The sequence below is a fragment of the Pezoporus occidentalis genome, unplaced genomic scaffold (assembly GCF_034315485.1).
Source record: "Pezoporus occidentalis ecotype Australia unplaced genomic scaffold, CSIRO_AGI_Poc_V1 ctg346, whole genome shotgun sequence".
Classification (NCBI taxonomy): domain Eukaryota; kingdom Metazoa; phylum Chordata; class Aves; order Psittaciformes; family Psittacidae; genus Pezoporus; species Pezoporus occidentalis.
This window is the reverse complement of record NW_026915440.1, coordinates 227311-278789: the sequence shown is the minus strand read 5'-3', so window position 1 is coordinate 278789 and position 51479 is coordinate 227311. Positions and strand designations below refer to the sequence as shown.

Here is a 51479-nt window from a genome sequence, read left to right as displayed (position 1 = left end):
TGTGTTTGGAAAGGGTAGGAAGGTCCTGATTAATGCTAGCTACCTGAGAATAGTAGATATTTTCCGTGCCATTTTTAATCAGGCTATTTTGGGAGGAAGGAGAAAAGAGGATACAGATGCAGAGATAAAAGGCTAGTCAAATTGTACTCAAAACCATCGCTTTTACTCTGTCTCAGGTGTCCGTAGCGTAGTGGGTATGGTGTCCACTTTTACTGGAAACAGTTTAGCAAAAAGGAGAAGCATCTGAAGCAAAGGCAATGACCCTGGCCTGTACAGGAGAAGAAAGTGGCAAGAAATAACACTTTGCCTCTCCTTTACTTTAAGGGGAACTCTGAAGAGCAGGGGACCAGAATTCTCTGTTGTCTTCCAGAGATATTTATGTAAGAGCATTAGACAGTAGGTGACAGGTAGTTGTGACAGTGTTCTAATCCTTATTTGAGGAAATATTTAATGTTCCTTGCATCCTAGCCCTAGAGATGTGATACCAGTATCTTGGTAATTAGTAGTGCCAGTTCAGGTGATTAATTCTGTGGAGGTCAGCGGTGCTATTTTGCACTAATGTGCCTTATTCATTGCAAGAAAAGGTACTCAAATTATGAACCCTTGCTGGTCAACATAAGATAACACTCTGCAAATAAGCTTTTTAGATTTCATCTGATGCTGGTTAGGCACTGCAGTGTAATGGGAATTCTGCATGCTGTTGACCTTTTTCTTAGTAATGTCAGCAGCACCATGCTGTGGGAAAGGGGAAAAGTCATTACATAAACCACCTACCAGTTTAAGTACTTGGAAAATGACTTGCAAGTATGGAATGTGTGTGTAGTAAAATTGCAAACTACAAAAAATCCTTAATATGAATATATTTACGGTTGGTTTGCTGTTTTTTTTCCTGAATTCTGTATTGATTTCACTGTTTCATGCTTCGGTTTTAGGACAGCAGTCATGAAAAATACCGACTGTTCACTCCTTGTTTGTTCCACTTACCATTGGCCTTGAGAATGTTTATGAAAACAGCTGTTTTAAAAAGCTGAATCTATGCCCTCTGTGAATGACACCATAGGGAGGGGATTGTAGAGAGCAGCAGTAACGACGTCAAAAAAAGAAAAGAATTATTCTTGGAGAACCTTCATCAGCAGGTGAATGTATTAGTGAGAACTGAGAGTGTTTTCAAAGCATGGTACCTCATACTACTGCTTGTACCGTTGTTTGACTTGTGTGAAAACTACTGAGACTCAGAGCAAAGGTAGGAGCAATTAAAGGGAAACTTCACTTGTTTGTTCCTGAGTTCCCCCTTTACTGAAGGAGATGATAGATGTGAATTTTATTTTTGAATGTGGGTGTATGTAAATATATGTACCTTTATGCAAATAATTCTGTCTTTACTCTTAGGGTTGGCATCTAGCACAGTAGGATTTAATCTGAATTAATGCTCATGTGAAAAAAGGTTATAGTAAATCCCATGACGATTACAGATTTATGTTTGTTTTTAATAGACAAGGCTTGCTTAATATGTACGGGTTTGAGAAAAAGGAAGGCTTCTCCATTACATCAGGGTTTTTTTATCCCTTAGTGCAGTAGTCTCCATAATTTTTGTTTGCACACTCCTATCAATAAAAAATACTTGAGCACACACCTGCAATGTATGTGCAATTAATTTTTAAAATTGCTAGTACATATAGTCAGTTTATAGTTTATAATTACTACTCTACTAATGCCTACATTATAAAGCATGGACAAGAAACAAAAAGTTTTAAAGGATGAGATGAAGATTAACTAATATTTGAAAATATTTTACTTTTCTAATGGCAAAACCCCACTTTTTTTCTGCTCACTAAAAAAAATGAACATTTTTATTTATTAAAATCTTGGTTTAACACTTTTTGATACAGGGATTTGAAGGTTCTAAGTTCAGTTTATTTTAGCATTTGTTTTTTAATGGCTGGCATAGCTAAAAAAGCTACCTCACAAAGATAAATGGATCCAAACACAAGAGCATTACTGACTGCACTTACTAAATCATAATATTATTTTTTTCAATCCCACCAGCTAAGTATGCAAATGTTTTTCTTAAAATTTGACTAGTAAATTTCCATCTGTTCTGGTGTCAGTCAGTCCTTGCAAATTAATCAGAAGGGATTGCAGTTTTATGTTTCTTGTAAATGAGTTAAAAACCCACTGAAACTTTTTAGAAGATTTTTTTTTTAAACAGATTAGAAACTTCTGCTTCCAGCATTGTAAGTGTAGACCCATAGGATCACAGAATGGTTTCAGTTGGAAGGGACCTTAAAGATTACCTAGTTCCAAATCTCCTGACACAGGTAGAGACACCTTCCACAAGACCATGTTACTCCAAGCTCTGTCAGACCTTGCCTCGAACACTGCCAGTGATGGGGCAGCCACAGATTTCTCTGGGCAGCCTGTTCCACTGTCTCACCACCCTCACAGTTAAGAACTCCTTAGTTCCTACATACTAGATATAAGATTAATATATATTATATATATAAGATATATAGTATGTATAGAATATATATAGAGATATATGCATTAGATACAAGGAATCTAATATAAATCTAACCTCTCAGCTTAAAGCCATTCCCCCTTGACGTGTCACTACATGCCCTTGCAAAAAGTGCCACTCCAAACATCTTGCAGCCTCTGCTTAGGCACCAGAACGCTGCTTTTAGATGTCCCCTGAGCTTTCTCTTTTCCCAGCTGAACAACCTCAGCTTTCTCAGTGTGTCTTCATAGAAGAGGTGCTCTAGCCCTCAGGGCGTCTTTGTGGCCCTCCTCTGGCTGGACACACTGTTCCAGGTGTGTCTCATGAGAGCAGAGAGAGGTGGAGAATCCTCTCCCTTGACTGGCTGGTCATGCTGCTGCTGCTGGAGCCCAGGACATGGTTGGTTTCTGGGCTGCAGGTGCATGCAACTTGGTCATGGTGAGCTTTTCGTCAACCAACACCTGCTAGTCCTTCTCAGGGCAGGTCTCAATCTAATCTCCATTCACCCTGTATTGGAATTTTTGTTCCTTGCTCTTAGGTAAAAGAACCTCAGAAGAGGCTTCTAAATATTTATCATTAAATTTATCAAAAGTACAGGATTGAGCATCGCCATTTGAAACATTGAAACACTGCTGAGAAAAACAGGCTCGTTGTTGTGTTCTGGATGGTTCTCAGATGTCTTGCTGATTGTGGTGGCTTCATACTAATTATCTCGAGCAATAATATGCATTCAGGGCAAGGTTAATTACTAACAATAGTGGATATAGATACATATTTCACATAGTCTTGATAATTCTGATTCTTTTTTTTTTTGTTCCAGCTTCTTGTCAGATGCAGTTACATTGAACATTCCAGTTGTACTGGTGTTTCAGAATGGCACAAGCTTTTTCATTTTGGAAAACAAAACTGCAAATTTTTATTACTGTACAAATAAACTGCAGCATTGCAAGGGTCTGTAGCAGTATAAATAAATGGCACCTTACAGTTAAATTAGTATTTTAACATTAAAAAAAAAAAAAAAGAAAAGAAAAATTACTAGTGGTGTCCCTCAGGGTTTGGTTTTAGGGCCAGTGTTGTTTAATATCTTCATTAGTGATCTGGATGAGGCAGTCGTGCACCTTCCGTAAATTTGCAGGCGACGCGAAGTTGGCTGGGAGTGTTGATCTCCTGGAGGATAGGAAGGCTCTGCAGATGGATCTGGACAGGCTAATTGATGGGCTGTGGCAAATGGTATGAGGTGCAGTGAGGCAAAGTGGTGGTCTTGCATTTGGGCCACAATAACCCCATGCAATGCTTCAGGCTTGGGAAAGAGTAGCTGGAAAGCTGCTCATCAGAAAAGGCCCTGGGGGTGCTGAGTGACAGAGCTGATCATGAGCAGCTTGTGCCATGGCAGCCAAAAAGGCCGGTGACATTCTGGCCTGTATCAGCACCAGTGTGACCAGCAGGGCCAGGGCAGTGATGATTTCCCTGTACTGGTGTCGTGGTTTAAACCCAGTCAGGTAATTCGTTCGCTCACTTCCCCCCCTTTCTTGCCCTCCCCCTGCTCTTGGAGGGACGGAGAGGAGAATCGAAAAGAATGCAACTCCCACGGGTTGAGATAAGAACAGTTTAGTAACTAAGGTATAACACAAATCACTACTGCTACCACCAATAATAACAATGATAAAGGAAATAACAAGGGAAGAGAATACATCATCTCACCACCAGCCGACCGATAACTCGCCCCCCCCAGCCCGACCAAGCTCCGACCGATACCTCCTCCAACCCTGCAGTCTCCCAGCCCTTCTGGGTAACTCCCAGTTACCTCCTGGGCATGACGTGCTGTGGTATGGAATACCTCTTTGGTCAGTTTGGGTCAGGTGTCCTGTCTCTGCTTCCTCCTGGCTTCCCCTCCTCCCTGGCAGAGCATGAGGCTCACAAAGTCCTTGGCCAAACCAAAACATCGCTATCAGCTCTGTTCCCAGGCCGAAAGTCAAAACACAGCACTGCACCAGCTGCCAAGAAGGAGAAACCTGACTGCTACTGCTGAACCCAGGACATTATCCACCCCTTATTCCATACTATTCACGTCATGCTCAGATCCCACATTTTCAATATACCATCACTCTTATCTCAGTGCATGGACCAGTCCCTATAAAGCTGCTGAGTCCATCTGGTCCATGATGTCAGGCTCCATCTCTTGTAACAGTCTTCCAGAGCAGGAGAGACTGTGTGCAGTGTTCACACTCGTGAATAACCTGGACAATAGTGTACATTGCTAAGTCCACCCCTTGGTCATGAGTCCATCTCTGTGTTGCATCTCTGCTCTGATGGCCTGAAGTGCCATGGGCCCACCAGGCTCAAAATAATTCACTGTCCCCTTCAGCAGTTTTTGCAGCTTGTTGCTGGGGACTCCATACAGCTGCCTTCCATCTCTGATGCTTCCAAAGCACTGGAGGGGCCCAGTGGACTAGATACTTGCCCATACTGTCACACACACCCTGCCACTCCTGGCTGTGCAGCCTTGGGGAAAACCTCTTGGTCCCCCTGTATTGTCATCTAACCCCAGACAAGACCCAAACCTGACTCTGCTTAACTTTTGAGATCAGACAAAATGGTTGTGGGTAGAACACAGTCTGTGTGTGTGCCAACATGCTGATCCCCATCACAATCAGCAGGCAGGTCCCAAGGATACCCAAAGGCCATTCAAAACCTTCAGAACTCTCAGTTGATGCTGCTGTGCTTGTCAGTGGGGCGGGTGTAGCCGCTGTGCTTGTCACTGGGGCTGGTGTAGCTGCTGTACTTGTCACTGGGGCTGGTGTAGCTGCTGTGCTTGCCGGCTCTCCCACCGCCAGCTTCGCTTTTCCTGAGTCCACCTCTTCCTCCTCCGCCTTGCTGGGAAATGCTGCGTGGTCTCCTGCATCCTCCTGGGGCTCGGCGGGCGGTTTCCGGGAAATGCTCTCGGCTCGGCCGCGGGGCTCGGCTCCTCCGCGGGGCTCGGCTCGGCCGCGGGGCTCGGCTCCTCCGCGGGGCTCGGCTCTTCCGCGGGGCTCGGCTCCTCCGCCGCCTTCTCCCGCTGCTCGGCAGCCGCCTCGTTCTGCTCCTCGACCGCCCCGACCTCCTCCACCGGCGGCCGTCCCCTCGCGGCCTCCGGCCCCGCTCCCGCCGCCGCTTGGTCCCCGGAGCCGCTCTCCCGGGCCGGTTCGGCTGCCGCCGGCTCCGGTGGCCGCTCCCCCTCGGCTCCCCGCAGCCTCACGAAGATGGAGAGTAGGGTGAGGGCCAGGACGGTGAAGAGCAGCCGGACGGCCAGGTACAAGTCCACGGCCACGTCCGTCCCGCCCTGCTGCTGGAGCCCTCCCGTATTACAAGCCATTGCCATAAAGCACAGTGAGACAAGAACCTTAGCCCAAGCCCCACACTTGATAAACACTAACACAGCAAATACCGGCTCTACGTAAGTTACAACATTCTGAAGCTGTGAGATCAAGCAAAACAACTCTGAGAGCCAATAAATCGTCATTGTGATGAGTGACTATTAATCTGGTCAGATCTGTCGTTATCTCAACCCTTCATGCCCCACGTTGGGCACCAAAAAGAACTGTCGTGGTTTAAACCCAGTCAGGTAATTCGTTCGCTCACTTCCCCCCCTTTCTTGCCCTCCCCCTGCTCTCGGAGGGACGGAGAGGAGAATCGAAAAGAATGCAACTCCCACAGGTTGAGATAAGAACAGTTTAGTAACTAAGGTATAACACAAATCACTACTGCTACCACCAATAATAACAATGATAAAGGAAATAACAAGGGAAGAGAATACATCATCTCACCACCAGCCGACCGATAACTCGCCCCCCCCAGCCCGACCAAGCACCGACCGATACCTCCTCCAACCCCGCAGTCTCTCAGCCCTTCCGGCTAACTCCCAGTTACCTCCTGGGCATAACGTGCTGTGGTATGGAATACCTCTTTGGTCAGTTTGGGTCAGGTGTCCTGTCTCTGCTTCCTCCTGGCTTCCCCTCCTCCCTGGCAGAGCATGAGGCTCACAAAGTCCTTGGCCAAACCAAAACATCCTTGTTATCAGCTCTGTTCCCGAGCTGAAAGTCAAAACACTGCACTACACCAGCTACCAAGAAGGGGAAAAATGACTGCTACTGCTGAACCCAGGACAACTGGGCACTGGTGAGGGTGCATCTCAAATCCTGTGTTCAGTTCTGGGCACCTCACTACAAGAAAGACATTGAGGTGCTGGAGCAGGTCCAGAGAAAGGCAACACAGCTGGTGAAGGGCAATGGAGCACAAGTGTGATGAGGAACAGCTGAGGTAACTGGGGGTTTTAGTCTGGAGAAGAGAAGGCCTTGGGAGATCTTACTGCTCTCTACAGCTGTCTGAAAGGAGGATGGAGGTCTCTTCTCCCAAGCAGTAAGTGATAGGACGAGAAGTGATGGCCTCAAGCTGCACCAGGGGAAGTTTAGACTGGAGATTAGGAAAAATTTCTTCACTGAAATGATAGACAGGCATTGGAACAGGCTGCCCAGGGCACCTGCGAGTCACCATCCTGGAAGTCACCATCCCTGGAAGCATTCAAAAACCATGTAGAGACCCTTAGTGACATGGTTTAGTGGTGGACTTGGCAGTGCTGGGGGAATGGTTGGACTTGATGATCTTAAAGGTCTTTTCCAACCTAGTTGATTCTATGATTCCAGATTGTCATTGTTTCTTACTTTGCAGTGTGGTTTACAAAGAGCTTGTATAGGAGTAGAAGTATCAGCTCTGTCGCTTTATTTTTAGCTTATGGTAATAATATTACAGTTAGCTTCAGCTGGCAGAGGAGGGAGCTATTTCTCCTTCATGAACACCTTGGAGCAAATACTGCAACTAGGAGACTGCCTCCTTAGGTAATGGTAAAGGCTGTAGCTAAATCCTGGCAATCCTCACAGTTAAAAGAAGTAGGGATTGTGTTTCTCACCAGGGAGGCTGGCTTTCATAGATACATTTCTCAGTTTAAGTAGTGAGGCAGAGTAACTGAGTCCTGCTCATGTGATAATACAAAGCAATGACTCATTGTTATATTCTGTCTAAGCACTACATGTGAAACAAAAATAAATCCAAGTACAGATAATGACCTAGTGATATTACATCTGCAGAGGCAAAGTGCTAGGAAAGGTTGGTCTCTGGGTTGAATTGATATGGTGTAGCAAATGGCTAGTATCAATGCTGGATAGAAGTTGAAACTGAAAACTACTGCTAGTTTTTCAGTAAGACTTCATTTTCCTTACCCTGTTGTTTCATTATGGTCTCTGCTTAAGAGACATTGCTTAAAAATGCCACAGAAACATCTTACTTTTCCATTTGCTGTGAGAAGAAAAGGTAGTTCTTTTTTCTTCCCTTTACATAACTCTTCCTTGTTTGTCCCAGGCAAGTCTTTCCATATTTTGTTGACTTTCTTGATTTCTAGGAAAAGTTAGATAGGTCTGTGTTTTTACTTTATTGCTCCTGCTTTCTTACAAGTATTATTAAAAAAAAAAACAAAACAAAACAAATAAGGTGCTCCTTTATATCAGAATTTCTCTGGTAGTCTGGTAAATTTGTAGTCTAGTCTGATGCTGGTCTAAAACTGTTTCCCATAAGAGATGAATAAAACCAAGAAAAAACCCAGTTGGTCATCAAGTCTCTCTTTCTGTCTGCCTTGTAGATACTTACCTTTGGAGATAATTAAGAAATAACTCTTAGGCTGAAAATTTCCATTCAAATTCTGTTTGAATATGAAACTAGTCCTGTTAGGCAGTAGAGGTTTGGATTGTTTTTTTTGGGGGAAAGGCTTTGGGGGTTGGTTCTGTGTTGGGCTTTTTTGGTGTTTTTTTTGGTGTTTGTTATTTTTTTTGGTAGTGTTGAAACAGAAAAGTTTTCTTTGAACTGCTGGCATTCCCAGATAGTTTGTCTGGGGAGTGAGTTCTCCTCCTGCCCCCACGTTAAGAAAACATTTCTGTGAGAGCAGGGGCAGTGGCTTTGATAGAGGGAATGGCTGAACTAAGTTCCTTGTTCTTCATCCTTCTCATGATGACACCTGTGTTCCTGTGTTAGCATGAAATCACTTGGAATTTTCTAGTAGTAAGTTTTTCTTTAAAAAAAAAAAATTAAAATACCAGTATCGTAGTTTGAAATGATGATTTTTGTTACACATTGTGAAAGAAGAATTATCATTAGAAGTGCTAGACCGAACAAACTTTTTAAGTGCGGGAAAATCAAAGCACCTGAAGTTTTTGATATTTTCATCTTGGCATAAACTTGTTCTCTTTTGGATCTTTGACTGCAATGACTTAAGTGATAAACAGAAAAATAACTATTCTCTCTAATTTTGAAAGTATTTTTCATGCTGAAAACAGAGCATTTAACCTGTATCTTTTACTATATGGTGTGTTTTGGTTCCCCATCAGTTACTTTTGGTTTATATATTTTAAATTTCCCAGAGGAAAGTCCTTTATATGGAGCATTGTAGCTTTTGGGGATTTACAGGTATTGCATGTCACGGAATTGTGCTTGGTACAGTCTTAGCAGTCTGCAGTGTTTTCTTTATTGCATGTGTTTATGCAGAACTTACTCATGTATTACCCCACTTCCTACCTTCTTTGCAAACAAGAGCTTTAGATTTTGAGGTGATAGCACCGTCTTTGCGGAGGTTATGCCTCCAAGTCAACATCCTGCAGAAGCTGGGAAGCTCAGGCTGAAACATTGTATGGAAGGACACAGTGAAATAAATACAGGTTGGTAGTCCTTAGAGCCTATCAGTTGCTTGTCCTGTGGCCAGTTAGGAGAAAAGTTCTTCACAGTTCAGTGCAAGTGAAGATACATCTGTTAATCTTGCCTATTTTTTCTGTGCACTGTAGTTGCATTAAGACCTCTGGCAGTATGTGATGCATGTTTGCAGAAACACTAGTGTAGCTTCAAACATTTGTATTACTTTGGCTTATTAAAGTAACCTCTGCACAACATAGTCTTGTGTGCTTCAGCTGCTGTAGTGCTTTTTACTAGTTACTTTCAAACTCTTTTTAATCACTGCCATAGCATCCTAAGATTTGATTTTTATTTTAGCAAGTCATTCCCTAGTTTTAAAATTACTTGCTGCTACTCAGTTTGTATTTTCTCATTTCCTTGTGCTGACTTAACACCGTGGGATAAGAAATTTTATTAGGACATTATTGATATAATGTCCTTTAAATTTAGGTGTGGGGTTTGTTTTTCTTTTCTCTATGTACCAGTTAGTTATTACTCTACAGTAGTGATCCTGCATTGTCCTTCCTACATGGTAGCATTAGGGCAGCTCTAAATCAGTTGTGAACATTGTTATTTGTTCTTTCTTCTTGTTTCTTGTAATTTTGTTTTTTTTGATCTCCCCTTCTCCTTTACCTGCAGCTAGCTGGTCTCTTCATAAAGAAAAAGATTTCAAACCACTCAGATTCACAGTTGATGGGAAATTTTAACTGATGTGATTTTTGCTTATTTACATAAATAAACCAGAATTTCAACTCTCTACCCCCACTTTGGTCTCTCCACCATTCTCTCCTGTAGCTGGTTTACATGTTTATCATAATGTTGCCAGTTTTTTTGACCAACGTAGTTTATTTCAGTGTCAACTACTTTAGAAAATAGGTACTTTGTTTTGGTTGCCTCTGGCTCTGTGTGGGATTGAACCTATGAGTGGAACTATATTGATGCATATGAAATGTTTTACTGCTATATGGAAAACTAACTTAATTACCACTGTTATGGCTTAATGTTTTGCCTTTCTTTTAGATTTGGTAATCCACATTACTATTGTGCTGTTCGAGCAAGCCTTATCCTGCATGGAAGTATTTGATTCCCTTCCTCCAGAATTATGTAGGATCACAATTTTGGTGGCTCGTTGTCACTAGGACTTGTCTAGCTAGTATTTACTTGTGTCTCAAGGTTTCTCCATGTTGAATTTTCTTCAATTTCTCTTCATTTAGTGTGACTTCCACAGTCCCCCTGACATTCATGTACGGTACTTTGCTGTGCTGAAAAATGTGGTTGTTTCATAATGGTCTGATCTACCCATCATTAAAGATAACATACTATTTGTGTACAAGAACACTATTACAATTAAATTTTCTTCAGAAGATCATAATGGAGTGCTGTTAATTTCTTCTAAACAGCTTAAACTCCGGCCATATTCTGTAGCAGTTGCCATGCTTTATTTGGCAGGTGAGGTTAGTGTTAGAGCACCATGCCAGAAGTACACTTTTGATGACAGAAACAGGACGTTTGGGAGCAGCCTTGTGTCCCAGTTTTCCTCTCTGCAGGTGCAAAGAAACCCAGCAGTAGGGTGTATCTCTGTATCTCCTGCTTCAGAACCAGGAAGCTTCACCATGGTCTATTTCTCTTTCTTTCAAAGCTGACAGTTGCAGATGGCTGATTGAGGTGCAGTCTACAGAAGTTTGTGAATAGCTTCATCTATTTTCTTTACTTGCATAGTGTTGTTGGTGTTGGCAAAAGCAGAAAGAGGCGTGATTTTACATTGTTTTGTGGTTTTAAAATGGATTAAGTATATTCTAGGGCAGAGGATGATCAATCTGTCCTCCCTATACCCCTGAAATACCTCCAGCTGACTGTCAGCCAGGTGAATTGTACTCACTAGGTTTTAATACCAGCTTTTGGTTTTACCATTTTCAATTCTGCTTCATGTTTACTTTGTCTTGTGTTTGCAGTCCAGGTGTCAACCTGCAATTATTTTGCTCTGTGGTGGTGTGATTCCAGTGTTTTTTTCTCATGGTATCTTTGAAATGTGGTAGTATTAACCTCATGAGTAATTTTATTAAAGTTTTAATTTGGCTACTTGTTGTAGAACTCTACTACTTTAACTCTACTTGTTTCCCAAGTTTTTTGAATGGTCATATTTATCTTTAATTATTGTGCTTTCTTTATATGTTACATGAGGTGTAAAATGAATATATAGGTAGAATAATCTGGCAACTCAAGTATATGCCAAGGAATGTGCCTCAGCACAAGTCTTACTATTGGTGACAAATTCAGAGTTGTCTATATGGGGGATTTGGCTGCCATTAATTTAACAGGAAAACAGTCTGCATAGTTTTGTGGTTTTGGGTTTGGGTTTTTTTTTTTAGAGATAATGTGCTTCTAAATTTTATTTTTTTAAATGATCACTACTTATCTATAAAGATTGTAAACAATCTTATATTTTAATTGGACAGATCTTTGTGGAATAGACTTAACTGCCAAGAGGTGTGTAGGTATATATGGGGTTTGATGGAGCTAAGCAAGGATTTTGGAGAGGATGGGGATGGAAAGTAAGAAACATTTCCACTACTTTTATTTCCCATGCTTGACTCCTCCATATTAATTTGAATGTTCTTGCTTTATCTTGCCGTTTGTTAGGCTTCACAAAGAGTATGATTGCACTCTGAATTCTCATCTTTGTTTATTTTTAATTTTATTAATCTCAACTTATTAAATTGACTGCATCCATTTCTGTGCTACCCATTTGTCTGGTCTAACTTAACAGTTGATTTATATGTGAAGCAAAGGTGACTTTTTTTCTTTTAATCCTGTTGCCTTGGCAAATATGTAATACCCTTCTAACTTCTCATTGTAGCCGATCAGATGACGATTCCGGATCAGCATCAGGTTCTGGATCTGGTTCAAGCTCAAGCAGTAGTGATGGAAGCAGTAGCCAGTCAGGTAGTAGTGACTCTGACTCTGGTTCAGAGTCAGGCACTGAGTCAGAATCAGAGTCTGACACATCTAGAGAGAAGAAACAAATTCAAGCTAAACCACCAAAAGTTGACGGATCTGAGGTAAGCAAAACACATAAATGAACTCTTTTCAAGGGGAGGTGAGGTGACCCTTAAAAATCTGTCTTATTAGTTTCAAGGGCAGGTGTTATTTAAAAAAAAATTAAAAGAGATAACATAGTGTTTTTAAATAGATTTTAATTTGGTTGGATTACTGAATGCATGTGCTTAACTGTCTTAAACAGTTTCTTATGGATAAGTACTTGGGCTGACACTTTTAAAATTATTTCTGAGTATTTTGAGTTAAATGGTTACCTTAAATTTCATCACACAGAAGCACACAATAATTTACTGGAATTTATGGAACACAAAGGCACATGTGTTATTTCTGAAATTCTCTAATGCTTAGTTTCCTTGTATCAATAAATGATTTTTATAAAAATTCCAAGCTTACATACAGTTGGCTTTATCAATAAGTTAGCTAAATGCAGGAAAGAGTGGTGTTTAGAAATGTCTTAAATATGGTGGGCCAAAACTACTTGCATTCTTCTCTTACATGGACTTTATTGGCTGGTAGACCATATTTATGAAGGGTAATCATGTATTAGTTACCACAAGAACTGAAGACTATTAAGGGTTGTCTGTTAATATTTCTGTTCATGTACTTTAGAATTACTGTGTGAAAAAGAAACTTAACAGGTAAGTGACCTAAAAGGATTTATCTGGGTCAGTTTAAAAATCTACTTCATAGATGTTTTACTTTCTACAATTTCTTTAACTATTGTTAAACTGCACTGTTAAACTGCTGTAGAGGTTGTCCTGGCAATTACTATATAACTACCTGTTCTGCAGAAATCTTATTTAACCCAGTATTAGTGCATGGAGTGAAATTTTTTGATTGATAAAATTAAGATTGGTCTTAATAGCAATGCTACTCAAAGTAAAAATGTGGAAACCAGAGACTTTCAGAATGTTTTAACAGACTCTTGCATCTCCATTCCTGTGCAGTTTTGGAAGTCTAGTCCAAGTATACTTGCGGTGCAAAGGTCAGCAGTACTCAAGACGCAGCAGCAACAACAAAAGGCAGCCTCATCAGACAGTGGTTCAGAAGAGGTGAATAACATAATTTAGATTTTTAAAATATATTAAAAGTAATATCTCATTGTCCCATAAGTTAGAATAAAATTAAATAAAGCCAAGTTATATTCTCTTACCTGTGTAAAAGTCTGGGTTTAGCCTATAAAAGTAACATTCAAATAACTGATGATTTTATAAAGAAAAGTATAAATATCTCTAGTTACTTGTTTTCAAGTTAATTATGCCAAAATTATAGAAGCCTTAATTATGGAGTATTTTTAGATGTAAGTACTCTGTAATACATGGTGAAAATTTTCAAGCACGCAGACCCGCATTTTATTTTTGGCTTCTTGAGTTTTGTAAAGGCAGTTAAAAATGATAGAATTTTTTTTCAATTTAATTCTGCATAACGGTAAATGCTGCAGTTTATGGAATAAAAAAAAAAAAAAATGTTTTGACAAATTTTGTAATAAGTTACTACAAAAGAATTGTATTTTAAGAGTGACTCGCATATTCTAGGTATTTTAAAACCTAAATCATAGGCTAAAGAAACGTTGACTCTGCAGGACGAACATCTTTTAAGGACACTAGTGATTATGAAGTGGAATTTACTTATGAAGCAGTCTTTTTCTCCTGTATTACAAAAACTGTGCAATGTAGTCACACTAATTTGATTGGTTTTCTGTTTTTTTCTGGTTTAGCAGCTTATCATTAAAACTTAAACACAGAACTTAATCACCTATTGTTAAAACAGTAATTCAGTATTCTCTTTCAGAAAGATGTTTTTCAGGATATAACTTAATCTAAATTAAACTGAATCCCAGTGAGATTGGTTTTAGGAAAATCTGATTTTAAGAGGGTTCTTGTTTTTTCTTTGAGCACAGAGAAAGAATAAACATTCCTAGTTCTTAAACTGGTGTTTAAATGTGAAAGAATATGGAAGGTGAGAAAGCTGTCTGATAGAGAGAGGGTAGATTTTTATTAGGGTTTTGATAAGTTGGGGCAATTTAAACCATGATTTTTTTATGTATGACAATTACCTGACAATAATGATTATTTTTTAAAACAGGGTTTCTTTTTTGATTTCCCTAGAGCTGTGCTGGCACAATGTATTCATATATGGATAAATACAAAACCAGTAGCAGTCTTTATCTCATTCTGCATTAACAGCTACACTGTGGGGAATGACGAGGGTAAAACCTGAATAATAATGCCTCCAATGTGAAAATGGGACCTGATTTGTTGTTTAATGATGTTAGAAATACTTCATTCATTTTGTAATGACAAATTGGTGTGGTTACTTTTGCTTCACCTGCAGGACTCATCAAGTAGTGAGGATTCTGCAGATGACTCTTCCAGTGAAACCAAGAAGAGAAAACATAAAGAGTAAGATATTTTTATAAGTAATTTTTTCTTTTTTTGTCATAGTGCCATATGCTCGTAATTCATTCTTCATTTTTCCACAACTGAAATGCTTAAGTTCCCTTTCTAATTCTTCTTGATCTTGCATTTCCAATTTTGATAAATCTTTTGGAATATTTAAAATAAACTCTAAAAGGTACATCTGTATGGTACTTTTGAGTGAACAAGTGCAGTGTTCTTCAGAAACATTCATCAATGCTGTTATTTTAAAAATATTGTTGCAATTTGGTTTTGAGCTGAAGGCCCTCTCTAAAAATTCTTGTAGAAGTGTGAAACTGCTTAAATAGGTTGTCTCACAACAAATTTAAGTTAGAATCTTAGTTAATGGCAAATTCTTTTGGCCTGTTTTTTTTAGGTGGTTGGTTTTCTTATTTTTTCCTCGGACGTGTAGAAGTTATTGTAGTCCTGATAGTAATAAACTTCATTGACTAGCAAAGAATTTTAACTGAAAATAAGCTTCATTCTAAATGGTAGATCAAAAAGGATGTGAAAAGGATTATATATTGTTGTTGCAGCAGTGAGAGGCAGTGACCTGCATTTTTTTATGCATGATGTGTAGAAATTTAACTGCTCTATCATTCCTCTTTTCCCAGTTCATGAGTCCCCTCATTATTGAGGGTTGCCAGTGTATAGAAATGGTAGTACTGACAAAGATGTATCTTTCCAGTTAAACTTGTTAAAGTGTTTTGGTTTCTTAATATCATGTTAACTCATTTCTTCATGCTGAAATTTGTTTAGAGGTCCAGATTTTTTTTGTTTTGGATTTTAAATCTACCTCTTGGTAACAGAAAACTTAGTCCAACTCCCTTTGAAGCCATTGGGCATTTTTACTTATTTGTTATTCATTGATGACAGTTTATTCAGTGATGACAATTTTCTGTCTTATCAGCTGAAATAACCATTAAAAGATTTTTATTTCTGTGAAGAGTGTTGAAATTACAGCGGATACCCTATGAATGAATCCCTGATGTAAAAAAAAAAAAAAAAGTTACTTTTTTGTCTTTCAATATGTACAGTGAAGACTGGCAAATGTCAGGGTCAGGGTCAGTATCAGGAACTGGTTCCGATTCTGAATCAGAGGAAGATAGGGAGAAAAGCAGTTGTGAAGAGAGTGAATCTGACTATGAGCCAAAAAACAAGGTCAAAAGCCGGAAACCTCCAAGCAGGTAAGAAGTCATTCATTTGGATACTTTGGTACTATTTCTAATAAGCAGTTTAATTGTATATTGCTGCTCTATATTCAAATAAAGACATTAACGCTTGTTAAAAAAGTGTTTTTAAAAGCATTGTTAACATACTGCTTTCTAGGAAAATCCTTTTCTTGTCTGCTGTAACTGAAAGTGGAGTAACTTAGCATTCCTTAACTATGTATTCAGAGAGCAATACAGAAGATTTATAGTTGTCCCTGTTGTGTCATTATCTTCCAGAATTAAGCCAAAAAATGGGAAGAAGAGTGCAGGACCAAAAAAGAGGCAACTTGATTCATCAGAGGATGAGGAGGAGGAAGAGGAGGACGATGATGATGATGATTATGATAAGAGAGGATCTCGTCGCCAGGCAACAGTCAACATAAGTTACAAAGAAGCTGAAGAAGCCAAGACAGATTCTGATGATTTACTGGAAGTTTGTGGTGAAGATGTTCCACAAACTGAAGAAGATGAATTTGAAACTATAGAAAAATTCATGGATAGTCGCCTTGGACGAAAAGGAGGTATTTTTCTTACTTTTTGTTGTTGTTGTTGTTTGGGGATTTTTTTTGTTGTTTTATTTTTTTTTCGGAGGTGGTGGGGGGGATGCATTTGTTTGTCTGTTTGTTTGTTGGTGGTGTCCTTAAGATCCTGGAGTATGCTGTGGTACAACTTCAGCAGATGTTCTCAGCTGTAGGTCATCTGTGAAATTCACAAACAACTATAATTTTAAAGTTACTAAAAAATCATCTTGTTTTGTCTCATATTCATAAGGATGTTCCTTTTTAAAGTTCCTCTTAAGTGTTTCAAAGTAAAATGTAGAATTTTCTACCTAAGTAGAAAACAAAAATAAAGTGGGATATAGCATAAATGCATACCATACTGTTATGCTGCTGTTGTTACAGTTTAGTGATATTTGATAAATTATATACAGTGGAGTGGAGAAAGTCCAAGAGCTGATTAATAACCTGAATCTTGAAAGATGGTGTTGGCAAGGCTAAGCCACTGAGGTTATGTTTTCAGTTATTGCTGTACAAATTGTCTTAATACAGTGCAGTGTGTGGAATGCCTACAAAATGCATCTAAAATTTCAGAGGCACACTTACATATGAGCTCTTGAAAGTATTTTGTAAACATTGGTAAGCTTTCATATTTCTGGTAGTAATGGGTTGCAGTGTCTAGAAGCTCTGTGTAAGCGTTCTGAGTCTGCAAATTAGGATTCTAGTTATAAAACCAAATAAAAAGAAACCCAGCACCCAAACCCTGGGGCCCTTGCACTTCAGAATTGCCTTTCTCCATTAGTTATACTCTGTCTCTACAGTTTCTGACCTGTCTCAGAACTTGCACTCTTCTTCCTCTGTTTTCTTCTCCCATCCTGTCCTGAATTGTAGTGTATCCTGCTCCAGTGCATAATGTTATTGCTGTGGTCGGAGGCTTTGTAACTCAGCTTCTTATATTCTTCATGCCCTGATGATGTTGCTGCCTGTGCTGTCTTTTGTTGTTGCCACTCTCTGTGGCTTTATTTAGCCCTACAGCTTGCTGGGCTCATTTCCTTAGCTGTCTGTCCTCACAGAAATAAGCCTGTTCGCTGCTGCTAGTAATCTTCAGCTGTGTGATATAGCCTGTACTTAATTACAGATTTTCCCAGGTAAGATAACAAAGGCAGACAAAGTAGACAAGTTTAGAAAGAAACAAGTTTATAGTATCCCCTAGTAGTACGTTATTGGTGTCTCAAGACTGACCAAGTATGATGTCAGATATCTTTTGTATGCTCAGAGATGAGCCTAATACAACAGAAGATGACAAGCAGCATTAGTAGTGTTCCCTGGTGATCACTGTAAAGACTGAGAATGCAAAGAAAATTCTGAGGAATAAAGCAAAGATACTATAGGTTAAATGCAGAAGTTTTGATTGCTCTTTTGATTCTCTTTTGAGTACTTGTCCATGTGTTTACATATTTGCCTCATAATTGTTCAAATGAGACTAATGACATGAGAACTGTAGACACTAGTCAACTGTATACTCATCTGAAAGTATCACTAACTGCTTTCTACACTAGATTTCTTACTGGTTAAGTTATCACAATGCACACTTAATTAAGTCTTATGATGTTTCTTTCTTAGCCACAGGTGCTGCAACCACCATCTATGCAATTGAAGCAGATGGTGACCCAAATGCTGGATTTGAAAAGTCAAAAGAGCCAGGAGAAGTACAGTATCTTATTAAATGGAAAGGTTGGTCACACATCCATAACACTTGGGAAACTGAGGAAACACTGAAGCAACAAAATGTTAAAGGAATGAAGAAACTGGACAACTATAAAAAAAAGGATCAGGAAACAAAACGATGGTGAATATTTTTATATAGTCTTCCTCAATACTTCTGTACTCTCCATTAAAATACTCTGTGAAGTATCACAGTATCACAGTATGCTAGAGATTGGAAGGGACCTCGAAAGATCATCTAGTCCAATCCCCCTGCCGGAGCAGGAACACCTAGATAATGTTACACAGGAATGTGTCCTGGCGGGTTTTGAATGCTCCAGAGAAGGAGACTCCACAACCTCCCTGGGCAGCCTGTTCCAGTGTTCCATCACCCTCACTGAGAAGAAGTTTCTTCTCAAGTTTAAGTGGAACCTCTTGTGTTCCAGTTTGTATCCATTACCCCTTCTCCTATCATTGTTTGCCACTGAGTAGAGCCTGGCTCCATCCTCGTGCCACTCCCCCTTTATATATTTATAGACACTAATAAGGTCACCCCTCAGTCTCCTCTTCTCCAAACTATAGAGACCCAGCTCCCTCAGTCTTTCCTCATAAGGGAGATGCTCCACTCCCTTAATCATCTTTGTTGCCCTGCACTGGACTCTCTCCAGCAGGTCCCTGTCCTTCTGAGCTGAGGGGCCCAGAACTGGACACAATATTGCAGATGGGGTCTCACCAGGGCAGAGTAGAGGGGAAGGAGGACCTCTCTCGACCTACTAACCACCCCCCTTCTAATACACCCCAGGATGACATTGGCCTTGGCCACAAGGGCACAGTGTTGGCTCATGGGCATCCTGTCATCCACTAGGACCCCCCAGGTCCCTCTCCCCTACACTGCTCTCTAACAGGTCGTTTCCCAACCTATACTGGAACCTGGGGTTGTTCCTGCCCAGATGCAGGACTCTACACTTTCCCTTGTTATATTTCATCAAGTTATTCCCTGCCCAACTCTCCAGCCTGTCCAGGTCTCGCTGGATGGCAGCACAGCCTTCTGGCGTGTCAGCCACTCCTCCCAGCTTAGTGTCATCAGCAGACTTGCTGATAGTACACTCAATTCCCTCATCTAAATCGTTGATGAATATATTAAATAATACTGGTCCCAGTACTGACGCTTGAGGCACTCCACTAGTTACAGGCCTCCACCTAGACTCTGCCCCATAGACTACAACTCTCTGGCTTCTTTCCTTCAGCCAGTTCACAGTCCACCTCACTACCTGATCATCCAGACCACACTTCCTCAATTTAGCTGTGAGGATGCTGTGGGAGACTGTGTCAAATGCTTTGCTGAAGTCAAGGTAGACCACATCCACCGCTCTGCCATCATCCATCCACTGTGTTATTTCCTCATAAAAGGCTAAGAGATTGGTCAAGCATGATTTCCCCTTGGTTAAGCCATGTTGACTGCCCCTCATAACCCTCTTATCCTTGATATGCCTTAAGATGGCACCGAGGATAAGGTGTTCCATCACTTTCCCAGGGATGGAGGTGAGGCTGACCGGTCTATAGTTACCCGGGTCCTCCTTCTTGCCCTTTTTGAAGACTGGAGTGACATTTGCTTTCTTCCAGTCCTCGGGCACCTCTCGCGTTTCCCAAGACTTGGTAAAGATGATGGAGAGTGGTCTAGCAATGACTTCCACCAGTTCCCTCAGCACCCGCGGGTGCATCCCATCTGGACCCATGGATTTATGGATGTCCAGATTGCTCAACTGGTCTCTAACCCATTCCTCGTCGACTAAGGCAAACCGCTCTGTTGACCTGACTTATCTAAGGTCTCAGGGGTACAGGGCTCTTCAGGACTGCCTGCAGCAGAGTAGACAGATACAAAGAAGGCATTCAGTAACTCTGCCATCTCTGTATCTTCTGTCACCAGGGCACCCATCCCATTCATCAGTGGGCCTACATTGCCTCTGGTGTTAGTTTTATCTGCCATGTATTTGAAAAAGCTCTTTTTGCTGTCCTTGACCCTTCTCGACAGGTTTAATTCTAAGGAGGCCGTAGTCATCCTAGCTGCCTTCCTACATCCTCTAGCAGCAGCCTTATATTCCTCCCAAGTGGCCAGCCCCTCCTTCCATGACCTGTAAACTCTCCTCTTCCACTTGAGCATACCCAGCAATTCCCTATTTAGCCACGCAGGTCTCCTGGCCCTCTTCCTTGACTTCCTACGTGTCGGGATTCTCTGATCTTGAGCTCAGAAAAAGCAATCCTTGAATGTCAACCAACTATCTTGGGCCCCTTTACCTTCAAACAGCCTTGCCCATGGGATTTCCCCTAGCAATTGCTAGTACTCTACTGATTGTTGAGAATAGGTGTTCTGAATTAGCTGTGTGATTGGTAACACCTGTAGCTGTAGTAGTTGGGTCTCTCAGTAAGCATACTGAGTTGTTAATGATGACCTAGGTCAGATGCAGCAGTTTTTGTAGTTGGAATTTCTAAGTTTTCCCTTCAAAGAATCTTTATAAGCAACTTTCATATGATGCTTATATTCAGAGCTTTAGAGCTGCCAAATTTTCTTAGTTTTAGAACTATACAGTATAATAAGCTTTGCAAATTAATTCCCATTGCAGGCTGAAAAATGCTTCTCCAGAAGATGTGGAATATTACAACTGCCAGCAAGAGCTTACAGATGATCTACATAAACAATACCAGATAGTGGAAAGAATAATTGGTATGTTACAAACTTGTGAACAGAAAACAGTGTTGAGAATATTCTGTATGTTCACTGTTTGTACGTTGCACGTGTAATTAAGAAATTTGGTATGTGAGTATCACTCACTTTCTAATCCAAAACAGAACTTCAGCTAAAGAGAAAAGTTGTCATACTGTCTGTACTATGAAGCTAGCTTATATTGTCTTATTATGTAAAATGAGTGTTTTTATAAGATAAAGAAGTAAAATGCTGATCAGGTTGCTCTGATGCATTTCTGCAGCTCATTCAAATCAGAAATCAGCAGCTGGTTATCCAGACTACTATTGTAAATGGCAGGGTCTGCCCTATTCAGAATGTAGCTGGGAAGATGGTGCTCTCATTGCCAAAAAGTTTCAGGCACGCATTGATGAGTACTTCAGCAGAAATCAATCCAAGACGACTCCCTTTAAGGATTGTAAGGTATGTAATTTGCAGTGGTTTTATAATCATTTGTACTGGGCCTTGCTGGGATGGAGTCAGTTATCTTCATAGTAGCTTGTATGACTTATGTTTTAGATTTGCGACCTAAACAGTGTTGTAACACAGTGTTTTGGCTATTGCTGAGCAGATCTTGCACAGTGTCAAGGCCTTCTCTGTTCCTTGCTGTGTCCTCCCTGCTGTGAGTAGTCTGGGGGTGGGCAATGGACTGGGAGAGAACACAGACAGTACAGCTGACCTAACTGGCCAAAATGATATTCCATGCCATTTAATGTGATGATAAAACTGGGTGGGCTGAGCAGGGGTTTAAAGGTGGCTGATTTTTGGAGACTTGTTGATCATCAGGCTGCTGGTGTGTTAATGCATGCCTCCCATTCTGTCACCTGTGGATTTTTTTTCTGTTGTGGGTTTTTGTTTTGGTCGGTTGGGTGTTTTTTCCCCTTCACCCAGTAAACTCTTTATTTTGATCCACAAGTTTTTCTTATTTTTGCCCTTTCAGTTATCTCACCAGTCCCACTAGGGTGGAGAGTGAGTAAGCAGCTGGGTCGTCGCTTAGCTGCCCGCCAGGTTCAAACCACCACGCCAGTTGCGATTAGCAAATATGTGAAAACTTTCTATGAATCCAGAGATAAGATACATATTATGAAATATTTTTGAAGGTTTTTCAGAATAGCAATAATATATACTAATCTATATGGAAGATATCACTACTAAGGATAGTTTTTTGTAGATGCAGGTCCACCGAGGTTTTACTGGCATTTAAAGGTGGGCTTATGTAGTATTGTAGTTTGTTCTGAAAGTAAATTTTGAGTGAGTTAATGTGATTCCCATTGTGAAATTCAGATTAGCAATCAGACTAATTTCAACTTGCAGATCCTGTTTTTAGACGGCCTAGTTTTTATCGATGGATGAAGACTAAACTTGGTGACCCAGTAGATCTCTACTACTATTTTTTTCCTGTAGGAAGACATTTTGGCAACTTCAGTCAATAGTAGGACTGACGATCAGTTTGCTTTTGACAGGTTCTAAAACAGAGGCCAAGGTTTGTTGCACTGAAGAAGCAGCCATCGTACATTGGGGGACATGAAAGTTTGGAGTTAAGAGATTATCAGTTAAATGGATTGAATTGGCTTGCTCACTCATGGTGCAAGTAAGTGTAGCCTGAAATGAGTTTTTCTGTTTGTAAATTGTAAGCTTTTGTAAAACTTAAATTGATTTTCCAGTTTGTTTGTTTGTTTGTTTTTTCTTGGAAGGTGAAGTTTTCATATAAGCTCAAACCAACCTAAAACAGTAATAGAAAACCCAAAGCAACTGTTCTGACATGTCAACATTAGCATTATATTTTTAAAATTAGACTCATAAAGGAGTGTTTGCAAAATTTTTATTAATTTTTTAAATATAATTAAAATATTAAGGGGGGATGGAAATTGGTTTTATGGGAAAAGAGTGGAAATAAATGTCAAAATGTATAGTTGGAAAATCTTAAATTTGTATGAGTGGGTTTTATGCTTCAAAAGGTAATAATTTTTTCTTGTCCAATTCCTTCCCTTCTCTATACCACTTCCCTCCTACCCCCAATTTTTTTTATTATATATATGTTTATTTTTTTTTTTAGAGGGAATAGCTGTATTCTTGCGGATGAAATGGGTCTGGGTAAAACAATACAAACAATTTCTTTTCTGAACTACCTGTTTCATGAACATCAATTGTATGGGCCTTTCCTGCTGGTCGTGCCACTTTCTACCTTGACATCTTGGCAAAGAGAGATTCAAACTTGGGCTCCTCAGATGAATGCTGTGGTTTACTTGGGAGATATAACTAGCAGAAATATGGTGAGTATTTCTCTTGTCAGTGGAAAGGCTGGTAGATAATCAAGACTCACTTCATATTTCTATCCTGTGCTCATCTCAGTATTTTGGTTAGGACTGAGCCAATACTTATTGAAACAATGTGTGTTTAAGATGCAAATTGAAAACTTAGATTTGATCTGATATAAATGTGTGAAAGATTTCCTTCCTTCTTAGCGGTGAAGATTAAAAAATTTGGTCTTGCGTTTGAAAACAAATTATTTTCTGCCACATGATTATTTACATGACTGTAGTAAAAATAAATAATGTAAGCAAGCCAGTCATGATCTTAATTTATTTTTTTGAAATGCAGTTGGTTTGTTTTCTTTAATGTGTTTTCTGAATGTTACTAATCTTATCCATTAAAGTAAAAAATGTTTTGTAGAAATTCTTTGCTGTTTATTCTGAAGTTTAAACAAAATATTGTTGGAATACATAGGTTGGAAGTTCAGGTTTGCATATGTTAATATGTTGTGCTTCTTTTTCGTGATCATTATTTTATGACATTAAACACTTAGATTGCTGCAGTACATAAATTCATCGTAGTCAACAGACCTTTTTTTCTCTAGCTTATAGTTCACTTTAGTTTTTTTTTTTTTTGTGTGTGTGTGTGTAGATAAGAACTCATGAATGGATGCATCCACAGACCAAACGGTTAAAATTTAACATACTTCTAACAACGTATGAAATCTTGCTTAAGGATAAGGTAATCACATTTCTTCAGAGATATAAAAATAATCCCTCCATTGTAGAACTCTCTTTAGACTTACATGTGTTTGGGTTGTGGGCCATTGCATTTATAGGCAATGATAGCTCTTGCTTTTTGAACTATGACAGTGCATGGTTGGAGTTTTGGGATTATTTTTTTTTTTGTGCATGGTTTGTTGGTAGGGGTGGGGCTTAAGCACTTCCTGATTTTCTGTATCTGTGGTGAGGTTTTCAGTCGTTTTCCATTTTGTTAAGTGGGTAGCACTTCCTTTTTCTTTAGTTTGCTTGGGATTTGCATTCTGTAATAATCTCCCATCTTCGGTAGCTCTACTTTGCAGACTACCATCAAGGAGCTGAAAAAAGAGCCTAACCCCAGACATGGTTCAGAGCTCTGAAATTCCATGTAGTTTCTCCTTTGTTATTGTGCATACAGTAGTATGTATACCTGTATTAATACTGTCTCCATAGTGGTAGCACACAGAGTTACTGTTAGTCCTTCTAACAATATATGGAGATTTTTATAGATAGTCAAGAAGCAGACCATTTTTACTTTGTTTGTTTGTACATGCTGGGAAGAAGAGGTCAATAGTGATTTTTTTTCTGTGATGTAAAAATTAGTGTGGGTCAGGCTTCTGGCCATTTTCTTCCTTTAAAACTTTAATTATGCAATGTGTGTTTGTATGACATTTCCCCTCTCATCCATTTTTTTAAAGTCATTCCTTGGTGGTCTGAATTGGGCGTTCATAGGAGTTGACGAAGCTCATCGTTTAAAAAATGACGACTCTCTTCTATATAAGACTTTGATAGACTTTAAGTCTAACCATCGTCTTCTTATTACTGGAACCCCTTTGCAAAACTCCCTGAAAGAGCTTTGGTCTTTGTTGCACTTCATCATGCCAGAAAAGTAAGAGAATTTTACATGATTCTTTTTAACATTTTTTAGTCAAGGTTGTTACTGTGAAATAGTGTAGTGATTTGAGAATTGATAGAGAATCATACTGAAAGATAATTTAAATGTTTTATATCAAAGTAGATGCATATATGTTTTCATGAAATAACACTGGTAACAGTTGTCACCTTATTTTAACAATCCACAGACATCAGTGTATCACAGTGATCAATGCATGGGTGAAGACCTGGAAAAAAGGCTTCATCTTAGCCTAAGAGGAAAACAATATGGGGAAATTTACTCTGAGAAAATAGAGTGGAATCTTTTCTGTGTTAGTACTATTAATGAAAACATACCTGTATGAAGATTTGCAATACCTTGTAGTTCAGTTACATAGCTGGTTTTCCCGTATGGTTTGCATACAGTTGCAACACAGTTACTGTGTTGACCTTATTTTGTACTCACTTTTGTTTATACCTCAGATAAATTATAGCTCATGTGTGAAAGCACATACTCCTGTCAGGCGTACTGTAAATGCCAGGATCATAGCTCTATTTAGTTTAAGCTATGGATTATACTGTCTGCTTCAGAACCTTACAAGCAGAGCCACTATGGTCTAGTACCCGTTCTTCATTTGATGGTGAAGTCTGTTCTCCTAGTCTGTGGCATAGAGGATAGTCATGCCTTAGGTAGACAACAGAAGCTGCAAAACATACATTAAGTAGTCTCTTGTTCTCTTGCACACCCTCCAGCTATGCAGCTGTTTTGTTTTTTTTTTCTTCTCTTGATAAATCTATAATAATGGAATTTTTGCAACCATCTAGGGAAGTATCCTTGCAGAAGAAGAGGTATGTTCCATTTCCACTGGGGAAGTTAAAATTTAATTATGTAATTTTTTTTTTTTAATTCCTTTCTCTATTCATAGGCAAAGTATTTGGAACTTCTTGTCAGATGAAAATTCAGAAATTGGCTAAATTAAATAGAAGGGAAGAAATCTGTATGTGTGTGCACACTCTTTATGTTGTGTTTAACACATTCTGTGTTTGTGTTTTCTTATTTCTTGAATTTTGCTCCTTCAGGTCATTCACAGCATGTCAGTATTTTGTGTTCATTCTTCTTTGTTTTGTTGAAGGTTTTCCTCCTGGGAAGATTTTGAAGAGGAGCATGGCAAAGGGAGAGAGTATGGTTATGCAAGTCTTCATAAAGAACTTGAACCGTTTCTGCTGAGAAGAGTTAAAAAAGATGTAGAAAAGTCTTTACCTGCTAAAGTTGAGCAAATTCTGAGGATGGAAATGAGTGCATTACAGAAGCAATATTACAAGTAACAACACTTTTTAAGTTGAGCTCTTTCAGTGATATATCTACAAGGAATTTACTGAAATGTAATAGTTTTTATAATGCAGTTTGAACTTCAGGCTTCTAGGGTTTCACAGCAGTAAAATTCTTGAAGCAAGGGCTCAAGAATTATACTAGTCTAATGTCATGTAGCTTGTGTTTGGCATGGTTGTACATTTTGGGGTGGATCTGCTTTTTTCTTTGGCTTGATTATATTGTGAGAGCTTATATCTGTCTTGCTTTCACATATGATTAGAATTACTTACATTGTACATCTTACACTATAGGTGGATTTTAACGAGGAATTATAAAGCCCTCAGTAAAGGTTCAAAAGGCAGTACCTCAGGCTTTTTGAACATCATGATGGAACTCAAGAAGTGTTGTAACCATTGCTACCTCATTAAACCACCAGATGATAATGAATTTTACAATAAACAGGAGGCTTTACAGGTAATGACACTTTAATATTATATATATATATAAAAGTTCTATTTTATATCTGTAATATTTACACAGTTTTATGGTGCTCTGGAGGTTTATTTATTCTAAGTATATTAAGAAGTGACAGGTTCTCTGGAAAACATGCATCCTGTATTTTACAGGTGAGTGAATTGATTCTTGTTTCTTAATTAGAAATGAATAATTGACACGTAAGTGACTAAATATTCCCAATTTTAATTACAATCAAAGTAAAAAGGAAATAGTTTGAAACAGGGTGTGTATTTTCATGCAAAATAAACCTACCTAAGTAAAATAAAACAGCTAAGAGGGTAAATATAGTGTGAGTGGAAATGCATGTAACTGGCAGTGCTATACCCAGAATCTATGTGACAGGAGGAACTGATCTACAGAATACTTTGAAGCTTTTTTTGTAGTCAAATACTGTTTTCTGTATGCCTGCAAACAACCAAAGTGAAAGGAAATGGTAGTAATGAGCATCAAAAGCTCCATTATATTTTCCTACTTCTTGTAACAGATAAAACCAGTTACCATCACTACCAAAGATGATATGCTGTTTCTTCTGTTTTTTTAAGGTTAATACTTGTACTAAATCTGTTGAGGATTATCTGTTGAGCAACAGATAAGAAGACTGCTGTTACTGATGCAGTTTATGCCAACATAAATATTTCTAAAGATTTTTTTTCCTGTAGTTTTTCAAGTTCATAAATAACTTTCTAAAGCTACTAGTTTGTGCAGTGAAAAATGTTCTCCTTTTTGGCATGAAGAGTAAATCACCTAACTAAACTGAGCATTCCCTAAACTTGTCCCAAGCATCTTCACATAACATTTTTAACATTAAATTCCACGTTTGCTTGAGTTTCTGTTCTGAGAAGGCTTAACAAGCTTTAGATGGGTTACAGTGTTAGGCACCACAAATAAGATTCTTCTCACTTTATCTTGTGGTAAAGAGAAACTTGATTGATAGGTTTTGTTTAAAATACTTAGATAAATAAGCAGCAGTACCTGTTCCTTTTCAAAAGATGTAAGGCGAAGAGAAAGTAGTACCAAGATAGTTGTGTTTTTTTTTTTTCTCAGTCTTAGATTTCACTGGTTACCAAATTTGATTTTATACCTTGCAGAAAGGAATTTGGGTCTGCGTCATAACTGCTTAGATTTTAAAGCCATTTTACGTTTACTTCATCTTTTGATGAGATGCTAAGATGTGACTTTAAAAGGGAACTGAACATTTCCCTTTTGTGATTTAGTAATCCTGTTGATTTCAGTTAGAATCAACTAAAATCAGAGTGAACTTTTTTAGTTAATGCTGCATACTAGTAAGATTATATAGCAGTGATGTCTTCTTGTGTTTGGGCTTTTTTGTGGGGGGTTTTGGGGTGGTTTTTTTTTTTTTGGTTGGGTTTTTATGGTTGCTTTTTTTTTAGTTTGAGGAGATTACATATTATATGCACATCTTAAATTATGAAATTCTTCAGAAATGTCAGATTTTGCCTTTTTTGCCCCTTTTTTCTTCCCTCAGCGCTAGAAGGAAAAGCAAAACTTGAATATCTAACCAACTGCTGTGTATATTAATGCTGAGATGAACTTATTTCTTAATATGTATTTCTTGGATTTTGTAGCATTTAATACGTAGCAGTGGGAAACTAATCCTTCTTGACAAGCTACTGATTCGTCTGAGAGAACGTGGCAACAGAGTTCTAATTTTCTCACAGATGGTGAGGATGCTGGACATCCTAGCAGAATATCTGAAGTATCGTCAGTTTCCCTTTCAAGTAAGAATCTTGGTGGTAGTAGCCAAGAAGCTTTGATCTTGAATATTAGAAAAATCTTTTCTTTACCTGAGGTGACAACTTGTTCAGAGGATATGAGCTCTCTGACATTCAGAAGCCACCTAGACATGATGCTGGGCAGCCTGCTTTTGCTGTCCCCAGTTAAGTTGGGGAGTTAGACAGTATCACCTCCAGAGGTCCCTTCCAAACTCACCTGTTTTGTGAATATGATCTGTACCACTTTGCTTAAGAAGACACAAGAAAACATGTTCTCTTTTGATAAAATCTGGCAATTGCTATATGCTAAATAATAATTTGATGTTAAATAGATGAATTAAAAAAATACAAGAATTAATGCATCATAGGTTTTCTTTTTTTCTTCACATAACAGGTTTGGCATTTGAGAATTTGGGGTGCTGTGATTTTGAATATAGTATAAGAATTACTTTAACTGTAGCATTCAATCTCTTTAGAGACTTGACGGATCAATAAAAGGGGAATTGAGGAAACAAGCACTGGATCATTTTAATGCAGAAGGTTCAGAGGTATGATTTTTTTTTCCTAAGTAATCTGTTTTATTTTTTCCTGAGAAATACAGAAAAACATTGCACAAAAATGGAGGCTGAGGAAAGTGAGGAGTATATCAATATTGTTGAAAATTCATTGTTATTGCCTAGATAATAGGGTTTACATCTGCTAATTTTTTAGTCTGAGATTAAGTAACAAACACATTAACTACATCATTCAATAAATATAATTTTCATAATTTGTTTTTTTCTAAAGCTCTTTATCAGAGTAATTTTAATTACTATATAAATGCTGCAGAAATTCAACCTCTGCTTTGGACTTTAACCAACAGTGTTTAGAAGAGCTTTGAACTTAAAGCAGTTATCATCAAAAACATCCATTGGCAGTGGCAGAACTGTATTCTTTTGTATATATTCTTGCATGAACAGCCATCTGTAACTTTTTCAAATGTGGGTTCTGTTTTCCTCATTTGTTGCTACCTGCTTAACTTGTCCTGGAAGAAATACTAAAGAACAGATTTCTAGATATTCCTTGTGAGCAACCTGTGAATGTATAGGTGTCTGTCACAGATTCTTTCTTTTTTGCATTAGTATTCTTGATATGCAAGCCATTCCATACCTTTGATCAGCTTAAATTTTTTGTCCTACAGTGGCAGATTTGGGGAAGTGAAGGTTGTTTTTCTTTTTTTTTTTTTTTTATTAAATCAGTAATTAAACCATAGCATTTGTCAGTTGCTGCTCCAGCTTGTTTCTGCTATGATGGAGGGAGAAGGACTTAACTCCGTACTGAACTTCAGACATTTGTTAAATACAAAAGTGAATTTTGTTTCGGATTTCTAGCATAGACATCAGTGCCTTTTCCTGAAATCTTTGCAGTTACACTGTACCTTTTTTAGATTCGGAGGAATTTGGACTTTGTGCATTCCAAAAATGGAGGCAAATTATGCATTTATGCAGCAACAAAATTGTGTTCTCAGTTTTATATTTTATTTCTTTCCTAAAAATGCAGAGCATTCTGTATGTTTTTCAGTCATTACTGAGCTAGAGGCTACATCGAAATTTCTAAAACAGTTCTCAGGACTCATTCTTCAGTGTAATGGCTTGTTATTTCCTGTGACTGAACTGAAAATTGTGGGGTTTTTTTATTTTTTTTTACCTGTTTTACCTGTTGTCTTGAATTGCTTGTGTTGTTTTATTGCATGTCTTGAGATCCTTCTGCAGTCCTTCAAAGTTGTCTCTGAATGAATAATTGTATGTCATTTGCTGGCTTTTTCACCTTGCTTGTCCCATTTTCATACTGTTCATGAATACTTTGAACAGCATTGAACCTGGCAGATGACTTTTGCTTGCTGTCTCTTAAACAAGTTTTGTGTCAAGCATCTTAGCTGTTCTGGCATGGCTGCTTAGTCTTTCATGCTTTAGGGCAGGGGGTGTTTGAACAGAACTTTGTTACACAAAAGGCTTTAACAGTAGGGCTTTTGTACTTTTAGGCCAGTCTTTTGGTTGGTTGGGATATTTTGGTCAGTGATCATCATCATCTTAAGATGCTGTTTCCTTTAAACCGTTAGGAACTCGGAAATTGGTACCAATGTTTGTTTCTACTTGAAGGAGCTTTAACTATAGAACAGTTATGGAATTGGTAGTGTATGATATAGTCTGTGCCACAAACCATGTAAAGAATTGTCATACTGGTTCCTTTAAGAATATTGCAACTATTATATATGAAACTATTTCTTATTTTATGATTTCAGGATTTCTGCTTTTTACTGTCTACCAGAGCTGGAGGATTAGGTATCAACTTGGCATCTGCTGACACTGTAGTTATATTTGATTCTGACTGGAATCCACAGAATGATCTGCAAGCACAGGCTAGAGCACATAGGATTGGACAAAAGAAACAGGTATGCACATTCAGCTTTTAAGATCCGAACCTGAAGGAGGGTTCTGTACAGTTAGCTGTTTGCTTGGTCAGTACCATTCAGTCTTCATGTATTTTTGAGAATAACTAATACATGCTGTATATGTAATGTTAGTAATGCTGATTTAATTTTTTTTTTTTTTTTTTTTTTAAATCTCCCATGTATGGAGTGATAATATGGGTGGGAGAGGGAGAAGAGTTGTGTTATCTGTCTCACATTTATTGGCATCATGTCATTCTAGACAATAGCTGCTACACCAGGCACATCTCACTTGCTTAAATATTTCTTAGTTCTCTTCAGGGTTCTTTCTTGCAGAAGACATACAGTAATAATTTGAAATGGGGCAGTTTTGCTTTTGGCAATGCTTGTGCCAAACCACTGAAGCTTAAAAAAGGCAGGTCTAAGAATTAATTTCTCTGTTGCCTCTGTTTTTTTGTTTTTTAATTATGTAAAGTCTGTGGCAACATGATTAACCTAGTAATTCATACTTGAAATCAGTCAACAAATTCATAAGCTTTGTAGTGAAGACTGAGATTTCTTGTTGTTGTTGCTTACTATTTTTATAATATACATAGGTTAATATTTATCGGCTAGTCACAAAAGGATCAGTAGAAGAAGATATTCTTGAAAGAGCCAAGAAAAAGATGGTGTTAGATCATCTAGTAATTCAGAGAATGGACACTACAGGGAAAACTGTACTACATACAGGATCTACTCCTTCAAGGTATATTTGTATTTATTGCCATACCAATTTACAGTTAAGTATATTTGACAAGTAAATAAAAAGGTAAGTGGCTTCACTTGTTTAATTAAAGGCAAAATAAGGTTTAAAAAATAAAGATGCGAAGTATATTGGCTTTGTAGACTTTTATATACATACATACATATATTAAAATATATATAGGTTTTATTTAACAGCAAAAAGAAAGTTTAATTGACTCATGATTATAAAGAACTTTTTCAAGTTATGAAGATAAAATGTTTTTCCTCAAACTTACTTTATTTCAGCTCAACACCTTTTAATAAAGAGGAGTTATCCGCAATTTTGAAATTTGGTGCTGAGGAACTTTTTAAAGAACCCGAAGGGGAAGAACAGGAGCCCCAGGTATCTATCTGGACTAGATAGATAATATAATAACTTAAAATATGTATGAATTACTTCGTTGTAAAGAGAAACTTCTTTTATAGGAAATGGATATAGATGAAATTTTGAAGAGGGCCGAAACTCGGGAAAATGAGCCAGGTCCGTTAACTGTGGGAGATGAATTGCTTTCACAGTTCAAGGTATTGGTCTGTTCTTTCCTTCCTGCATATTACACTTTCCTTTATAAACAGTACTGTCTTTCTTCTGTGTTGTTTATTTGTTTACATCAGCAGATTATGAAATAGCTCTCCTACTGATGACTCATTTGCAATATATTTTGGTTTCTACAATATATTAATGTTTGATTTGTTTTACATTATTATAGTTTCACATAAGCTTGGGCATTCAAATGTTGTTAGCCCTATTTTGAAGAAAGTTAAAAAGCAGTCTGCAGCTGTCAGAAAGGTGTTTCACCACACATTGGTAATAGCAACTTTTAAAAGAAGAAAAAGATTCTCATCTTATCTTAGCCCATGTTGCATGGAGTCTCATGTCTGTTTCATAAATGATTAAAAATACTTGCACTAGAGACTGTGTTTTATAAAGTATTCTGTATGTATGAATTTTATACATATTATACAACAATAGCGTACGTCAAATATGTAAGTGCATAAAATATGCCATCTAGAATTTTGTTTTCCTAAAATATTTGTTGATTAAACTTTTTCAAATAAAGTCATGTATCAGTTTGTTGAAAATACGTATAATCTGATATACAAGGTGGCCAACTTTTCCAATATGGACGAAGATGATATTGAGTTGGAACCAGAAAGGAATTCAAGAAATTGGGAAGAAATCATTCCAGAAGTCCAGAGGCGAAGAATAGAAGAGGAAGAAAGACAAAAAGAACTTGAAGAAATCTACATGCTCCCAAGGATGAGAAACTGCGCAAAACAGGTGCCTCTTGGTTCTTACTGACCTGTACTTCTATGTTGCTGTTGGTTTAGTTAGTTTGTTGGGTTTTGGGTTTGGGCTTTTTCCCTCCTTTTCTGGACACATATTTTTGACAGGCTGCGTAAAACTTTACTTATGTTTGTTAATAATGTAGCTTTGAACTACTTACTCTGACATTCCAGATCAGCTTTAATGGAAGTGAAGGGAGGCGGAGTAGGAGTAGAAGATACTCTGGATCTGATAGCGACTCCATCTCGGAAAGGAAACGGCCAAAAAAGCGTGGAAGACCACGAACTATTCCTCGAGAAAATATTAAAGGATTTAGTGATGCAGAGATCAGGCGGTAAGACATGGGGGGACATGAATATTTAAAGACACAAGACATAATAATGCTTGAAAGTACAAAGAAATTCAGGAAGAATAGACTGCCTTCTGAATTTTTTTTTATTCTAAGTGTTTAGAATTCACCTTATATGTTATGTGGTCCTGACATAGTTAACTGTCATAGCAAGAACTTGAACCCATTTTAAAAAGGGATAAAATTAGGTTTGAAAAATATTCTTGATTGTTTTGCATTTCTTAATTTCTGCAACCCATGAGGACAGTGATTCCAAAATCTAGTTGTTACAATGGGTAAGCTTTTCCTTTAAGACACAAGCAAAGTTATATGCTTCCCATTATTTTATCTACTGCAGTGCTGAAAGAATATGTAAATCTTTTTGGTGACAACTACAAAAATTTGAGTGGGTATTGTTTCCTTTTTGGATTTCTTGATACTAGGTGAATTAATGTGTTCCCATGCTTTTTTAAACTAAAAAAATATAAAATTCTATTTGAATCCTGTACAGTAAGTGCCTTCAATATTTGGTGCTAAAATATCTTTTGGGGTTGAAGGAGGGGATTTTTTTGTTCTACCTTTTTGGGGTTGTGAAATGTTGTTTTGCTTCTGAAATTTAGGTATGCATATTTCTCTGAAGTGCTGTAAAGCTTTCAAAGTATTTTTGGTTAGAAAAATAACTTTTAAAGATTCTCTTTGCCTTTCCATTTCATCTAGCAATGCACTGAATTGGTACTTCTTCCAAAGGCTAATCTTGTGTTTGCACTAGCATTTGAGTCCTCAGTTGTTTAAGAAATTTTCTTTCTTTTTTAAATTATTTTTATTATTTCAGTTCTATCCCAGGTATCTCCAGTTTCTTTCCATCACTTACACATTGCTAGAGAGAGTGTGGTTTTTAATGTCATATCTTCCAAAATGTTCAAATTACCTGTTGCACATTGCTCCTTTTACTGTATAAGGCATAACATAATGTCCATTTACTGTAAATCCACATTAAATTTTTATGATTAGATACATCCAGCTGCTGAATCTTCTGTCTTCTGAAATTAATAAAGCAATTTCTGAAATAAATTGTACTTACTATTGGATTATTTACATCAGTTCTTAAACCATTAAAATTCTGATTTTTTGGGAGTTATCTGGATACACTAAGCTCCCATACTTTATGGTGGTTTTTTTCTGTTGTCCACATAGCATTATACTAGGATTAATAATCATATTAATACAATTGTGTAACTAATGCAGTTAGCTAAGCATATGTTTAAAAGGCAATATTATTTTCTGTTACTAGGTTTATCAAGAGTTACAAGAAATTTGGTGGCCCCCTCGAAAGGTAAATGTGTTTAATTATTATGTGTGTAGCAACTTGGAATCTTGTTCTCATAAACATTCAAGCAATATACCAAGAAATCTTCTGCTGAAGAGAAAATTAAGTGTTTAGTCTTTTGTCTCGGATATAGCAGAAGTTTAGGTTACATCTTCCCCTTCTCAGTCTATGTTATGTGTGCAAAGAGCCACACAGTAGTAAATTTTTCAATTTGCAGGACTATTTACTATCTTTAAACTTTACCTTCTGTCTTATTTAATCTTCATTGATGAAAATCATTCAACTGTCCTGTTTGATAGCCTGTTGAAAGCCTGTAAGTTTATTTGCTGTGACTGTCAAAAGTTAGTTTTGCATTTTCCTTACTGTCAGTTCTTATTTTTAAGCTTGCTTTATTCTATATTTCAAGAAGAACTTCCCTTCCTTACTTTCCTTAAAATATTTATGGTCTATATGAGCTTATTGTGTATTACGATTCCTTTTTTGTTTTTAAAATAAATGCACAGTAACTTATCACAACACTGTCTGGTTAGGGTCCTTTTACAGTTTTTGTCTCCTGATACCTAAATCACCTTTTTTTTTTTTTTTCTTTCCCCGTCTTAGATCAAAATTATACAACAGCATAGCAAGTGTGGCTGACTGGTAACTTACATGATCATTTCTCTGTTTTCAGAGTCTGAAGGAATCATTCACAGTTCCTGAAATTTCAGAGATACTAAAATGTGTGTTTGTTTTATTACAGGTTAGATGCTGTAGCTAGAGATGCTGAGCTAGTTGATAAATCAGAGATAGATCTTAGACGTTTGGGAGAGCTTGTACATAATGGATGCATTAAAGCTTTAAAGGACAATTCGTCTGGACAAGAAAGAGCAGGTACAATGTGTTCAGGGGGCTTAGGAGGCAATAAAAAATGTCAAGTCTGAATTATTCTTGCTTTCTGATCATAACAAAACAGTTTTGTTGGGGGGAAAATGTAAATAAAAATGTTCTCATGCTGGGTGATTTTTTAAAAGGGCTGTAGTAAGGTGACTTTTTAAATTTTTTTTACTCTGTGAATTGTCATCGGAGACAGCAGTATGTCTTTGCTTTACTGTGAAATGGAGAAGTAATTTGTTATTTAGAAGACCTTTTGATTCTGAAGCTTAATTCAGGCATTTGGCTAAGAAAAGGTCATTTGGCGTAAGTGGAAGTTTGCTGGTATAGCATCAGTCTTACCTGCTTTCTTTATTACTTTCTGTATGGTATTTGTAAAGGTAAATATTTTAATGGCTTTGTCATTTATTTTAAGGAGGTAGACTTGGGAAAGTTAAAGGCCCGACATTCCGAATCTCAGGAGTGCAGGTGAATGCAAAGCTAGTCATATCTCATGAAGAAGAGTTGGCACCATTGCACAAATCCATTCCTTCAGATCCAGAAGAAAGAAAAAGGTATTGTTGTTTGGTTGTTTTTTGGGGGGTTGGTTGGTTGGTTTGTTTTTGTTTTGTGTGGTTTGGTTTGTTTGGTTTTTGTTTGGGGTTGGTTTTTTTTTTTAGGAAGTAGTAATGTTGAATGTTTTTCAAGTTTATTAGCTTTGTTTCAGGTAACTGACTCAAAGCATACTGTGATGGCATTGTCCTCTATTCCCTGTAAGGACTGGCAGCATTAACGTGCTCCACATCTTTACTTCATTCTTTCTTCCCGTGCCGTGGAAGCCAGTAACAGCTTTGGCTTCCCAATTGTATTCACTGGGGGCTGTATTCAGTTGCCAATAATAATTAGAATTAGAATTCAGGCTTGCTGAAGACTTGCAGTATGTGTCATCTCTGCTTGATGGGAAAACAGTAGTTGTTACTGCTCTCTGAAAATTTTCCCTTCCCTCCTTGTGTATCACAATCCCTAAACTATCTGCTTAGTTAGCAGTTACACTGGATGATGATTTTTGCTTTTGTTCATGATTAGCTAACTCTGTGACAGAGCTCATGGTCACAGACAGATGTCTGTTCTTCACATTTTAGTCTTGGTCAGCTTTAAAGCACATTTCAATGCTGATTTTGATATTTTATAGAAATGTTAAGAAAATATAATAATAAATATTTTTGTTAATTTCCTAAATATACCAGCATCTTAGCAGAGAAAGTAAACCTAGTTAGATCACTTTTAATATGTTCTTTTCCCCCTTGCTAAATGTCAGAAGTAATAATCTCATCTTTCTACTTTATTTCTGTTAGGTATGTCATCCCATGCCACACCAAGGCTGCTCATTTTGATATCGATTGGGGTAAGGAAGATGATTCCAATCTGTTGATAGGCATCTATGAGTATGGTTATGGCAGCTGGGAAATGATAAAAATGGATCCTGATCTCAGTTTGACACAGAAGGTATGTTATCTACATTTCCTCAAGGATTTTTTTGTTTAGGTAGTACTGCCACTAAGAAAAAATACTGAAAGAACTTATTTTGTGATAACTGAAACAGCAGAGACTTTATACATCAGTTGTACTTCTTAGTATTCTTCTTGTGGTATATTGTTAAATGTTAAGGTATTGTGTGTTCAGGTTAAGTATGCTTTCTTGCAGTCAGTTGTGTTGACTTATATCCATGTAGCTGGACCACTGTCATGATTTTTTTTAGTCTTTTCCTTCTCTATTTTAACTGTTCTAGTTTTGTCCATTTTATGTTCTTGAGCTTTTGGAAAGGAGGTTTTTCTGGAGATCTGATTTGGTTTCCCCATCCCTGCTTAATCCCCAGGTTCCTCACTTGAAGCTGTCTTTCACTCACAGCATAAGAATAGCTGAACTAAAATCAGTGCGATAGCTCCTTAGCACTAATGAGCAACAGGTATTGAAGGAAAGATTGAGGTGAGGTAAACTTTGTGACAGTGCCAACAAGCTATGGGTTTGGGATTTGAGGAGCCAGGGTTGTGTCCAAATTCATTTAATAATGATTACTGCTTCTGCCTTCCATTAATTTGTTTTTTGAAACCACCTATTTATGGTTTTGTAATCTGCAATACCATGTAGTGAATTTTGTGTTTAGAAGATGAATGATGCAGAGCCAAGAGTTCTGTTGATGATAGGTACAGGAGTTAAGTTTCTTAACTAACTTTCTTAAATAGGTTTCTTAATAAAATTCTTAATTAAACTATCAGAGTGGAAATGAATCTGAGGCTGGTTTCCTGAGTTTATTTCAAACTGCGAGGTAATTTCCAGGAATGCACTGGCTGTGTGATTAGAGAGGAATCTTTAAAAAATTCTCCATTGCTTCAGAAATGCTGGCATATTTGCCAGACGTAGTTGAAGAGGGTTGTTTCCTACCTTTTATGCAGCTTTTTCTGTTCTATGTGCCCCAGGGTAGCATCTTCCAAACCTGGAAATTTGTACTCAGAGCTGTAATACTACCATTATTCTCCGCAGATTTTGCCTGATGATCCAGATAAGAAACCCCAGGCGAAGCAGTTACAGACCCGAGCAGACTACCTCATTAAGTTACTTAATAAAGACCTTGCAAGAAAGGAAGCACAGAGGCTTGCTGGTGCAGTAAGTAAAATTTGGCATTCATTACTCAGATAATACGCTTATGGGCATGTCAGCTAGCCCTTTTTTAGTTCTGTATTTTGTGTAGTATTACCCTATGTTATAAATCATATGTAATATATAGTGACATGTGATGACACTAACTCAAGAATTTAATTGCAGTTTCATACTGTTGTGGTTTAAGCCCAGGCTGTCACTCAGAAACCACACAGCTGTTCGCTCAATTCCCCCCAACTTCCTCCCGGCTCCTGGAGGGATGGGGAGGAGAATCGAAAGAATGTAACTCCCACAGGTTGAGATAAGAACAGTCCAGTAACTAAGGTATAACACAAAACCACTACTGCTACCACCAATAGTAATAATGATAAGGGAAATAACAAGGGAAGAGAATACAATCTCTCACCACCCGCTGACCAATACCCAGCCCGACCGAGCAGTGATCTCCCTTCCGGGTAACTGCCCCTAGTTTATATACTGGGCATGACGTGCTGTGGTATGGAACACTTCTCCAAAAAGGTATTGGGTCAGGTGTCCTGTCTCTGCTTCCTCCTGGCTTCCCCTCCTCCCTGGCAGAGCATGAGGCTCAGAAAGTCCTTGGTCAGACTAGATATCACTAAGCAGCAACTAAAAACATCGGTGTCATCAGCACTGTTCCCAGCCTAAAAGTCAAAAACACATCACCAGCTACTAAGAAGGAGAAAAATGACTGCTGCTGCTGAACCCAGGACACATACTGAATTTTTCTCTATTTCTATGTATTTTCTACTGTTGCACTATGCTCTTTCTCCATTCCTGAGAAAAGTGGTGGTCATGAGTGGCAAGAAATCAAATTAAATGAACCCTTTATATGATACAAAAACAAATATTATTTTTTTTTCTTGCAACTGTGGTGCAAAGATGCTTGTCAGTTACATATTAAAGAGACCAATTTCCATTCAGGGCAATTCAAAGAGAAGGAAAACAAGAACTAAGAAGAATAAGGTGATGAAGGCTGCAAAAATGAAAGAAGAAATAAAAAGTGAGTCATCACCACAACCCTCAGAAAAATCTGATGAAGATGAAGATGAGGATAACAAGGTAAATGTCTTTTCATACGGTAAAGATGGCTGTTTAGTTCTTTGTGCTAGGATTGATTTCTATGTTATATTTGGCTTAATAAAATTGAAGCACCTGAAACCATTTTCCTATCGCCAGTATATCTAATGTTGCATCAATGCAGGAACATGGAAGACTGTGTCTATTTTAATTTAATGATAAGCCAGTAACTTAGGAATTAAGAGTAATTTTCCAAATAATATTTTTTAAAAAATGTTGCAGTCTAACAAACCTAATGCAACACGTAATTATAAAATAATGTGTTAAATGTGTTAAACAACTGATAGTGATTCTTCAGGTAAAGTTTTTTATTCAGGCTTGGGAAAAAAATCATCAAGGTCAATTAGAATGAGCACAATGAATAGATGATACTTCAACACTTGCATGTTAAAGCTTCTGTGTATGTCATGGCTTTCATTATCCAGAAAGACTATCTAGCCAACTATTTAATGTTCTGTAACTTCTGATGTTTCTTTAGGCCTCTACTTTTGTTGCATCTTTTTACTTCTAACACTTATTACACAGCAGTAACCATTAGAGATAAATGTTTAAGTAGTTTGGGGTCATGTCACAGCTAATTTTATGACTTTGATAGTAGTTTAAATAAATCAATGCAAATCTATATGTATCATTAAAATACTTCATACTTGGTTTAAAATAAACTAAATTGAAGTGTCTCGCACAACCATTTTAAACTATTACAAGTCATTGTAATTGTCAACTCGCCGTAGACATAGTGAATACATAGAAGACACAGTGAATACATAGTTAAAACTGAGTCAGCCTTAGAAGAACCATGGTATATCTATTAAAAAAAAAGAAGTAATTTTTAACTAAAGCATTCCTATATGTATTTAAACTGTACTATGGAGATTAAAATGTAAAGCTGGGGAAAAAAAAATAAATCGAACATAGAATGGCTTATGTTTATATATACAGTAGTTTGTCTGGAATATAAAACTAAGAATTGTAAATGTTGTCCCATTCTCAGTGAATTAGCATGGGCATCTGAATCGTAAAATTAAATTAAATGCTCAGACTACTTAAAAAATGAGTGTTTGATTTCATCAAAAGAGTAGACATTGCTAGTCAGTTGACTGACTTGTTACGTTTTGGGAAAGTGTCCAGAATGCTGTCCCCCTTTGTATATTTAATAACACACATTCATCACTAATATTTTTAGACACAGACTAACAGTTGCACCTCTGAAAACTGGAGTATATGCAAAAATGGGCTTCAACCATCTAAACCATTGGCTTTAGCTACTTAGCTGCCATACTGTGTGCAAAATTTGAAACTTCACTGTTTAACTGCTAGAATATTCAGGAAACTCTTGAAGTCATTGGGGTTTTGTGGAGAAGTTTCCATGATGCCTAAATACTGAAGTCCTGGTTGGGTTGATTACTTGATACTTCATCTAAGTAACTTCTTCAGATTCATGTACTGGGAATTCTTTAATCTGTTTTTCTGCAATGGATTCTGTATATGTCTTTACAGCATGTACTCAAATTCAAAAATCATAATGATTCTTGCTCCTGTACATAATAACTTCTGTTGCTATGGTATTTTTCTGTGTCTGAAAGGATTTGAGTTTCCATGTCAGACCTTACAGACCAGTTGAGCAGTTCTTTGTTCACCTTCCGATAATTAAATCAACCCCTGTCAGACTACTCTATAACTAAGACTTTTTTTTAAGCCTAGTAAAAAGAACACCTCTGGAAAAAAGAAAGCTGTGACTCTGTTACTTCTGTGAATGCTTAATAATGGTAAAAAGTTGCTGGACCAAAGCTAACTAGAACAGAGGTCTTTTAACGTCTGCATCACTTGAGTGTCCTGACCAATCAGCTCAGTTTTGTGAGACCTGCTTCCTTATAGTTTTTACCTGTTCAGAGCCTAGCTACCTTTTAGAGTGACAGAATTCTAAGTTAAATGGACATTAATTTCTCACCTCCACTACCACTGTCAAGACTTGCTTTGTCACATCAAGGAAGTGAATGAGTGGTTCTCATCTTTGAAACTGCATTCAGTTCTACTTGATAGGTTTTAAATCTATGTCCATAAAGAAAAAAAAAAAATGCACAGATAAAAAACATGGTTTAGTCTGATAGTTACAAAACTTTGTACAGATAGGAACTCAGTTGATGTGACATATATGCTTGCGTATTGCAGGATGAGATTGTTTCAGTGAAACATCCACATAAAAAAATTAAAGCAGAAAAAGAAAATGAAGAAAAGCCTGAGCCAGATATTGGTATAAAGAAGGAAGCTGAAGAAAAAAGAGAGACAAAAGAAAAGGAAAATAAGAGGGACTTGAAAAGGGAGAAAAAAGAAAAAGAGGATAAAAAAGAATTAAAAGAAAAAGATTTTAAAGAAAAGAGAGAAAACAAAGTAAAAGAATCCACACAGAAAGAAAAAGAAGTAAAGGAAGAGAAGGTAACTAGGTTTACTTATCTTGTGTAGCACTAGAAAAGGCCACTAGGTTTATGTGAGTGATTCTGAGATGAAAAGGTATTTTGGATCTTATCAGTTGTCATTTCATTAAAGTCTTTTACGTAATTTGAAGTTTTATTTTTACTACCTGAAACCATGGTGATAGGCGTTTGAAATGGGAAATTATGTCTTCAATAACATTTTATTTGGACTCAGAGTACAAGTGCTTGCAAGAAATTCTTTAATTTCTATTCTTTTCCATCCCACAAAGAAAGTAAAATGTACTGTCATTGAATGTCAGCATAGTTTTTATTCTTACTGTTGAAAAGAATTCAGTAGTTACGGGGATTGTCATATATTATAGGATAATTCCAGAGCCAAAATAAAATTTACTTAAGATATTTTTATATCTTGTTCTTAGGTAAATGAAGTAAAATCTGAAAATAAAGAAAAAACTAAAAAAACTCCATTGTTGGATACTCCAGTTCATATTACAGCAACTAGTGAACCAGTTCCTATATCAGAAGAATCTGAAGAACTAGATCAGAAAACATTTAGTGTGGTAAGTCCCTGTTTGATGAGTTAGTGTTTATAAGTCTATATGAGGACAATTTCTGACATTCTTGGTTCTGTTATCGGGCACAGTAACACAGGTGTTGTTCTTTTGCTACTATAGTCTCATATCAGTGAATGTTACTGATACTGGACAAAAGTAATTTTTGTCTTCATTCCATCAGTTTGCTGTATTTATTCAGTATTTATCCACTGATCTATCTGCTGAATAGATTTAGAGTATAGACTTCAAAGGTATATCCTGAAGAATAACTTCTTGAGTTATTCTTTGAAGAGTAGACATCAGTGACCTTCAGTTCAACTGTTAGAGTCTCTGGCTTTGCTTTATCTTGTACACCTTTGTTCTTTGTAAGCTAACAAATTAAGTTTCAGCATTTCCCTCCATAAGTATTGCAGACTTAAATTAGTAGACATAGTAAGGAACAAATGCTAAGGCCCATAAAAATACCTTGCTGGAGTAATGTCTCTGACAACGAAATAATTTTGTTGAATCACTACTTCTGACTAAGAACAGAATCAATATTGGAGGAAAAGAGGTACGTATGCACAACTTATATAAATTTTATATGTTGTCTGGGTCCTTTGGAAAGGTATTCATGAGTTACTTTGAGCAGCTACTCTCCTGTGGGTGTTTTGTCATTCAAGATTTCAACAGATGTTTGGTTTTGCCAGCCAGCTTTACTGGGGTTGTTGCGGGTGCTGGTTGTGACATTCAAGTAAGATCCTCTTGAGTATGGTAGTGACTGGTCTATGTATGGTTTTATTCTAAACATTTCAAGTAACCCACCTGTGGTTTCCAGGATGAGTCTCAAGTGATTCAGGTGGATATGTTTGTGTGTCTAAGTAACAGAAAATCACTTGATTTCCATGTACAGTTCTATTTTTCTGACCACTTCTATATTTAAGCAGTGCACTCTCCTAAAAGTAAACCATCTTCTGAAGGACAGCTTAAAGCTTTGTCTAGTGCAATATGCAGTGCAGCTGCTTAATTATTTAGTGGCATGAGCTGGCAATGGAATATCTTCCCTGGTTGTCCCTAGATGCTTACATGGTAATGGTGATACTCAGCTTCATTCTGTTACAGTCATTTGTCTTGTCTTTTTTTTTTTTAAGTGTGGGTTGGTTTTTTGTTTGTCTTCATTTTATTTTTATTTATGTAGTTGACTGGGCTTGGTTTTTTTGGGTTGGGTTTTTTTTTCTTTTTTTCTTTTTTTATGTTTTATTTTCGTTTGTGTGGGTTGTTTGGGGCTTTTGGGGGTTGGTTTTTTTTTTGTTTTTTTTGATTTGTTTTGTTTTTTTTTCTACAAGCTGGGAGTAATTCTAGGATGGTTTTCTGTATAGGAAAACACTTGTTTGTCCAGGTTTTTTTTTCTGGAATGTATGTTTGTCATTATGCCATGGTCAAATGCAGTCTACTTAGCATATTTAACTACACTTTCAAGTGCAAATTGCTACAGTGGGTTATTCAGGCTTAACTAATTTGGCTTTTTGTGACAAGAAAAATACTCATTTCTTCATCTCTTTACCATGCTGTTGTAGTTGGATGATATTCCTAAACAAATGTCTGTAATTTAAATCCTGCTAACTAGTTTTATCTGGATTTATTATTAAAACATCTGAATCAAAGTGTGAAAATTCAGGAACTCACATATGATATGTATCTGCATTGCCATCACTGTTGTTACTAATCTAGGCATATCCAAACTGGCTTTACTCTTGAAAGCACAAGTTCTTCTAGAATCTGAATAGGACTGAGGTTTCAAAACTGCTTGGAGAATCAGTGTTGATCCTCTGCTGCCAGGTTTAATTTGCAGAAAGTATCTTTTGGAAATGTACTGAACACTCATAGTTAATTATGATGTTGAGTTAGTATAGCTTTCAAGGTGCTAAAAAGTTAGTCTTGTCCTGTATGCTTGTGCTGAAAGCTTTGATTGTAAAACCCAATTGTAACAAGTCCTTTCCCTCAGGAAATCCCTTATATTAAATCAGTGATTTCTTACATCCTTGATATCTGTATTTTCTATAATCTAATGCTTTCATAGAGGAGTAAATTTCTAGGGGATTCAAAACACAACTTTTTCTGAAGGAAACCTATAAAAGATTTTGAAGAGCTGTGAGCAAGTCTTGTGTTTTATTTGGCTTCTAACAATGCTGTCTTTGCCTGGGTGTATGTGTATCACAGTAAAGGGTGGGTCATAGTTCAGAATTTTCCTTTGAAATAATACATTACTTGTTTCCTTTTTACAGTGCAAAGAAAGAATGAGGCCTGTCAAAGCAGCATTGAAACAGCTGGATAGACCAGAGAAGGGCCTTTCTGAAAGAGAGCAGCTGGAACATACTAGACAGTGTCTAATCAAAATTGGGGATCACATTACTGAATGTCTAAAGGAGTACACAAATCCTGAACAAATTAAACAGTGGAGAAAGTAAGTTATTCTCAATGTTTTTTCTTGAAAAAGGAAAATCCAAAATTCGTTCTATTGGCAGGGTAGTTTTTAATTATTTCTCTCATTTCTTACTTTCCCTTTCTGGTATCTTTCTGATGTTTTAAATAGGGATCTATAAAAAGAAGATTATAGATAGTTGTAATTTTAATGGATTGGCTTTTTCATAATGCATAGCCATGCATTTTGTCCAGTAGGTAGAGTCATCTCATGTCTTAAAACTGAAAGCAAACCCTTTAAAATTCTTGAGGCAAATTGAGCTTTGTATGATTTTGAGTGCCAGAATTCCTTATTCTTTTAAAAATATTCTCTAAAATTAAATTACATGTTAACTGTGATTGTATGTGATGCTTGTATTTATTATAATGTACTCAAATATACTTAAAATTTAAAGTAGAGTTTGCATCTTTAGGAGGTGACATAAAAATATAGAAAGGAATTTAGTTTGTAAACTTCATTAAGTTCTTGATGCAGTTTGGGTTACTTTTATCAGAATATTCACTTCAGTATTTTTATGGTTGAAAATACAGCCTGTGCTTTCATATACAGAAGTCTGTTAAGCGTTTCATTTTCTTGGAAACTTCTGCTTCTGTAGAATGCTTCTGCTGGTTTTACTTGCTTTACTTCAAAATATTAAGTTGATCTGAGGTATGAAACCCAGATCTCCGTCTTACATTTTGGTAAATGTTACATTTGTTGAAGTAGGAAGCTCAGAGCTGTTCTTCTTTATAGTGCCACAGTGTTACATGTAGATTAATAAAATACGTATTTCAGCTATCTTTGATAGCAAGTGTAGTAAGTTTATATGAAGTTATACAAGTATAATTAGGCATGCCATTGACTGGTTGTCTGCTTCTGCAAACCTCTAGACCAAAATGTCAGTGTTCTGGCAAAGGAGCTGTTCTTCCTGAGCCTGCACACTTCAGGTGCTTTTGAACACTAGACTGTAGTCTTTTTAAGCATTCCACATGTAAATTTGAGAAAAAAAAATAAATCTAGAATTCAGATCTGTTACCTGTAGAAGGAAATTATTGCTTTAGAGATTTGGCATCTTGACAGCAAAAGACTTAATTTGTTCCTCTTTCACAGTTCTTTCATTTCAAAGGTTTGACCAGGTTTTGGAATTCTGTGAAAAAAATCTCTGATATTTTCATGCAATAAGGCTTGTAGGTCATATGTCTTAACTGTAAGAGATTTCAATTTTGGAAGTATTTTTACTTACTTAGATTTTTATGTACTGAGTGGTGAGTACTCATTCAAACAACCTTTCAGAAGACATTCATAAACGGATTATCTACATTTTTAAGCAGCTGCACAAATCATTCTAAAACATGATTGTTGTTAGTGCTACTTTCCATCCACTTTGCATTCTGAAGTATTTTTGATAAATATTAAGTAGTGCCAAATGTTAAGGGAGTTAATCTTTCAAATATTTCAAATACAGCTACTTATTTTTTGCTGTGCAGTTCAGCAATGCTGTGTAAATTTCACAGTGTTTCTGGTTTGCTGAAGTACTGCTGTTTAGATAATTTCAGTTAAATCCATGTTCTGATGCATAATACAAGAAAAATGTATAAAAGAATTATATCTTCTTTTCTTCTTCCTCAGAAATTTGTGGATTTTTGTCTCTAAGTTTACAGAATTTGATGCCAGAAAGCTGCACAAGCTGTATAAACATGCAATCAAAAAACGTCAAGAGTCTCAGGTAATATTTTCAAACCTTTTCTAAAAATACAGGTATGTATTTTAAGTATTATAATGCTTTTATTAGATTTTTATAATGAACACACAAATACCCTTTATCTAGCATTTATGTTTGCAGTAGTCTCTTTTGTTAGGATATTTTTCTAATTAATTCAGACGAACTTTGGGATGTAGCAGTGAGTTTTTGTACTTGTCTCTTTTAGCAACACAATGACCAGAATATTAGCAGCAATGTGAATACACATATAATTAGGAATCCAGGTAAGAAACCTTAAGTATATTCTTGTGTTACATATGTTAGTTTTCATGTTTTTTTCATTTCATGTCTCCTTGATCTGTCCCCCACACTGCTAATATCTTAGAGATGGCTAATAAGCAAAACTACTAGTTGATGAAATACAGCTGAGTACAGACTGAAGCTGGTACTTACTGGTTTAAGTAGCAGGTTATTTCACCTTGCTTTAAAAACAATTTGGAAACAATTTTCGGGTTTAATTTTTTGATCCCACCATACACATTGCCAAAGCTGTTAAACAAGCAACATAATGTGTTTCAGAAATACCACTGACAGTCTTTCACTTGCAAGCCGTATCTTTACAACTTCTTCAGGCCATCCCTTCTTAGAGGGGAAGTTGCTATCATTCTGTCTGTTATTGCTCTACTAAAGGCACCTCTACTCACTGCTTGTTTGGATCACAGTTATCTTCACAGACTGAATGGAGAGGTTGAAAATTTCCGTTTCTGAGTCCTACACGTGTACATTCAAGCTTGCTTCCCTCTGACTTCTGAGGTTTCAGTTCACTTGCATTAGCGCATTTGTCTTTCAAGTATTTAGATCTTGTTTCTGTCAAATTACAGTGTCAGTTTTATACTGCTTTATATCTGACTGGTAGGAAGTGCTGTTTGAATTAGGTGAAGAAAATACTTTATGAGACTACTTGTAACCTCTGCCTTATCAAACAGATGTGGAAAGACTCAAGGAGAATACAAACCATGATGACAGTAGCAGGGACAGTTACTCTTCTGACAGACATTCGTCACAATACCATGATCATCATAAAGACAGGCATCAGGGAGATGCTTACAAGAAAAGTGACTGTAGGAAAAGGCCCTATTCAGCCTTCAGCAATGGAAAAGATCACAGAGACTGGGATCACTACAAACAAGACAGCAGGTGAGTTCATCACTTTTAAAATCTGTTCAGAATTCCCTTCCTGGTTTTGTAGTATGCTTGTAGCAAGCATCAAAATATCTTTTTTTTGAGTAATGCAAAATCATAGCAATATTTCTCTCATGCAGCTCTGTTGATCTGACATAATTGTGGCTTTTAATGTGTGTTCAGTAACACTAATACAAATAATTTCTATTTTTAGATACTACAGTGACAGTAAACATAGAAAGTTAGATGACTACAGGAGCAGAGACCACAGGTCAAACCTGGAAGGAGGTTTAAAAGAAAGCCGGGCTCATTCGGATCACCGTTCCCATGCAGACCACCGGATATATTCAGATCACCGTTCAGCTTCAGAGTACAGCCATCATAAGTCTCCTAGAGATTATAGGTACCACTCAGACTGGCAAATGGACCACAGAGCATCAGGTAGTGGCCCAAGGTCACCATTAGATCAGAGGTCTTATGATTCAAGATCTCCCCTAGGACACAGATCTCCATTTGAACACTCATCAGATCATAAAAGTACACCTGAACACACATGGAGTAGCCGGAAAACATAACAAAGACTGTCATTCTCTGAACGTTTTAGCCATATCCAGTAAACTAACACAGTAATTGCCTTACATGACTTGAAAGATATGAACTGGTTATTCTATCAGTAGCAGTATTGTTACTTCTTTCCAGGATGCAAGGTCTATTATACCAACAGAAGAAAAATATTTTTGTATTTAAAGTTTATGCTGCACTGTGCTGCAAATGCTGGGGCACTCTTTTTTTAAGAAAAGATAGATGTTTACTTTTACAGGGACCTCAAACACTGCCCCTTTCAGACTGGATCTTACTATAAAACTCTTCATGTCAAAATGGTTTTAGGCTGAACACATGTTAAATTATGTTTGTAAATGAACTTTTAAACCCTGACCTGTGCTCATGTTTCAGGAAGGAATGGGGAGTTTATTTTCTTTTCTTTTGTAGTAAAGAACTCTCAAGGACTTTGTTCACTTTCCAAAGCTACTTGTTTACATTGTACACTGCGACCACCTTGCCACTTTTCATCACAAGCTTGAATATTTAAATTCTGTACCTGTAAAGTAGCCAGGATTTCTCCTGTTTGTGATCAGTTATAATGCCTTTTTACAAAACAAAACAAAAAAAATAAAAAACAACACACAAACAAATGACTGTAAATTATTGTAAATTCATTAAATGAGCTTTTTTCCCTCTCAGGCTTTTTTTGACTGTTCCTTTCCCCACCAACTCAGGCCTTCTTGTTACAAGTATGAAACAAAATCAGTGTACTTACATGTTTTAATAAAGCATCTTGATGGAATCACTGTTTAGAATGTAAAAATTGGGAAAGGGAACATATTATTCTGTTTAATGCTCCTTTTTCATTGGATAATTTAGATACATGTTTTGGGGTTTTTTTGTTTGTGGTGGTGGGAGTTTTTGTTGTTGTTTGGTTCGTGTTTTTTTATTTTATTTTCCTGTTAAGCTGTTAGTGTTGTGATTGTAATGAAATGGTAAGGAACATCCAGCTAAACTGTGCTCTGGAAAGCTTTTCAGGTGCATTGGTTTTAAAGAGGAAGTGTTAAATATCTAAACACTTCAGAATCTAAGTCAGCCAAAATTTCTTGTAAATCCATTTGTGTTCCCTCTTCAACATGGGCAATAATGTCAAATGTGCTATGCAGACAGTTAATATTTTAGAAGATTTGAATGACTTTATTGACAGAATTGTTACAATGCACACTGATTGTACATAGATAACTTCTGTCTGACAAATTAAATTTAAACTAAAAGGATATGTGGGCTCTTGTAGTAGTTTTCTGCTGTTTTTCTCTACAGCATTACTTTTTCTCAGGTTTACCCTTAAAAACATGAAGCTCTAAAGTACTGAATTTTAATATGCAGTGTGATAATAGGAAAGATACCTAGTCTGGCTTGCTTAGTTGAAACTGTTATCTGTTGCTCCAGTTTTTCTGTGCTCTTGCAGTGTTGTGCACTTTTTCTAATTGAACAGGTTTGTATGAAAGCATTCATGTAGAACCAAAATGTCCTGGTTTCAGCTGGGACAGAGTTATTTTCCTAGTATCTGGTGAGTGCTGTTTTTTGGCTTTAGTCTGAGAACTGTGCTGGTAACACACCGGTTTTTTAGTTGTTGCTCAACAGCATTTCCCCTGATCAAGGACTTTTCAGTCTCATGCTCTGCCAAGTGAGGGGCACAAGAAGCTGTGAGGGAGCAGAGACAGGACACCTGACCCAAACTAGCCAAAAGGGTATTCCATACCATAGCGTGTCATGCCCAGTATATAAACTGGAGGAAGCTACCTGGAAGGGTCCAATAACTGCTTGGGTCGGGCTGGGTATTGGTCAGCAGGTGCTGAGGAATTTTATTGGGCATCACTTGGGTTTTCTGAATTTTCATTTATATTTCTGTTGTTTCCTATTAGTATTGTTATTGTTGGTATTACTATTTATATTGCACTTTAGTTGTTAAACTTTTCTTAGCACAGTTTGCAGATTTTATGTTCTTCATCTCCTTCCTGTCCTGCCTAGGGATTGGGGAATGTGGCTGAGCAAGCCGCTCCCTGGTAGCGAGTTACTGGCTGTGTTTAAACCATGGCAGTCCTTTCTGGCACCCAGCATGAGGCACAAAGGGTTGAGATAACAACTGACCTGAGCAGAGTGTATTGTAACAATGTTGTTGTTATTATTGTACTGTAATAATCACTGGCCATAACATTGCCTCATTTGTTTTCAGAGATCACACATGTGCTTTCTGGTATGCTATGTGATACTGTTCTTGTCATATGTACTTCCTGTGGTGATGTTTATCTGTGGGGCTTGGGCTAAGGTTATCATTTTGTTGTACTTTGTAGTGCTGGGTTATGATATGATGGAATTGTTAGTCATGAGAGTAATCTGCTACTTCCACTCAGTATTGTATCATGACCTTTGTCCCTCAGGAGCCATCTGTTGGGAACCATTAACAACTATAGCTTTGACCTTTTCCCCATGAAGAGCCACCAGCTCCCCTTCATCTTCCCTTCCCTTCCCCTCGAAACCAGCCTGGGTCTTTTGCTAGGAGACAGCATGTTGTTGAATATGATTCAGATCTTGCTCAGGGTTAAACAGCTACCTGTGGCTACTCCAACCCCTGTGAGAAGCACTGCGGCTGGAAGGCACTCAGACTCCAGTGTCAAGACTTGCTACTTCAACCCCTGTGACACACTATAGCTATTAAAATACCAGTGGCAAGCACTATGGCTACTCGGTCCCCAGCAATAAGCATTGCAGCCACTTCAATCTCCACAACAAGCACTAGCTACTCTTGTGTGATGACCAGTACCAGGGCTACTCAAACTCTCGCAACAGGCACTGCAGCTATTTTTAGCTCCATAACAGCAGCAAGTACAGTAACTATTCAAACTTCAAACTTTGGTGACAAGCACTGTGGCTGTTTTAATTCCTGTGACCAGTACTGCAACTACTCAAACCCTGACAAAAAGCGTGACCACCACTCACTCCGGTGATGGATGATATGACTGAACCAGAGAACAAACCTGTGTCGGTATCAGTTGCTCCTATATGCAAGAGGAAATGGAAATTTGAAAATAACTTGTTTAGTGAAGGAAGAGATGAAGAAGGGCCAATACCAGAACTAGAGGAACCACTACAAGAAACGGAGGAAGAGGCAGAACAAGAGATAACTTATTGATCTCTCTCCTTGACTGAGCTGCAGAATATGCTAAAAGATTTTAGCTGTTGTGCAGGTGAGAACATCATCACCTGGATGCTCCAATGCTGGGAGAATGGGGGCAGCAATTTTGAATTAGAGCATAAGGAAGCCAAGCAGCGAGGATAAGTTGTTAGGGAAGGGGCAGTTGACAAGGCAATTGTGAATCCTCAGCCTCTGGAGGATAAGTGTGAAGGAAAGGTATCCCTTCAAGGAGGATGTTGTACATTGCACATGAAGGTGGACCGCGTACAAGAAAGGCATCAGTACCTGAGGGAATTAGCCATTCTGGAGTCTGAAAACAATCTCTTCACATCCAGCATTTCAGCTGTGGAAAAACTGCC

The 51479-nt window shown here is 37.5% G+C and overlaps 1 protein-coding gene across 2 annotated transcripts; it reads left to right on the top strand.

Moving 5' to 3' along the window:
* Positions 1 to 11813: 11813 nt before the first annotated feature.
* On the top strand, positions 11814 to 49198 carry CHD1 (chromodomain helicase DNA binding protein 1). 2 transcript variants are annotated; one of them, XM_062630051.1, is made up of 35 exons: positions 11817 to 12303; positions 13249 to 13353; positions 14636 to 14703; positions 15728 to 15905; positions 16167 to 16450; positions 18050 to 18275; positions 20752 to 20852; positions 21115 to 21293; positions 22334 to 22461; positions 22927 to 23143; positions 23775 to 23864; positions 24580 to 24770; positions 25888 to 26076; positions 26378 to 26540; positions 28169 to 28321; positions 28792 to 28863; positions 30597 to 30746; positions 31340 to 31488; positions 31773 to 31869; positions 31953 to 32048; positions 32629 to 32805; positions 32985 to 33145; positions 34431 to 34472; positions 35206 to 35336; positions 35752 to 35890; positions 36671 to 36821; positions 37857 to 37979; positions 38916 to 39053; positions 41241 to 41504; positions 41923 to 42063; positions 44322 to 44500; positions 46127 to 46223; positions 46426 to 46483; positions 47186 to 47396; positions 47596 to 49198. In XM_062630051.1, the coding sequence occupies exons 1-35, from the start codon at positions 12110 to 12112 to the stop codon at positions 47954 to 47956; spliced, it is 5403 nt and encodes a 1800-aa protein (XP_062486035.1). In that variant the 5' UTR covers positions 11817 to 12109; the 3' UTR covers positions 47957 to 49198. The 2 variants fall into 2 exon arrangements, with proteins under 2 accessions (XP_062486036.1, XP_062486035.1); XM_062630052.1 differs by lacking the exon at positions 41241 to 41504 and having other exon boundaries at positions 11814 to 12303.
* Positions 49199 to 51479: the final 2281 nt, after the last annotated feature.

What these genes read in the sequence shown, in the direction of transcription:
- CHD1 (XM_062630051.1), top strand. Translation starts at nt 12,110, where the DNA reads ATGACGATTCCGGATCAGCATCAGGTTCTGGATCTGGTTCAAGCTCAA. An exon ending in CTTGCTCACTCATGGTGCAA is followed by an intron (nt 22,462 to 22,926) that starts GTAAGTGTAGCC and finishes TTTTTTTTTTAG; the next exon opens with AGGGAATAGCTGTATTCTTG. An exon ending in ATAAACAGGAGGCTTTACAG is followed by an intron (nt 26,541 to 28,168) that starts GTAATGACACTT and finishes TGGATTTTGTAG; the next exon opens with CATTTAATACGTAGCAGTGG.